The 72,089-nt window shown below is 46.3% G+C and overlaps 1 protein-coding gene across 4 annotated transcripts; it reads right to left on the bottom strand.

Annotated features, from left to right (window-relative positions):
* Nucleotides 1-25,206: 25,206 nt before the first annotated feature.
* C1H1orf159 (chromosome 1 C1orf159 homolog) lies at nucleotides 25,207-63,873 on the bottom strand. 4 transcript variants are annotated; one of them, XM_040415554.1, is made up of 10 exons: nucleotides 63,738-63,873; nucleotides 51,795-51,919; nucleotides 51,595-51,667; nucleotides 48,116-48,185; nucleotides 45,211-45,312; nucleotides 38,520-38,585; nucleotides 33,122-33,256; nucleotides 29,018-29,043; nucleotides 28,523-28,553; nucleotides 25,207-25,632 (listed from the first exon to the last, which is right to left on the bottom strand). In XM_040415554.1, exons 3-10 carry the CDS (start codon nucleotides 51,664-51,666, stop codon nucleotides 25,535-25,537), a joined length of 600 nt encoding a protein of 199 aa, XP_040271488.1. In that variant the 5' UTR covers nucleotide 51,667; nucleotides 51,795-51,919; nucleotides 63,738-63,873; the 3' UTR covers nucleotides 25,207-25,534. The 4 variants fall into 4 exon arrangements, with proteins under 4 accessions (XP_040271488.1, XP_040271487.1, XP_040271489.1 ...); XM_040415553.1 differs by lacking the exon at nucleotides 63,738-63,873 and adding an exon at nucleotides 63,567-63,722; XM_040415555.1 differs by lacking the exon at nucleotides 63,738-63,873 and adding an exon at nucleotides 58,360-58,469.
* Nucleotides 63,874-72,089: the final 8,216 nt, after the last annotated feature.

Raw genomic sequence — 72,089 nt, 5'->3', positions numbered from 1 at the left:
AATGAAGTATTTTACCATATGAAGGCAAAAGAAATGCATGACAAAACCAGTTCTGCTACATAATTTTTTTCATTCTGCGTGCTTCTAATGACATATAATGTACATACCTCCCAACTCTTGCCCTTGGCAAATCGCGCAGAGGTAGAGCTTGGCAGGACAGCAGGATTGCCATCCAAAATCGGCCTGTCCTGCACAAAGTGGTACTGTTGGGAGGCATGTTGGGTGAATGGTAGGCGGTTGGGGGGGGGGGGGGGAGCGGCGACGAGGAGGGGGGCCCCATGGTTCAGTTTTGCACCGGGGCCCTATGGATTGTGTGTACGCCACTGCGTCTGAGCTTGTGAAAGATTCTCCAGAGAGAATAACTAAAGTCGTCCTCAAGCAGATGCTTGAGAGGAATCAGACAGCAGAGTGACCAGCTGCGACCTGCACTGAAGATACTGCTACGAGGTGAGGGCAGTGGCGGATCCAGAGCCTGGTCTCGGGAGGGGCACTTCCAGATAATTTTCTGTCCGCCGCCACAAAACAATGGTGCTTATAGAACAGACTACACAGTGTAGCGGTATACTGTATATTGTGTGGCACACTGTAGGCTATATGTGTATAACATAAACATATTTCACATGAAAACTTAAAATTACTTGGCTTGGCCCTTGGGGATCTCGGACACCACTTCAACACTTGGCTGGGGGCTCGACGGAGCTGATGTGTTTTATCCTAATGAGAAAGATTTCATAATAAGGATTCAGAAAAGGGATAGCAGAGCAGGGAGAGGATGGTGCTGCTACTAGGGGGTCATACCATGGGGGAGTAATAAAGCCCACCATAATGCCCCCCAGTAGAAATAATTATCCTTATAATGTGACAGTGCAAAAAATACCCCCTTATAATGCCCCCAGTAAATGCCTCCATAGTGCTCCTTTCCCCCCTTCCTCCTAGTGCCCCCCATAATGTACCAGTATACACTCACCTAAAGAATTATTAGGAACACCTGTTCTATTTCTCATTAATGCAATTATCTAGTCAACCAATCACATGGTAGTTGCTTCAATGCATTTAGGGGTGTGCTCCTGGTCAAGACAATCTCCTGAACTCCAAACTGAATGTCAGAATGGGAAAGAAAGATGATTTAAGCAATTTTGAGCGTGGCATGGTTGTTGGTGCCAGACGGGCCGGTCTGAGTATTTCACAATCTGCTCAGTTACTGGGATTTTCACCCACAACCATTTCTAGGGTTTACAAAGAATGGTGTGAAAAGGGAAAAACATCCAGTATGCGGCAGTCCTGTGGGCAAAAATGCCTTGTGGATGCTAGAGGTCAGAGGAGAATGGGCCGACTGATTCAAGCTGATAGAAGAGCAACGTTGACTGAAATAACCACTCGTTACAACCGAGGTATGCAGCAAAGCATTTGTGAAGCCACAACACGCACAACCTTGAGGCGGATGGGCTACAACAGCAGAAGACCCCACTGGGTACCACTCATCTCCACTACAAATAGTAAAAAGAGGCTACAATTTGCACGAGCTCACCAAAATTGGACTGTTGAAGACTGGAAAAATGTTGCCTGGTCTGATGAGTCTCGATTTCTGTTGAGACATTCAAATGGTAGAGTCCGAATTTGGCGTAAACAGAATGAGAACATGTATCCATCCTCTAATGGCTACTTCCAGCAGGATAATGCACCATGTCACAAAGCTCGAATCATTTCAAATTGGTTTCTTGAACATGACAATGAGTTCACTGTACTAAAATGGCCCCCACAGTCACCAGATCTCAACCCAATAGAGCATCTTTGGGATGTGGTGGAACGGGAGCTTCATGCCCTGGATGTGCATCCCTCAAATCTCCATCAACTGCAAGATGCTATCCTATCAATATGGGCCAACATTTCTAAAGAATGCTATCAGCACCTTGTTGAATCAATGCCACGTAGAATTAAGGCAGTTCTGAAGGCAAAAGGGGGTCCAACACAGTATTAGTATGGTGTTCCTAATAATTCTTTAGGTGAGTGTATATAGTCACCAAATTCCAACAATTGGTCAATCTTAACTCCACCTAAATTGAATAATACCGCCCCCTTCATGTTAAAAACTGACTCTATCTCACTCTATCTCTTGCCACCTATCCCAGGCTGTGGGATCCGTCCATAGAGGGTATAATGCGCACTTTACTCTTACAACTCGCTTGGTATGTCTGGCGTCTTCTTCTTCAAACTGCGCATGCGCCGCGACGTCATCATTGACATCTGCCTTCTCAACTACCTCATGTCATCCTATGCGATCATGGGCGTAGGAAGCGGGGGGGACGAATCCCCCCCAGGAAATAATGCGGGGGGGACAGATTTGGTTAAATCCCCCCCAGGCTCCAGGGTTGCCACCCGTCCGAGACTCCGATCGCATATTTAAAGCTGTCAGTCACTCACTTCTGCGGTGGCCGGGTGATCAGCTGAGCTGCGCTCCCGAGCCTCCCCCTCCTCCCTCCTCCCTCCTCCCTCCTCCTCACAGTCAGTGATGCGGCTGCCAGAGCCAGGCAGTGCAGTGGTTAACTAACTTAACTCACTGTTCAGTCTCCGGACTGCTCGCTCCTCCTCTGCCTCCCAGTCCCTCCCTCCTTCTCTCTGATAAGGAAGTCAGGTCCAGACTCCACACAGGAAGTGACATCAGAGACAGAGGCAGGGAGGGAGAATTTAAATCATTCTTCTCCAGAGTAGACTCCAGTCCAGCTCCAGCAGCCTGCCCAAGTAGATCCCAGCCCAGTGCCCACTGTGCCCTGCCTGCAGAGTGACCAAGACAGTCCTGACACCTGTCCTAGACACTTCTAAAAAGGTATATAAAACATTTGAAGTGTGTAATGTAACAGTGTTTAAAGAGCTTCTACCACCAGAAATACTGTTATGTAGCGGACTGATATAGCGATGCGCTAATGTCCGCACTACATAACAGTATGTTTCTAACGTTAGTCCCTGCAGCCGTTTTTGCTAAAAAAGCACTTTTATTATATGCTAATGAGCCTCTAGGTGCTATGTGGGCGTAAAATCAGCACCTAGAGGCTCCGTCCACTCACCCATTATCCCGCCCAGGTCCCCTGTTCTGCCCGCCCCGCTCCTCTTGATTGATGGCACGGTCCGCCGCAGCGTTGACAAAATCCCGCGCCTGCGCCGTTCACTTCTGTCTTCGGCGCAGTGAGTGAAGGCCGCTCTCCTGATGGCGGCTTCCTCACTGTGACGTAGTCGGCGCAGGCGCAGTGAGGAATCCGGCACCAGGAGCGCATCATTCACTCACTGCGCCGAAGACAGAAGTGAACGGCGCAGGCGCGGGATTTCGGCAGCGATGCGGCGGACCGTGCCATCAATCAAGAGGAGCGGGGCGGGCACAACACTGGACCTGGGCGGGATAATGGGTGAGCGGACGGAGCCTCTAGGTGCTGATTTTACGCCCACATAGCACCTAGAGGCTCATTAGCATATTATACAAGTGTTTTTTTAGCAAAAATGTCTGCAGGGACTAATGTTAGAAACATACTGTTAAGTAGTGCTGACATTGGCGCATCGCTATATCAGTCCGCTACATAACAGTATTTCTGGTGGTAGAAACCATTTAAACAGGTTTCAGAATCTGTCAATCATCAGAAAAAACGTTACGTTATGTAGCTGACTGACATTAGCGATGGGCTGATGTCAGCAGTACATAACAGTTGTATAGTAAGGACCAGCACTCGCTCTAATAGTAATTTCAAGTAGATTTAATGGTCACATACAAGTGATAAGTGACGCGTTTCGGCTACTGTGAGCCTTTGTCAAAAGTAATGGATACAAGTTGCAAACAATTTAAATAGCCCGCGGTGGAGCCGGAAATGACATCAGGTTACCATGACAACGTTGTAAACAGAGGACACAACAATGCAGAGATAATGATTAAACAAGTGGATGAACAGATACCGTAACTATCATTGCTTAACAGGGCACCATGCTTTGCAGTGCTACATTCTATTGATCATCATAATATTATTATAGTATAATGTTCCATACTGGATGCTAGAAACTGTAGCAAACTTATACAGAAGAAAAAAGGAAAAAAAGAACATAATTAATTCTCAGTGCACCATGCTTTACAGTGCCACATTTTGCTAAACCTTATATAATGATGTAAAATACTGAATGCAGAGGTGCTACAATTTTGCGTGGTAAACTTACGCCCTGATCAAGCACTAAATGACATGGGTTGGAGTCAAGTTCTCTGTGAAAGAAAGAAAGAAAGAAAGAAAGAGGGAACATGTTGAAAGGGTCACTGCACACTGTAACTTACAGAAAACTATTTAAATCATAATCACGATTTAATCCCTTTGGTTCTAGGGTTTGGAGGCGATGAATCCAAAAGGCTTCTCTTTTTTTGAGCATTTTACACCTGTCTCCTCCTCTCCGGGCAGTGATACGCGCTCTATTATCTGGAGGCGCAGCCGGGAGATGGCATGTCGGTGTTTCTCAAAATGATACGGGTTGGGAAGTAGTAGATTTTTCTTTCTAATGGTAGATTTATGTTTGCAGAAACGGTCTTTCATCCTCATGGAGGTCTCACCGACATACACAAGACCACAGGGACACTTCAAGAGATAGACCACGAAATTGCTATTACAGGTAAAGAAGCCATTTATTTTACATTTTTCCCCTGTGTACGGGTGGGTGAAGTGTTCTCCTTTAATAGCACTAGAGCAGTGTATACATTGAAGGCATGGGTACGTCCCATTCTTGGGTGTTGAGAGCGTGGCCTGGCGTAGAGGGTGTCTGTCGCTACCTACATCAGCCCTGACTAAGATGTCTCAAATATTTTTGCACCTTTTGTAGCATATCATAGGTGGGGATTGAAATTCCGTAACATTGGGGTAAGCTCTGCTGAGAATACTCCAATGTTTGTTGAGGTCAGTCCTGCATTTATTGATCCAAGGGTCGGTATTTCACCACAAAGGGGACCCGTGGCTGTTTATCACTAGTAGTGGAGCTGTCTTTAGGCGGTTTCGCCTGTTGTGTATTTAATAGGTCTTGCGGATAACCTCTGTTACAAAATTTATCTAGCATTTCTTCCTGACGCGCTGTTTTCATATTGGTGTCAGACACTATCCTATTTGCGTGTGGCGGGGCGACATTCGAACCCTCAAACAATTCAGGCAGTACATCAACTCTGTGTGGAAGGAACTGCAGTTCGCCGTGCATTCAGATATGTCTAAAATTAATTTCCTCGACACAAGGGTTATAAAGGATGAGAAGGGGCAGATACACACAGACCTGTACACCAAGAATACTGACAGCACCAGTCTGCTGCACTTCACCAGTAACCGTCCTCCTGCAGTCAACAAATCACTCCCCTAGTCACAACTCCAGAGAGTGAACAGGATAGTGTCCGACACCGACATGAGAACGGCGCGTCAGGAAGAAATGATAGATAAATTTTGTAACAGAGGTTATCCGCAAGACCTATTAAATACACAACAGGCGAAACCGCCTAAAGACAGCTCCACTACTAGTGATAAACAGCCACGGGTTCCCTTTGTGGTGAAATACCGACCCTTGGGTCAATAAATGCAGGACTATCCTCAATAAACATTGGAGTATTCTCAGCAGAGCTTACCCCAATGTCACGGAATCTCAATCCCCACCTATGATATGCTACCAAAGGTGTAAAAATATTCGAGACATCTTAGTCAGGGCTGATGTAGGTAGCGACAGACACCCTCTACGCCAGGCCACGCTCTCAACACCCAAGAATGGGACGTACCCATGCCTTCAATGTATACACTGCTCTAGTGCCATTAAAGGAGAACACTTCACCCACCCGTACACAGGGGAAACATGTAAAATAAATGGCTTCTTTACCTGTAATAGCAATTTCGTGGTCTATCTCTTGAAGTGTCCCTGTGGTCTTGTGTATGTCGGTGAGACCTCCATGAGGATGAAAGACCGTTTCTGCAAACATAAATCTACCATTAGAAAGAAAAATCTACTACTTCCCAACCCGTATCATTTTGAGAAACACAAGCATCCCGGCTGCGCCTCCAGATAATAGAGCGCATATCACTGCCCAGAGAGGAGGAGACAGGTGTAAAATGCTCAAAAAAAGAGAAGCCTTTTGGATTCATCGCCTCCAAACCCTAGAACCTAAGGGGTTAAATCGTGATTATGATTTAAATAGTTTTCTGTAAGCTACAGTGTGCAGTGACCCTTTCAACATGTTCCCTCCTTCTTTCTTTCACAGAGAACTTGACTCCAATCCGTGTCATTTAGTGCTTGATCAGGGCGTAAGTTTACCACGCAAAATTGTAGCACCTCTGCATTCAGTATTTTACATCATTATATAAGGTTTAGCAAAATGTGGCACTGTAAAGCATGGTGCACTGAGAATTAATTATGCTCTTTTTTTCCTTTCTTCTTCTGTATAAGTTTGGTACAGTTTCTAGCATCCAGTATGGAACATTATACTATAATAATATTATGATGATCAATAGAATGTAGCACTGCAAAGCATGGTGCCCTGTTAAGCAATGATAGTTATCTGTTCATCCACTTGTTTAATCATTATCTCTGCATTGTTGTGTCCTCTGTTTACAACGTTGTCATGGTAACCTGATGTCATTTCCGGCTCCACCGAGGGCTATTTAAATTGTTTGCAACTTGTATCCATTACGTTTGACAAAGGCTCACAGTAGCCGAAACGCGTCACTTATCACTTGTATGTGACCATTAAATCTACTTGAAATTACTATTAGAGCGAGTGCTGGTCCTTACTATACAACTATCTGTGGATCTTCTCCGGGACACGCGCACCGCATCGCTGAGAGCAGAAGTGCCGCTTGTATCTTCACACACACACACTTAAAATTTAACGATATAAACAACCCGCAGTTTACTGAATAAGAATATACCCGGCGAGCAAAAATGCTGTCCCCCCCAGATTAATTGGGGTTCCTACACCCATGTATGCGATCATTCTCTAGTTCCACCCACTCCGGTCACGTGAATCACGACTTGATCACATGACCGGAGGAAACATCATCGTTAAGCGGCTCCGTAGTTACTATACATCTTATCCTGACAACGGACATTCTTCAATCTTATTTTCACATGACTTAATCACATGACCGGAAGAGGCTTCTCTGCAGAGCGGCTCCTTAGTTACCAAACATCCTATCCTGACATCGGACATTCTTCAATTATATTTTCGCATTATTGATATCTTCATTAAGGGGTATATCTGTGCAAATTTTTTCTCTTTTACTGTTTGTAAAGATTTTGTGCTGATACTGTATAGTCCCCTCGGTAGGTCGTCGGTTTGCAGATCACATACCTCCTGGCGGGGCTGAGACCCAAGCATCTTTCTCAATCAAAGGCAGCATCAATATTTATTGTTGCATCCTATGCACAACTGCATAAACCCTGGGGCAAATCCTCTCTGGGTATACGCATAAATGCATATACGGACGCCACCATTCTAATAGCTCTTTATTGAGACAAAATCTCAGTCACTCATTACGGGCTTATCATATTCAGGTCATAGTTATCCACCTTACTGTACTTTCGGTCGATATAACCTAGGTGACCTATTCCTCCTTTCCAAAGGAGTACTATTATGTTCCATTTTCTCTATTAGGGTTAGCTCACTTTCCAGTTATAGAAACCCACTGCCCATACTACTCTCCATCCACATATGTCTCTCTCATTGGGCTCTAAATGTCATGCCCAGCCCCTTGCTTATCTCCACAATAATCATTCTATTATGCGTCCCTGAGTATCACATAGGTCTCAAATTAACCCCCTTCCGAGGCACGTGATGTGCTCACCTAACGGCCCAATCTTGGGGTACCCAGTGTCAGCCCTATTCCGATATTACTCATCTTAATTATTTCTTTCAGTCCAAATCTCCATAGAATGTCCAGTGTAAGGCATACATAGTCTTTCCTCTCTGGAAACTGATCCCACAAGCCTGTTCCTGCTCTGTGGATAGAAAACAAAATATATAAGTATATATTAAAAATTAACACGGCAACTGCCGGGCACTTAAATTCCGTTAAAATACAATATCCTCCATAGGATTAAAAAAGCGAACCCACTTTAAAATCTCTATTCAAGCCTTTCGGTTCCAGTGTGTCTAATTCAAATATCCATCTTAGCTCCTTCCTTTTCAGCATTCTCTCTCTATCTCCTCCTCTTCTTCTTAATAGCGGAAGCCCATCTATAATCCTGAATCTCAGCTGTGAAATATTGTGTATACTTCACAAAATGTTCTGGTAATTGGATTTCCTCCCTTTCTTCCTGTTCCTGCCTCTTTGTCAATAATTTGTGAATTGTGTATCTATGCTGATTGATTCTATTCTTGCAGGCCTGCGTGGTCTCTCCTAAATAGAGGAGGCCACACGGGCACTGCAAGATATAGATAACATATTGAGAACTACAGCTATAATCATCTTTGATATCATATCTCTTTCCTGTTCTCGGATGACTGAAGGAGTCTCCCCTGATTAAGCTTCCTTTCTTCTTGTTTTTCTCTCCCCCTCATATCTGCTCTCACCAGATCATCTCCTAAGTTTTTAGCTATTTTGTACGACAGCAATGGAGGCAACTGAAATTCTTCTATCTGTGGGTAAGATTGGGACAGAATTCTTCAATTCCGTCTCAATATTCCTGTTATCCTTCCACTCATCCTTGTATAAGTGCACACAAATGGTATTCTTTTCTCTCTCACCCTTTTCTCTTTATTTGTTGACACTAACAATTTTTTTGCTCTTATTAGATGTTGATCTATTAATTTCTGAGGGTCTCTTCTATCTCTAAACTTTTTTCCCATGATTTCCAATCGGCCATCTACTTTTCCTATATCTGATACTATCCGTTTAGTTTGCAAGAATTGGCTGTACGGCAAAGACTCCATCATCGCTCTTGGATGAGCACTCTCAAATTGCAATAAATTATTGCGATCTGTTGATTTTATAAATAGATCTGTTTCCAGTTGTCCCTTATTGACATACACCAGTGCATCTAAAAACTGCAGGGATTCTCTTGAGAACACTTTAGTGAATTTCAGCTGTGCATGAATTTGATTTATCTGTTAATGAAACTTATGTAGGTTTGATGTTGATCCCCTCCAAATCAAAAATACATCATCTATATACCTCAACCACCCTAGTGCGCTAGCATAGAGGGTGGTTGGGTATATATACTGTTCTTTCAATGTGTGACTTATATATATTTGCATAAGTCGGGCTACATTTGAGCCCATTGCAGTACCCTGACACTGCTCATAGAACACCTCTTCAAATAGAAAATAATTATGTGTCAGTAAAACTGCCAATAGTGACAGTAAAAACAAGAGCCCCCCCAATCATGTGCCAGTAACAAGAGCCCCCCCATCATGTGCCAGTAACAAGACCCTCCCATCATGTGCCAGTAACAAGACCCTCCCATCATGTGCCAGTAACAAGAGCCTCCCATCATGTGCCAGTAACAAGAGCCTCCCATCATGTGCCAGTAACAAGAGCCCCCCCAATCATGTGCCAGTAAAAGTATTGTACATATAAAAAAAAACAACTTATACTTACATCCATGTCAGCAATGCGATGCAGGCCTCTTCTGGCCTGTGTCCCGCGCTGTAAGGCTCAGGCGGCACGATGATGTCATCGCGCCGCCTACACCTGCCTCTGATAGGCTGCCGACACTAGGCCGGCAGCCTATCAGAGGAACAGGGAAGGGACACGCCTCTCCCTCCCCGTGGCAGCACAGACATCTGTATCGCTGTCCTGAGGATGGCAATAAAGATAACTATGGAGATAAGTGCTTCCACAATGGAAGCGCTCATCTCCCTGTGCCCTGCCGCCGCTGCCCCCCACTTTTCCCCGTTGCACCCCCTCCCCTGGATCTGCCAGTGGGTGAGGGACTATAGTCAATACACTCATCACCCAAACTACCAATACTAGGCCAGTTATCTGATAGTGGACACTTACAAGTGCTCAACTGTAGCCCTCCAACCTGCCTCCACATTCTTTACTGGTGCCAAAAAATTGCACTTGGAATCTGTTGCTACAAAATGTACCTGAAGTTCTGCATTGCACTTAGTAAAAGATATGCTGACTTCTGGCCTCATTCTTCATACCTACATTTCCATTGTACTGATCTCCAGGGAGTGACAGCCTGAGTGAGTACCCCATGACACAACAGTTCATCAGGGCCACTACCACTCCCAATCTCTGTACCGGCTCCTCCAGGGCTCGCTGCACATCTGCATCTGACTTCATGGGTGGCACCTCCCTAGCCTCCTTCAGACTACCCAGCAGACCCCAGATCTTTATAAATAACTATATTAATTTGCGTATCGGATTAGTATACAGAACTTGTGGCTCATTTAGACGAGTAGATAATCGTTCAGGCGACTGACGACACAAGTGACCTACTGACACAATATTAATGATAACGTGCAGGGAGTATCGTACATGCAGGGAGTAAGGTATACAAATTTGTTCAAATTTGGATCATATACTCGCTGACTATGGTCAGACAGGTCTAGTCATTGTGCCTATCGGCAAAAACTCACGCAATTCACATTTACATTACCGCAATTCATTAACAACAAACTGTAATTTACTTGTTCACCTCAATGATTTCATAAGCTTTGGACGAGCGCTTTTAGTAAAATTGTTCAGTCGCCACATACACGATTATCTACTCGTCTAAATGAGCCTTTACTTTTCACTTGACAAGTTAGCGCCATGGTCTCCAGGCTCTTTATGCTGCAGTCTCTCTAGTGACATGGGGCCATAAAGGGATGACTAGACGGTTGGCGGGGACACTTCCTTACCTGGTTACACAAAGGCTGCATTTTTAACAGGAAGTGTAGAATAAAAAACATCTGAGTCAGCCATTGACAGGAGCTATACACAACCTTAAGCTTCTTGATAAATCTGCTATTGCAAAACCTTTCCGGCTTGGGGTCATAAATGCAAATTCCCAATAACACAAGGTGCATGACAAACTTTACAGGTTATAAAATGCTATTCAAGGAACCCCCAGGGATTGCAACATTTCTTACTGATGAACAAAACATGTTACAAAAAAACTATAGATCTAGATCACTTTTCATCCTGATTTTCCTGGTTCATGAGTTGAACAGAGGGGTGCACCACCAATGAGGCCAGGTGAGGCGATTGCCTCAGGTGGCAAGAACTAAAGACAAGTGGGGGCAGTGGCAGGGCTGTGGGAATATCTCTCTATATTCAACAGTTTCACAGTATGCCTTAAACAGTATTTGGTTCTCAGGACTCGTTCTGGAGGCAGACTCCGCAAATAAGGTGCCAGACTGCGGGCATACAGATCAATCTGGTCCTCCTGCCGGGCTCTAGACAAATAATCCAGGACCTGACTATTTATCATAGCCTCGGCAGGAGGCATTGGTCTTCGACGGCGGGTGGGTAAGGACAAAGTGTGTGTGTGTTGGGGGGGGGGGGGTCCACTCTGGAGGCTGGGGGCCGAGAGGCGGCAGAGGTGCTGGGCCCTTCAGCACTCTCTGGAGGAGCTTGTGACGCAGCAGGGTCCTCATCTCAAGAGATGAAGTGTTGCGGCGCACTCTCTTCAGCTTCCTCCTCAAGGTTGTCCTCCGTTCTACAAAATTAAAACAAACAAATTAATATTTGAACACAAAAATATTTATCAAACAAATTAAAATCTATTACTATCATCCGCAAGTCATTTTGAACATAATGCTAGTTTAAATTGGACCGTCACCACTCCTGACGTGTTCAGTAATTACTTCATGTACTCCCCATGTACTAACATTTCTGAAACATCTATTGATATGGCTCAATGTTGTGCCATTACTTTATTATTTCTCAAATAGAAGTTATGAAGGAATTGCCATTTGCCTTCAGTTTTAAAGGGTACAGAGGGGTGGTAAACAGTTGGGGGGTGTACCTGCACACCTAAACATGGCAGCACTGATGGGATAGAATTAGTCTGTGCAGGTACACCCCCCAACTTGTTACCTCCCCTCTGTACCCTTATTGAAGGCAACTAGCAATTCAATTATAACTTCTTGCAGGAATAATAAAGGGACGCCACTACATAGATTCATAAGAATAGATGCTCATGAATTGTTATTATAAGGGGAATGCATGAAGCTATTAAAAAAGCCATGTCAGGAGCGGTAACAGGTCCTTTTGAACTAACCAACATATTACATATGTGGTCATGTAGCAACATAAGGGAAATTAGAAGTGGCATAGCTGCCATTTGCAAATAATCCTATTCCACTTGTAATGTGGTTCAACTACTTATGCAAATACAAGAAGGAATCGGATTGGTTGCTATCGTCAACTATGACATTTCTAATTTACACATTGGTCGACATACAGTGTGTATTGATAAACACGTAGTGGTCATTGTTTATAATGAACTTACGGACGCAGCTCAATTAATGGACGGAGGAACATCAGTTGGTCCCAGAACAGATAGGGCCTTTTTTTGGTTGCCCAGGACCCACTGCTGCCTTGGTGCTGCATCTCCTTCCGGAACTGGACCCTGCAGCTCCGCCACCGATTCTTTACTTCATCCACTTTAACCGCTTGCCGCCACGCTAACGCCGAAAGGCGTCATTGCGGCGGCTCCCCCAGGCTACGCTAACGCCAATAGGCGTCATCTCGCGTGAGCCGAGATTTCCTGTGAACGCGCGCACACAGGCGCGCGCGCTCACAGGAACGGAAGGTAAGAGAGTTGATCTCCAGCCTGCCAGCGGCGATCGTTCGCTGGCAGGCTGGAGATGTGTTTTTTTTAACCCCTAACAGGTATATTAGACGCTGTTTTGATAACAGCGTCTAATATACCTGCTACCTGGTCCTCTGGTGGTCCCCTTTGTTTGGATCGACCACCAGAGGACACAGGTAGCTCAGTAAAGTAGCACCAAGCACCACTACACTACACTACACCCCCCCCCCCCCGTCACTTATTAACCCCTTATTAGCCCCTGATCACCCCTGATCACCCCATATAGACTCCCTGATCACCCCCCTGTCATTGATTACCCCCCTGTCATTGATCACACCGCTGTAAAGCTCCATTCAGACGTCCGCATGATTTTTACGGATCCACTGATAGATGGATCGGATCCGCAAAACGCACACGGACGTCTGAATGGAGCCTTACAGGGGCGTGATCAATGACTGTGGTGATCACCCCATATAGACTCCCTCATCACCCCCCTGTCATTGATCACACCCCTGTAAAGTTCCATTCAGACGTCCGCATGATTTTTACGGATCCACTGATAGATGGATCGGATCCGCAAAACGCATACGGACGTCTGAATGGAGCCTTACAGGGGCGTGATCAATGACTGTGGTGATCACCCCATATAGACTCCCTCATCACCCCCCTGTCATTGATCACACCCCTGTAAAGCTCCATTCAGACGTCCGCATGATTTTAACGGATCCACTGATAGATGGATCGGATCCGCAAAACGCACACGGACGTCTGAATGGAGCCTTACAGGGGCGTGATCAATGACTGTGGTGATCACCCCATATAGACTCCCTGATCACCCCCCTGTCATTGATCACACCCCTGTAAAGCTCCATTCAGACGTCCGCATGATTTTTACGGATCCACTGATAGATGGATCGGATCCGCAAAACGCATACGGACGTCTGAATGGAGCCTTACAGGGGCGTGATCAATGATTGTGGTGATCACCCCATATAGACTCCCTCATCACCCCCCTGTCATTGATCACACCCCTGTAAAGCTCCATTCAGACGTCCGCTTGATTTTTACGGATCCACTGATAGATGGATCGGATCTGCAAAACACATACGGACATCTGAATGGAGCCTTATAGGGGGGTGATCAATGACAGGGGGGTGATCACCCCATATAGACTCCCTGATCACCCCCCTGTCATTGATCACCCCCCCTGTCATTGATCACACCCCTGTAAAGCTCCATTCAGACGTCCGAATGATTTTTACGGATCCACTGATAGATGGATCGGATCCGCAAAACGCATACGGACGTCTGAATGGAGCCTTACAGGGGCATGATCAATGACTGTGGTGATCACCCCATATAGACTCCCTGATCACCCCCCTGTCATTGATTACCCCCCTGTCATTGATCACCCCCCCTGTCAGGCTGCATTCAGATGTCCGTATGATTTTTACAGATCCACGGATACATGGATCGGATCCGCAAAACACATACGGACATCTGAATGGAGCCTTATAGGGGGGTGATCAATGACAGGGGGGTGATCACCCCATATAGACTCCCTGATCACCCCCCCTGTCATTGATCACCCCCCCTGTCATTGATCACCCCAAGTTGATTTGGCCCAAGTTAGCGGAAATTATTATTTTTTTTTTACAAAGTCTCATATTCCACTAACTTGTGTCAAAAAATTAAATCTCACATGAACTCACCATACCCCTCACGGAATCCAAATGCGTAAAATTTTTTAGACATTTATATTCCAGACTTCTTCTCACGCTTTAGGGCCCCTAGAATGCCAGGGCAGTATAAATACCCCACATGTGACCCCATTTCGGAAAGAAGACACCCCCAGGTATTCCGTGAGGGGCATATTGAGTCCATGAAAGATTGAAATTTTTGTCCCAAGTTAGCGGAAAGGGAGACTTTGTGAGAAAAAAATAAAAATTATTAATTTCCGCTAACTTGTGCCAAAAAAAAAATAATTCTATGAACTCGCCATGCCCCTCATTGAATACCTTGGGGTGTCTTCTTTCCAAAATGGGGTCACATGTGGGGTATTTATACTGCCCTGGCATTCTAGGGGCCCCAAAGCGTGAGAAGAAGTCTGGTATCCAAATGTCTAAAAATGCACTCCTAAAAGGAATTTGGGCACCTTTGCGCATCTAGGCTGCAAAAAAAGTGTCACACATCTGGTATCGCCGTACTCAGGAGAAGTTGGGGAATGTGTTTTGGGGTGTCATTTTACATATACCCATGCTGGGTGAGAGAAATATCTTGGTCAAATGCCAACTTTGTATAAAAAAATGGGAAAAGTTGTCTTTTGCCAAGATATTTCTCTCACCCAGCATGGGTATATGTAAAATGACCCCCCAAAACACATTTCCCAACTTCTCCTGAATACGGCGATACCACATGTGTGACACTTTTTTGCAGCCTAGGTGGGCAAAGGGGCCCATATTCCAAAGAGCACCTTTAGGATTTCACAGGTCATTTACCTACTTACCACACATTAGGGCCCCTGGAAAATGCCAGGGCAGTATAACTACCCCACAAGTGACCCCATTTTGGAAAGAAGACACCCCAAGGTATTCCGTGAGGGGCATGGCGAGTTCCTAGAATTTTTTATTTTTTGTCACAAGTTAGTGGAAAATGATGATTATTTTTTTTTTTTCTTACAAAGTCTCATATTCCACTAACTTGTGACAAAAAATAAAAACTTCCACGAACTCACTATGCCCATCAGCGAATACCTTGGGGTGTCTTCTTTCCAGAATGGGGTCACTTGTGGGGTAGTTATACTGCCCTGGCATTCTAGGGGCCCAAATGTGTGGTAAGGAGTTTGAAATCAAATTCTGTAAAAAATGACCAGTGAAATCCGAAAGGTGCTCTTTGGAATATGGGCCCCTTTGCCCATCTAGGCTGAAAAAAAGTGTCACACATGTGGTATCTCCGTATTCAGGAGAAGTTGGGGAATGTGTTTTGGGGTGTCATTTTACATATACCCATGCTGGGTGAGAGAAATATCTTGGCAAAAGACAACTTTTACCATTTTTTTATACAAAGTTGTCTTTTGCCAAGATATTTCTCTCACCCAGCATGGGTATATGTAAAATGACACCCCAAAACACATTCCCCAACTTCTCCTGAATACGGAGATACCACATGTGTGACACTTTTTTGCAGCCTAGGTGGGCAAAGGGGCCCACATTCCAAAGAGCACCTTTTGGATTTCACCAGCCATTTTTTACAGAATTTGATTTCAAACTCCTTACCACACATTTGGGCCCCTAGAATGCCAGGGCAGTATAACTACCCCACAAGTGACCCCATTTTGGAAAGAAGACATCCCAAGGTATTCGCTGATGGGCATAGTGAGTTCATGGAAGCTTTTATTTTTTGTCAGAAGTTAGTGGAATATGAGACTTTGTAAGAAAAAAATAAAAATAAAAAAATCATCATTTTCCGCTAACTTGTGACAAAAAATAAAAAGTTCTATGAACTCACTATGCCCATCAGCGAATACCTTAGGGTGTCTACTTTCCGAAATGGGGTGATTTGTGGGGTGTTTGTACTGTCTGGGCATTTGTAGAACCTCAGGAAACATGACAGGTGCTCAGAAAGTCAGAGCTGCTTCAAAAAGCGGAAATTCACATTTTTGTACCATAGTTTGTAAACGCTATAACTTTTACCCAAACCATTTTTTTTTTTACCCAAACATTTTTTTTTTATCAAAGACATGTAGAACAATAAATTTAGAGCAAAATTTATATATGGATCTCGTTTTTTTTGCAAAATTTTACAACTGAAAGTGAAAAATTTCATTTTTTTCCAAAAAAATTGTTAAATTTCGATTAATAACAAAAAAAGTAAAAATGTCAGCAGCAATGAAATACCACCAAATGAAAGCTCTATTAGTGAGAAGAAAAGAAGGTAAAATTCATTTGGGTGGAAAGTTGCATGACCGAGTAATAAACGGTGAAAGTAGTGTAGTGCCGATTTGTAAAAAAGGGCCTGGTCTTTAGGGGGGTATAAACCTGTGGTCCTTAAGTGGTTAAATAAAATTACAACAAACAAACATTTAACCAAACAATACAATCTTACAGAGGACAGCGTATGACATGTGCTATACTATGGAGGACAGCGTATGACATGTTCTATACTATGGAGGACAGCGTATGACATGTGCTATACTATGGAGGACAGCGTATGACATGTACTATACTATGGAGGACAGCGTATGACATGTACTATACTATGGAGGACAGCGTATGACATGTACTATACTATGGAGGACAGCGTATGACATGTTCTATACTATGGAGGACAGCGTATGACATGTGCTATACTATGGAGGACAGCGTATGACATGTTCTATACTATGGAGGACAGCGTATGACATGTTCTATACTATGGAGGACAGCGTATGACATGTGCTATACTATGGAGGACAGCGTATGACATGTTCTATACTATGGAGGACAGCGTATGACATGTTCTATACTATGGAGGACAGCGTATGACATGTTCTATACTATGGAGGACAGCGTATGACATGTTCTATACTATGGAGGACAGCGTATGACATGTTCTATACTATGGAGGACAGCGTATGACATGTTCTATACTATGGAGGACAGCGTATGACATGTTCTATACTATGGAGGACAGCGTATGACATGTTCTATACTATGGAGGACAGCGTATGACGTGTTCTATACTATGGAGGACAGCGTATGACGTGTGCTATACTATGGAGGACAGCGTATGACGTGTGCTATACTATGGAGGACAGCGTATGACGTGTGCTATACTATGGAGGACAGCGTATGACATGTGCTATACTATGGAGGACAGCGTATGACATGTTCTATACTATGGAGGACAGCGTATGACATGTTCTATACTATGGAGGACAGCGTATGACATGTTCTATACTATGGAGGACAGCGTATGACATGTGCTTTACTATGGAGGACAGCGTATGACATGTGCTTTACTATGGAGGACAGCGTATGACATGTGCTATACTATGGAGGACAGCGTATGACATGTGCTATACTATGGAGGACAGCGTATGACATGTTCTATACTATGGAGGACAGCGTATGACATGTGCTATACTATGGAGGACAGCGTATGACATGTGCTATACTATGGAGGACAGCGTATGACATGTACTATACTATGGAGGACAGCGTATGACATGTGCTATACTATGGAGGACAGCGTATGACATGTGCTATACTATGGAGGACAGCGTATGACATGTGCTTTACTATGGAGGACAGCGTATGACATGTGCTTTACTATGGAGGACAGCGTATGACATGTGCTATACTATGGAGGACAGCGTATGACATGTGCTATACTATGGAGGACAGCGTATGACATGTACTATACTATGGAGGACAGCGTATGACGTGTGCTATACTATGGAGGACAGCGTATGACATGTGCTATACTATGGAGGACAGCGTATGACATGTGCTATACTATGGAGGACAGCGTATGACGTGCTTTACTATGGAGGACAGCGTATGACATGTGCTATGCTATGGAGGACAGCGTATGACGTGTACTATACTATGGAGGACAGCGTATGACATGTGCTATACTATGGAGGACAGCGTATGACATGTACTATACTATGGAGGACAGCGTATGACATGTACTATACTATGGAGGACAGCGTATGACATGTGCTATACTATGGAGGACAGCGTATGACATGTGCTATACTATGGAGGACAGCGTATGACATGTGCTATACTATGGAAGACAGCGTATGACATGTGCTATACTATGGAGGACAGCGTATGACATGTGCTATACTATGGAGGACAGCGTATGACATGTGCTATACTATGGAGGACAGCGTATGACATGTGCTATACTATGGAGGACAGCGTATGACATGTGCTATGCTATGGAGGACAGCGTATGACATGTACTATACTATGGAGGACAGCGTATGACATGTGCTATACTATGGAGGACAGCGTATGACATGTGCTATACTATGGAGGACAGCGTATGACATGTACTATACTATGGAGGACAGCGTATGACATGTGCTATACTATGGAGGACAGCGTATGACATGTGCTATACTATGGAGGACAGCGTATGACGTGTACTATACTATGGAGGACAGCGTATGACATGTGCTATACTATGGAGGACAGCGTATGACGTGTACTATACTATGGAGGACAGCGTATGACATGTGCTATACTATGGAGGACAGCGTATGACATGTGCTATACTATGGAGGACAGCGTATGACATGTTCTATACTATGGAGGACAGCGTATGACATGTTCTATACTATGGAGGACAGCTAGGATCAAACATGTATAGATTGGCCACTTACCCAACCTCTGGTGACTCTGGCCTTGACTTTTCTCCCTTATTCCACCAAACAGTTCCTGAGCTATTTCTAGCCATACGGCGTCCATTTTGTACTGGTCGTGCTACTCCCCCGACCTGCTGTCCTAAATACATGGTCTCTCCTCCACAAGAAGCATCAGCCTCTCAACATCAATGGCTTTTGGGGCCTTCATCATGTTCAAATTCGCTCTGCAAGGGCAGAATCTGTGCAGAAAGTCTCCTCTCCCAAGCACTGCCTCGAGCCACACAGAGAAACTGAACTTCCTGTCTTTAAATCCCTTCACTGTTGCCAAGTTACTTCACGCAGCAGTTACCATTCACTTCTATGGGGGCCTGCGTTGCGTGAAAAACGCACAATATAGAACATGCTGCGATTTTCATGCAACGCACAAGTGATGCGTGAAAAACAATGCTCATGTGCACAGCCCCATAGAAATGACTGGGTCCGGATTCAGTGCGGGTGCAATGCGTTCACGTCATGCATTGCACCAGTGAAAAACTCGCTCATGTGACAGAGGCTTAAGGGTTTAAAGCGTCATACATCGATATAATGCTGTGTGACCCGTCAGTGCTGGGAGGTCAGGACGGGAGCTCTCCGAGACACACGCTGCGAGTTCAATGCATTGAACTCACTCGTGTTAAATCAGCCTAAATAAAAAGGGCAGGCATGATGCAGCTCTGTATAGCGAAGTCTAATATACCATTAGAGGGCTTCTGTCACCCCCAAAACCCCTTTTTTTTTTTTGGGCTTGTTAAAATCCTTATTTACTACTATTCCCTATATAGGGCTCTTACCTTTGTCTGTGGCTTCTATTCCTTAAAAAACGATCTTTTAAAATATGCAAATCGCTTCACTACCAGCAAATAGGGCGTCTACTTGATGGTAGCCGCCGCAAAAATCCGGCCCCTCCTCCTGTTGATTGACAGGGCCAGCGAGCGCTCTCCTCCTCCGGCTGGCCCTTTCAGCATTTCAAATCCCGCGCCTGTCTTCATTTGGCGCAGGCGCTCTGAGAGATGGGGGCTCGCCTCCTCAGCACTCCCGCGCCGATGATGTCACCGAAAGAGAAGACGTCATCGGCGCAGGCGCACTGATGTAGTGCTGAGGAGGCGAGCCTCCTTCTCTCAGAGCGCCTGCGCCAAATGAAGACAGGCGCGGGATTTGAAATGCTGACAGGGCCAGGCGGAGGAGGAGAGCGCTCGCTGGCCCTGTCAATCAACAGGAGGAGGGGGTGGATTTTTGCGGCGGCTACCATCAAGTAGACGCCCTATTTGCTGGTAGTGAAGCGATTTGCATATTTTAAAAGATTGTTTTTTAAGGAATAGAAGCCACAGACAAAGGTAAGAGCCCTATATAGGGAATAGTAGTAAATAAGGATTTTAACAAGCCCAAAAAAAAAAAAAAAAAGGGTTTTGGGGATGACAAAAGCCCTTTAAATGATCTCTCCAGGGCTTTTCCTAAAATTCCTGTTGTAGTTAACCGTTTCAGCGTTACTCATCTTGGCAGTGATCATGTGACCACTCGAATGGCTGCCGGCCCGTCCACTGAGGTCCTGACCAGATGTACTCCTATGTCTTCCTGTTCAGCGACATAATGTACATGCAGTTGTCAATCGCATCACACCTAGGGGGTTAAGCAGCTGGGGTCGGAGTGCAGGCAGCAGGGACTGAACAGACCCTACACAGGCTGCGCTGATACACTGCGCCAGACCAAAAAAGTTTCATGTGTATCTGTGTGCAGATCACAGCAAAAATACAAAATGCCGGTATTCATGGCAGGAACCTGATGCACCCTATTATAGTGTATGGAATCAGTCCGGTGCCACCGTTGTCAGGCATATGCTGAGAGATTTCCGCATTCTGTGCCTATGCTGGAGCAGAATACCAGAATTGGGACACAGATGTGCAGAGTTACCTACTGACCTCAATGATAAGGGTCCATTCACACGTCCGTAGTGTGTTTTGTGGATCCGCAAAACACGGACACCGGCAATGTGCGGTCCGCATTTAGCGGACCTCACATCGCCGGCACTAATAGAATATGCCTATTCTTGTCCGCGGACAAGAATAGGACATGTTCTATTTTTTTCGGGAACGGAAATGCGGACCCGGAAGTGCGCAAATTGTGGAACAAAATTGCGGACGTGTGAATGGGGCCTAAAAGATTAGAAATAAAATAAAAGGATTACAACAGATTGGATACTATTCCGAAAACCGATAGTAAGGCCTTCTGCACACAAGCATGCAAGGTAGAACCTCCAAGACTTATAATGGACCCTCCTGTATGCTCTTCTTACTTACCTCTGCTTTCTAGTCTTAAATCTGAAAAGAAACCTGCCATGTTCAGATCAGACTCCATATTACAAAGCCATTCTACCCTAGAAGCACAGGTCTAGTGAAGAAAATATCTGTAAAAGCTTGTTCACACGACCGCGTGACGCCCGTGCTGTGGACCGCAAATTGCGTTCTGCAATGCACGGGCACTGACAGTGGCCCAGCTGCATGGGGATCGCGGACCCATTCACTTGAATGGGTCCGCGATCCGTTCGTTCCGCAAAAAGATAGAGCATGTTCTATCTTTTTGCGGTGCGGAGGCATGGAACGGAACCCCAGGAAGCCCTCCATAGTGCTTAAAATTCTGCATATCCGGATTTCCGAACCCATTGAAGTGAATGGGTCCGCATCCGTGATGCGGAATGCACACGGAATGGTGCCCGTGTATTGCGGATCCATAAATGCGGGCCGCAATACGGCAACGGGCAGCACACGTTCGTGTGAATGAGCCCTAATGGCAACGTGCCAAGTACCATACCGTGTCACACGTAGTGTAGAGCAGTGCTCCCCACCTCCAGTCCTCCGGGACCACCTACCGGTCATGTGCTCAGGATTTCCTTAGTATTGAGCAGGTGATATAATTAGTGTCAGTGCATCAGGACTTACCACAGGTGTTCATTCTGTGGGATATTCTCAAATTATGAATGGCAGGTGGGCCCTGAGGACTGGAGTTGGGGGGGGGATCACTGGGGTAGGGCTGCCTTTATACAAGACCAAAAAGTGTGGACTTGTCTTAAACACGATGGAATAAAAAAAGAACCATGACACACTTGCCCCACAGACTGAAAAAGGAGTCTTTTAATCAGCTTTATTATAAAGGAGGACCGGTCACCCACTCAAAGTTGAAAACTGCTCACCTCCTGGAACTGCTGCCACTACTGAGTCCTCTGGTATTATTGCTTTCTATGTACCTGCAGCTCCTCCAGTTCCTGAAGTCTCCTGAAGGTTTCTAATTTCTAGCACCCAGTACGCAACTGTGGCTGCACATAGCCAAGGGGGAGGTCACCGACACGCTTTTCTCAAGGGGGTGTGATCTTCACTGTTCTGAGGCTGTCCAATCAGTACATGGATAAAATTACGCTGGAGGACTCATCAGACTGGGAGTGGAGCAAGGCCAGTTCTGGGAGTTTGAGCCGGTGAAAGGTCCTAACCAAAGTACACAGAAAGCACCAGTGTGAACCCAGCCTGAAACAAGCTACAGTCCTTACTATCACACCCATGAGAGCCTCCCATAATCATCATCAATGCCACAATACAGAGAAATCAATAGTTGTAAACAGACAATATCAGGCAGATGTCGGTTTTAATCAAGGTGTGATGCACATCCAAGTAGTGCAAAGGTTAAAAAATAAGAGCAATCTGACTCCAACTTATGGATAAAAAATATGACAAGCACGATAAAACAGATACGGCAGATAACCTGCTGATCAACGTATTCAGGCAAAGTCTCTTTATCTGACCGCGCGCTCGCAAAGCGCTCTACTCAACCAGTGATGGAGAAAGAAAAGCAGAGGACACGTTGCTGGAGCCTGGGCAAGAGAGTCAACAAGCAGATATTAAACCTGTCCTAGTCCACCAAGGGGTGGGACATTAACACCACCATCACCGTAGACCCCCAGAACCACAAATCTCAATCCCTTCATTACTAGGGCTGCAAGCATTAACTTGTTTATACCACCACAAAGAATTTGCATTGATCCCTTACACTACCCTAGACCACCAGGGAAGCCTGAAATCCAATAGCCTCTTACAGTTAAAAATACAGTATATAATAGTGAAGCCAGGTGACTACCCATATGTGCAGTGGTATACATGGATATCCTAGCTTTTTCAAACCAAGCTGTAGTGGTGGCCACGTGGGTTGGGTTTTCCAGAAACAGATGATGACACCACATACTGTAGATACGTCCCAACACTTTTGCCATTTCTTACCCTTTCCAGACTGGCAAGACAGGAGCACAGGCGATTCTGGTGCCCCTTTTCATCCCTCCTCTGTTGCTCTGGCCTCCAAACTGCTGCTGCTGGAATGCTCACTGGGTAAAGGACCTGTGGCTGTGTGAATATCCAAGTCAGGTCCTTCTCTCCTAACAAGAGAAGCCCTCCCTTCATCAGCATTTCTCAGGGCCGCTGTGCAGCTGAACCTGCTGCACAGGTGACATGTCCTCCCCTGATATACAGTCACAAAACTACAGGGAAGGTGAAGTCAAAGTGTTCACTTTAAGTAGAACTCCCACAAAAATGTTTTATTCTCTGAGCTGTTAGAAAGGTGCATGATGTAATCTGTAGTGAAGGTAATCTTCCTACCAGTGTCTGTATTTGTAAGTTATAACCTCCCTTCTGAGCCTCAGCTGTGTCATGTGACCAACTCTCTGATCTCCAACTGACACAGGACAGGAAGTCAGTTACTTCTCTATTCATTAATATGAGACTAACACTGAGGCTTCCATAGGAATACACAGAGATACTGGCTTCCTGTCCACACATAAGATGCTGCGTTATTTGGAAAGTCTGATTGCTGGTCACATAACACAGCTGAGGATCAGAAGGGAGGGGATAGCTCAAAAGTACAAACACTGGTAAGATTACAATTTTTTTTTACAGGAGTTCTTTAAAATTATCAAATGTAGGCATCTGTATTGCATGCAGTGTAGAGTTCAGATATCAGGACTAGCAAACAGGATTATACTGTAATATGTTTGTGGACAACACACAATTAAGTACAAAGATGGCGGCACTCACCTGCATAAAACCTTCTTTATTTCATAATTAAAATCCAGGCAAGTAACAAGATAGATAAGGGCAAGCGGCTAACAGCAGTTTTGCACAGTATGCGCTGCCTGGTATATACCTGAGCGCACCTGAGTCGTCAGAGACCTCCCTCTTTTACTCATTATACTGTAACATACTTATTGGAATGCTGTTACTTTCCTGGATTTTATACTGGCGAGTGCCACAATCTTTGTACTTTTCTACATTATATATTGGATCTCATTCCTGAGCACCACCAAAAGATCATCCGGACGGTTTGTGGCTTCCCATACTCCAGCAGTGCCGGTCAGTTGTTTCTTATTATTACACAATTAAGTAAAGTTACGTAAGGGAAAGATAGAAGCTTCTGGTCTGCAGTGTAAAATCGGTAACAGTACCCTGACTACCAAGTGCCATTCATAACGCTCAAGTCTTCTTATGCAGCAGAAAGGCCATGGAGACCCCCTAAGCCTTCAGGGCACTTATAGCTTGCCACTCACCTACGATTAGCTTTCGGAAGCTGGGGTGGGGGGGCTTGATCTGTGTTTTTTTCACGTAGGCTTTAGGAGACAGGGAATTGCCTCAAAATATATGTGTCAAAGTATAAACCAAGTCTTACCTGCAAACAGAGCGTCATCATCTTTGAAGAGGACCGGTTACCTCTTCAGACATGTCTGTTTTACCAGCTACTTGCATTCCCCATGTAATAATTCTGAATGACTATCCTGTGCCATTCCTTTTAGAGGTTAAAAATTGCTAGCTGTTTGCAATGAAGGTCCAGATGGGTGTTACCAGACTCCCCCCCCCAACTGGTAACACCAGCAATTCATTCAGAATTTCTAGCAGGAATAATAAAGAAATGGTACAAAGAATAGAGTTGTTATTCCATGGGGAATGCAAGTAGTTACTAAAACAGACATGTCAGGTCCTCTTTAACGCACACTATCTAAAATGTGAATATCCTTAACACCAAGTTCTTTCAAAAAATAAAACTTCCCTTATTTTATTAAAGCCACAGAATTTTTTCAAAAATGTAGAAAGGAAATGTCACATTAAATATACAGGCTGCGTTGTTCATATTACATAGAAATTCTTTGCAAAAAAACTGGATATTGTTTGCTGTGCTGGAAGAAAACGCTTCACAAATTTGCACAATTAAATTGCAAATTAATAAAAAGTCAGTCATGTGCCACGTGGGCTGAAATGTCTTCAGTTCCTTGGTTCCTTCAGTGGGGAGTCTGTTTCTTCATGTTCCGCTCCGTCACGCGGTTCTCCTTAGTCTGGCACGATGAGGATAATGTGGACTGTTCCAGGCCGCACCGCCGTCACATCACACAATGCTTACTTGTGTATCCGCCGAAGGGTCCAGTGACAATGGGACCGCTGCCTTGCGCGTTCTTTCACGTCTGACATATCTTGGTTTCCTTCCTGAAAAAGCAAACCATTTAGACTGGGTTCTCATAGGCCGACCCTCCAAGTGTATGGGTCCGGCACTTCTAAATAGACAGTCGCATCAGTACCACCCAAACCAAGCAGTATGGCTTTCAGCATTTCAGCCCATTGTCCAATTGAGAGATGGCCGGAAACCCAAAAACCTCTGTCCGTTTCAGTTTTCTAATCTCATGCAATGCCTTTAGCCTGCCCATACACATGAGATTAATATCGTCCATCAAGGCCTTCAAAATATTCCCAGAAGGGAAATGTGTGGGGAAGCGAGGATCGAGCAAACTGGAATTTTGAATGTCTGACCCTTCGTTCAACAAAAAGCTGGAGTCTGGCAACAGTTTTTGTCCCTGTACCTACTGAAATAATAAAGAAGCGGTCAGGGCAGATTAGGGTTGTTGCAGGTATCGAGATTTCGATACTTTTGTCCCGGTATTGATACGATACCGGGATTTCCATTTTTTCGATACTGGCCTGCGCTGCTGCGCAGTCTAGTATCACAGAACATGAGCGCGCTGCTGCCAGCGCGCTCATGTTCCCTCAGCAGCACAGGGGAGAAGGAAGCAGTCTCTCCCTCCCCCTGTGCTGCTGCTGCCACCAATGAGGAGAGAGGGGCGGAGGAGAGGCGGGTGCACTGCACCACCAATGATTGGAGGACCTTTTTTATGGGTTTGGACTTAAAGTTACCAGGCTACACAGAGCGGCGCCCAGGGATCTCCCTGCACCTACTATTATTCCTGGGCGCCGCTTCGTTCGCCCGCTGTGCCCCAGTTACAGTCTCCTGCTCCGTATGCCAATTACTACTATCGGAGTGATGGGGAGGAGACACCAGCTTCTCTAGTGGGCGTTCCTTCTCCCTGGCTGTAGCGCTGTCCAATCGTAGCGCAGCTCACGGAGAAGGAACGCCTACTAGAGAAGCTGATGTCTCCTCCCCATTGCTCCGGTAGTACTAATTAGCATACGGAGCAGGAGACTGTAACTGGGGCACAGCGGGCGAACGAAGCGGCGCCCAGGAATAATAGTAGGTGCAGGGAGATCCCTGGGCGCCGCTCTGTGTAGCCTGGTAACTTAACTAAGTCCAAACCCACAAAAGGTAGTCTAACTCTTAATACAGGAGGCGGGTGCCTGCCGGCAGCAGAATCACATTGCCGGCACCCTGCCTCTGACAGGGAGCTGCGATCAGCCGCAGTTAACCCTTAATACAGGAGGCAGGTACTGGCAGCAAATCTGAGGGGTTAATTATTATTGGTGGCGCAGCGCCCCCTCCCCCCCTAGTATTAAAATCATTGATGGCAGTGGCCACAGAGTCCCCTCACCTCCTCTCATTGGTGGTGCAGTGGCAGTTCTGATCAGAGCCCCAGCAGTGTAATCCTGGGGCTCCGATCAGTTACCATGGCAGCCAGGACGCTACTGAAGCCCTGACGGCCATGGTAACATCCCTGCACAGAGCAGCAGGGACAGTGTGAGGTCCTATTCACCCTAATAGAGTGGGTGAATAGGACCTAATATCAGGGTGAATAGGACAAGGGATGAAAAGATCCCAGGTTCTAGCCCCTAAGGGGGAAATGGTTATTAAATGAAAAGTAAAAAAAAAAAAAAAAAAAATTTAAGTATAAATTACATATAAAATATATAAATAAACAAACAAACATACATATCGCCACGTCCGAAAAGTCCAAACTATTAAAATGGAAAAAAAAAAATCTATGCGGTGAACGCCGGAACAGAAAAAAATAAAAACTGCGCGATTCAGCATTTTTAAAAAATGCGGAATGCACGTGGCTTTTTTGGTTTATTTTTTTTTCGCGTGGTATCGAATATCGCAATACTTTTTTATGGTATCGGAATGGAACCAAAAATTTGGTATCGCAACAACTCTAGGGCAGATATTTTAGTCAATAGCTATCTAAAGGTGGCTATACACATTCAATGCTCGTTCGGCCAACAACCATCTCTCCCAGCTTCCCCATACAAATTTGGTTAGGCCAAGCATGCATGCGTGTTCAATGAGGAGAAAGGAGAAGGCTGTTGCAGACACTTCTGGTGGTGGCTTATCTCCATGGAGAACTAAAAGGATCCGGGCATTGAAAAATCAACACCCGATCCTTCTCTGGCCCAACATAATCTGTCGCGAGCTCCCCATATGCATTAGATCGGCGGGCAAACCTGCTGTTTTTGGCAATTGATCGATTAATCTGTATGGGGCCCTTTAGGGCTCAGGCACAACTGTTGTCTATTTTGTGTGCCGCCAATTGTTGAGCTGCAAAACATGAATACCAGCCGTGTGCATCCTGCATTTTACGGAACGTCCGGGCCATAATAGAAAAGCCCTATCCTTGTCCATAATGCAAACAAGAATAGAACAGGTTCTATATTCTTGTGGAAGTGAACAGCACAAGTTGTGCTGTCCACATCTTTTGGGGCCCCATTGAAGTGAATGGGTATGCATCTGACCTGCAAAAAACACGGATCGGATGAAGTCAAAATTAGTTTGTGTGCATGAGCCCTTAGGCTCGGTCCACATTCGTTTTCCGTCAGTGGCTCCAAGTATTTTGACCTTCTAAACTGTGCGGTCTGCAGCGCTATTCTTGACACTAAAAATACCAGAACCACAATGTAGCCAGAGAAACCTAATTAAAATGAATAGTGTTCATCAAAATCTGAAGCGGATCCGGACTGGCAGCAATTGCTTTGTTTGTTTGTTTGTAGCCGGGTGGTGGTGGGCGCAGGGAAGTATTGTACCCACTCCGGATTATTTGAGCGCATGCGCAGAACCATTTGTTATATTTCACAAGTAATAGTTTTAAATTATGCGGCAGGGACCAGAGTACTTCTACAGATAATTTATGGTGTGCAGAATAAAGTTCTGAGTTACCTGACGGGTTTGGTTCTGGAATCATGGATGCCTAAGAGAAAACATGTAAACCATAAATACGTGGCGCCATGATATAAATCCATTCTTACAGCCCATGGGCACAGTTTCAAATAAAAATCACCAGAAATGTGTTATAATATTCATTAGAAAAGTGAAATCCCTGCAAGTTCTGGTGCCTGAAACCCTGCACCAGAGAGAGATAGCGGTAAATCACTAGGACCGCCCACTGGACTCAGAATGAGATTTATAGCGAAAAATTATGTCATCCTGAAAGTTTCCTGGCAAAACTGTAGATCTGCTCAGCTTCTCCTGATGGGACACTCAACGTGGATAGGTATCCTTTAAGACGCCCAACATGCACACTTACTGAGCTGCCCTTGTAACTCCCATAGAAGTGAAAAGGAGGATTCTGAGAGTTGTAGTTCCAGAACAGCTGGAGTGCCGGAGGCTGCTGATCCCTGACTTATATAATATAGGAATATTTTACTTCCTTACCATTTCACTGGGCTGTAATATGGAGGCTAAATGGAAAGAGAAAAAAAACTATTAGAAATTATAAGCAGTTTATTACATGTGTAGATTAGGTGCATAGATTTCATGGATTAAAGGGATTGTTTCGCTTCCCCGATACCAACAAAAAAACAAAACAAGGCTGCAGCGGTGACATACAGGTATACAACTGCTGTGACCGCAGCAGGCAATCAATGGCCTCAGAGGTGTATGGCATGAGAGGCCAGTGCAGCCCAGCAGATGTATAGACTCTGTAGAATGCATGTATACAGACTGTAGCGTTTGGGTCAGTACATGGATGCACATTTCCTGCATCACTATGACAGGTTACTCTTGCACAAGCTGGATGACCTTTACAAGCTGGCCATGCTTAGTAGATAGGAGCCGCCTATACACATTAGACTGTCAGTGAGGGGTCCTGTTTAATGCCTGGGCCCACACCAGAGTACTGGTCATCAGAGGGAAGCTGAACGGACGTCTGGGGGTGGCATCATTTTAGGATCGCCATATCTAAAATGAATCGGTGCTGCACGGGGTGAAATCTATGGTTTGGCGACCTACAGCCACGTGGAGTCTGAGTCCTATGGGTGAATAGCTTCTACATCAATCACGCCATCCTGTAAGATTTCCCTGGATGCTATATACACTGAAAGTGCAGAATATAATAATTAGCGGTAAGCATGTACCGCGTTTCTGGATTTTGTTGACTGTCTTGAGAAGGAGAGAAGTGGCAGCATTGCCGAATCTTTGCTTTAAAATTATCTCTTTTTTAATTAGGATGTAAAACATTGACAGGTAGGGATGATCTCAGCAACATATGGTGAAAGAGGGTGACAAATAATACACTGCGAGTGACAGACGCTACATCACAGCATCTGCTCCGACATCGTGTCCTATACTCTGACACGCTTTCATCATCTGCTCCGCAAGAAAACACTGGGGACAGCAGGTTCATTGACAATATTTCATATAGACATTTCATTTGGGACAGGAGGATTCTGCCTTCATTTTGGAGCATACTCTACAGTTCAAAATTGCTCCCTGTGGCCATCAAGGATCACATGATCATGACCTTCAATGTTAAATGTGGCCAGTACTGCACTATACCCAAAGAAAACACCTTCAACTGCTCCCTGCCAGCTCCTTCTGGTCTCTGACGTGTATACTTCTGGACTGGGTCATGTGCGCCACTGCAGCCAATCACTGGTATCAGCTGTGTCCCCAAGCTGCATGTCATTGCTCAGTCACATGACAGCTGAGGCCTGTGATTGGCTGCAGTGGTGCACATGACCCCCGTTCACAAGTTTACACATCAGAGACCAGAAGAGCCAGAAGGACCCTCGTTGCTGGAACAGAGCTGTGGGAAGCAGGCAATCCTAACAACATTTACCATTGCCGCAAAAGCTAGGATACCCATTTAGAGGGGTTTTCTGTGAATAAGTACTTTTTCTCTAATGCCCGCAGCCTGTCTCCAAAATAAGAAAAATGTATACTTACCTGCTGCCTGCCACTCCGGGCCTCCACGCAGCCTCCGGTGTGTCCATGTTTCGATCCGCCGCTGCATGGCCACAAGCAGCACATCACCACTGAAGCCAGTCATCGGCTGCAGAGGAGCAGGTGACTAAACCCATGCAGCGCTGGATGTAAAGCTCTGGGGACCGGAACACGAACACAGCGGAGGCTGGGTGGAGGACCGGAGCAGGTATGAAGCGGCCAGTGCTCATGCCGATATGTACCGTATGTTGTATGCAACCTCAATTATCCTATCAGGGCAAGAGTTGTACGTGAAAATTGCGGCTATTTCGTCCATGCTGAAATGCATGCTATACATCAGATCACGTGGGAGTCACCGTAAAACTGCAGCTGCTCACAGACAACCACGTGTCACCAAGGAGACCTAGCCAAAGTATGGCATCAGAAGATCCCTCTGCCAATAAGTGGCTTCAACTGGGTGAAGGTGGTGACCCATTCACCCAGTGTCCTCAAAGACAACATCTTCCTAAATACAAGCCGCCATGGTGAACATGAAAAATACAGCATTAGGGCTCATGCACCCGAACGTATTTTCTTTCGGTGTCCATTCAGGTTTTTTTGTGGAACCGTTCATTTCAATGGGTCCGAAAAAAAAAAAAAAAAGGAAGTTATTCCGTTTCCATATGTCCGTTCTGCAAAAATATTGTCTTATTATTGTCTGCATTACGGACAAGGATAGGACTGTTCTATTAGGGGCCAGCTGTTCCGTTCCGCAAAATACATACGGTCGTGTGCATGAGCCCTTAGATGTTGGCCATTCAAATGAAACATGGAATTTCTCCTACGAGTCTTGTGAGAATGGATTTGTCCTGCGGTGACTGGAAGAGGTCGGCAAGAATCATTAGCAACAAAGTCTGAGGAGGTTTAGGGCCAAGTTGAAAAATAACATCTCTATACCAGGTTGGCACAAACCTCTGAATGTGCATGGCCACCTTAATCCACATGTAAAGGATCGGGGCTATTTGCAACCATTTTTATTACTCCTATGCATCAAAAATAAAAATGAAGGCATTTTGCAAATCTAGAGACACTATCTAGCTCGATCCTGTGTTACTCCGCTTCCTTTGCCCCCTCTCCTCGCTAGCCTACAGTCAGTAGAAGAAAGGGCTGATGAAAGAAGAACACGGCTACCCACAGGGTTTGTTTGTAGTCTGTAACCATGAAGACATAGAAGCCTGCCTAGGAGCTGGATACACAAAAGTTTTTTTGTTTTTGTTTTAAATCGCCACTATTTGCAAACTTTTGGAGCCCCCAAGCTGGAGCAATAACTGCAGAAGAGCACACAACCTCTAACTTAGGCTACTTTCACACCAGCGGCAGCCTTCTCTAACAGGCTGTTCCGGCGGGTGAACATGTCGTAGTTTTGAAACGGCCGCCTCTCGGCATGTTTGCCGTGCTGCCGGCGAAACTCTGGCGGCATGTGTGCACTAGCAGCAGCACGGATCCGGCAGCCTAACAGAGTAGGCTGCCGCTAGTGTGAAAGTAGCCTTAAAAGGGGGTTTCTCACTTAGCAAATAGCATTTATCATGTAGAGAAAGTTAATACAAGGCACTTACTAATGTATTGTGATTGTCCATATTGCTTCCATTGCTGGCTGGATTCATTTTTCCATCACACTATACACTGTTAGTTTCCAGAGGTTATGACCACTCATCAATCCAGCAGCGGTGGTCATGCTTGCACACTATAGGAATAAGCGCCGGCCTCTCTTAGGGTCAGCACTCAGTGGCATGCATGCGCAGCAGCTCCCGGCCACCACCAGCGGTGGTCGTAACCTATGGATACAAGCAGTGTATAATGTGATGGAAAAATGAATCCAGCCAACAAAGGAGGAAATATGGACAATCACAATACATTAGTAAGTGCCTTGTATTAACTTTCTCTACATAAATGTAATTTGATGAAGTGAGATAAGAACCCCTTTAGAGAGGACCTGTCACCACTCCTGACATGCCCGTTTTAATAGCTTCATGCATTCCCCATGTAACAACGATTCTGGAGCATCTATTCTTATGGTCAATGTTGTGCCATTCCTCTATTATTTCTACTAGAAGTTATGAATGAATTGCTATTAGCCTTCAGTAAGGGTACAGAGGGGAGGTAACCAGTTGGGGGTGTGTCCCTGCACAGACTGAAAATGGCAGCACTGATTGGATAGAGGCAGACTGTGCAGGTACACCCCCCCAACTGGTTACCTCCCCTCTGTACCCTTACTGAAGTCTAATAGCAATTCATCCATAACTTCTAGTAGAAATAATAAAGGAATGGCACAACATACAGACACAAGAATAGATGCTCCAGAATTGGTATTACATAGGGAATATATGAAGCTACTAAAACAGGTATGTCAGGAGCGGTGACGGGTCCTCTTTAACAAGCAATTACTCTTTGTTTTGAGGAAAAATAAAAGGTTTCACAGAAGATATCCGATCCCAAGTGATGGAAGTGAAATGTAGGATTTGCTGGTGACATACTGTACATACTCCTATAATTTGCTACTTTATCACCACACAAAATAAGCAAGAGCTGTGCTAAGGTCCGTCACATCTGACTTACCTTTATTCCTTCTGTAGAAGATTTCCGGCAGCATATGTGAGCGTTTGAGGTAAAAAAAGGAGGCCACCGAAAGAACAAGGAAGAGACTGATGAAGAGCGTTCCCAGGAGGAGAGATGCCGCCACCCCAGGATTACCTGCATGGGACAATGAACAAAACGTACCACAATCACACTCCATATTTAAGGCACTTTATACAACTAATTGGGATATGCATAAAAATAAAATAAAAAAATAAAATCACATTAACTGAGGAATAGCCTTGAGCGAACTAAAGTTCCGGTTATCGAAGAATCCAGTTATGGATTCTGAATTCCGATATGGTCTGTGGTAGCGGAATCCATAGCCCTTTGGATGCCGAATTTATAACCCATGTGCTCAACACTACTGAGGAACAAACGGAACACTTACCTGGTGACCTTTTCATCTTTTTAGTTGCAGATCTGCTGATTCTCAGGCTTCTTTTCTGTCATCCAAGATGGCCGCACCTCTTCGTAGACTGCCCGATGCACACGGAATCAGTAGCCCAAGACACTTCCTACTTGTCCAACCCTTTTCTCGGATTGCCCAGCATTGGCCAACCCAAGGGCAGCAGGCAGTGCCTTGTGTATCACATGCACAGTATAAATCAAGTAGGCTGCCAGGTTGTGCGGACATCTTGAATGGCAGAAGAGGAGCCCAGGAACTGGCGGATCTGCAGCTAAAAGATGGAAAAGAGGGCAGTTTGTTCCCCAGTTGTGAACCAGAGGGACGATTTTCCCATCACCTACAGTATGGCAGAGGAAATATGAAATTCCTATGTTGCTCTGCCTACCAGTCAGCAGACAAGATCTGGCTGTAGATCATTGATCATGAGATTGTTGAGTAATGAAAGCCAATTTGAAATTTAAGGAGTTCTCTCAACAGTCAACCCCTTTAACATGATTGGCAGCAGAGAGACGATTTTGGAGGCCGTCTTTGCCTGGTTATTTGTAAGTGTAAATTACATGGCAGCTTTTCAGATGAATGGCCGTCTAACAAGAAGGCCCAAGTCTGCCAAAGCTGGTGTTTGTTAGGGGCCCCTCTGACCTACGGTAAGTGGGAAAACGGAACGTGGTTGAATTATAATGGATCCAAAATCCTACATTTAAAACAGGCTCCAAGGGAATCATAGGTTCAATGAAACCTATATCTCACATGGACATCTTCAGTTGCGTTTCTTGGCAGTGAAAGAAGTCGTGCTCAGTTGATGTAACTTCTGTGACCGGACACAATAATCAGTCAAAACTGGAAAAATTGTATGAATCTACGAGGCGGAAAAGAAAAAGGTGCACAAAAGTGGACTTCATGTGATGGGAGCCACAGGACTAGTTGTTGGGCTCCAGCCTCAGTGTTGTGAAGGAAAAAGGCCCAAACTTCTATCTCTAAGGCTATTTTCACCCATTAAATGTGTATGTCTGAGTTTTCTGATGGGAAATCCTTGCAATGGACCCAGTGTGAAAGGAACTTAAAGAGGATCTTTCAGCGGTCCTGACATTACAATATAAGTACCTGGCAGTGTAGGGCATATTGATGCGATGTGATATTGCTTATTCTTTTTCTATGCGCTACTCTGTTCCCCCGCTGTGCCCCCCGTTCTGGTTTACCACCTGCTATGCAAATTCATACTCACAGCCAGGGAGAAAAAAAAAAAATCTCCGAGACGCCCCCTAAGAAACACGGCCATCTTCTTCTCCCTTTACCAATGGTATGGATTAGCATACAGGGCGGGAAACCCGAGTGGGGGAACGGAGCAGTCCATCGAAAAAAATTAAAAATAAGCGATATCACATCTCCTCAATATGCCCTACAATGTCAGGTACTTACATTGTAACGTCAGGACCTGTGAAAGGTCATCTTTAAATGGGTTATCTGGGAAATAATATGGATGACCGATCCAAAGGAGTGTCTGGCCTCATAACAGCTGATCAGCGGGGGTCCCAGGTGTCGGACCCCCGCCGATCTGATAGTGATGGCCTATCCTGAGAATAGCTCAAATATTAATTCCAGGATAACCCCTTTAAAAGGGGTTTCCGGCGCAACAAATTCTTGGCAGCAGGTTTAGAATGGCTTAAAGGGGTTGGTCCATCTCAGACATTGATGGCATATCGCTTAGATCTCCAAAACGGGGTCCCCCAAAGTGATGGATAGCACACCATGCATGTGCGGAGTGCTCTCTATTCACTGCTATGGGAATTCGGAAGATAGCCGAGAGAGAGAGAGTGTTTGGCTATTTTTGGAAGTCCCATAGTGGTGAATGAAGAACGTACGGCCCTTGCACAGCCATATTTTAATTCGCTGCAATGGGACTGCTAGAAAAAGCCTACAGCAATGAATGGAGGGTGGCCGCTCTTGCACGATATTGCGCTCCTTCACTTCGTGGGACACGTTCTGGACACAGGAGCAGGTCCCAGAGGTGGCACCCTCACCTATCAGACATTGATGGCATATCCTTGTCAATATCCGAGATGGGAATATCGCTTTAAAACATAAAAGAACCAATACTCACCTCCACAGATCCCGATGCTGCCCAGGTCCCGGCTGCTCCCGACTGCCTGCCTCCATCTTGACGCACGTGAAAAACCCACGTTGCCAGTCACTAGCCGTACTGGTGACCCACCTTAGGAAATGCCCACTCAATCATTGGCTGTGTACTGATACGGGAGTAGGAAACGGAGCAGCGGAGACCCGGGCAGCAATGGAATGGCAGTGGGGTGTCGGTGGACATGCAAGTGGTATAACTGCTCTTGCTCGGGTCATGACCTTCAATTAGAATTACCTATATTTTCCAGAGAGGTTTGCTACGGTCTTTCTAGTCATGATTGGTTTAGGCTGCGTTCACATATTGTTTTAGCCCCGGGGCTTTCCAGTGGGTATACGTCTGAATACCTGGAAACCGTATTCACATTTATACCACGATGGGGGTATTAACTTTAATGGGTTAAACTGAGCTCAAGCGATTCATCTTTGGACTCCATTGGACCCATTTTCTGGTAGTTTTTGGCGTGGTTGCAGGGCAAAACTGGGTGGTAGACTGAGCTATTCAGTCAGACAGAATGTCGTACAGGTCAAATGGCGTCCAAAGATGAATTATCTGAACTCCGTTTAACCAATTTTATTCAATTTTCAGGTATTCAGCGGTGTATGCTCTTGAGGGTAAGCCCTGCAGAGGGTTAAAAAGCGCTATGAGAGGGCACCCTCAGAGGTGTATACACAGAATGGAATCTGAATAGTACAGGACACATAGCGCTCAATACCGAAGCTGGGACTCGTGAGAGCAAATGGCATAGGCTTGGACTTTTCTTAAAAAAGTTGCATTCTCGGGCCTTGCAAATACTGCCCTGCCCGTCACAATAGTTCCGTCATAGGAGGCTCAGGATGGACAGTTCTAGTTCCGACAGAGGAGTGGGAGGACACAAACGTAGATACATTTGACAGCAAGGGATGCCACGGTTGTAATTAACGGGGCCTCCTGGATGAGATTGTGAAGGTGCACACATATAGCAGTCCTGGCTCCAGGATCACAACCTGCTTTGGCAGCACATGATACCCCTGGACATGTGGGCAGCATTAGCTTCTCTTTGCTCATTTCATTTGCATATCGCAGGACGATAAGTGTATTGATCTTAGTTTAATCATTAGGTCTCACAAGTAATCTGAGGCCACCTTTGAGCAGCAGTGTTCCTGGGATTTGTGCTTTGCCTTATTCTTCTAGGTCACTAAACAGACGTTGGAAATGGTTCTAATGTGACTGAGGGTCTCTAAGGGCCCCCGACACATGAATTTGCTGGGTTTTTCCCGTGAACAATAATATAGAAACTGCTTGAGTTTCTTCCACACGGCAAACCGTTTTTATGGCTTTTTTTTGTTGTATATATTATATATATAGCTTGTGCGTCCTGCATTTCATATTTACCATAGACTTTCAGCCAACATCTGGTATTTTTTTTTTAATTTTTTTTAAATCAAAAGGTGTTGTCTGGGGTCAGAGCTGAACCCGGACATATCCCTTTTTTTACCCAGGTAGCTGCTCTGATATGAGCATTTCACGCTCCGATGTTCTCCCTTGCCCTACGCTGAATTGTGTAGGGCAAGGGAATTTTCTTGAGATCCAGTGACGTCCCGGGCTCTCCAAGGGTAAGCTGGTAGGAGGCGAGCCCAGAGACATCACCGACACTAATGGGCTAGGGCAGCACTAAAGCCTGCCCATATGTGCCAGTGACGTCACCACCAACACTGCTAGGCAGAAGCCTCCACCTAGCAGTGTAAAATATATATATAAGCAAAACAATAAAGCAAATGGGCAAGGGAGAGCTTATATCAGAGGGGCTGTCTGGGTGAAAAGGGGGATATGCAACCCCCTTTAAGCTAAAACTGCAAAAAAAATAAAAATAAATAAATCACATGCAAAATGTGCTAAAACACCATAAAATGCCTGTCTGATAGTTGTGTATAGAAGGAAAATTGGGTGAAGGTAAGGCTAAAGTGAAGAAACAGAATACTGGAATTACCATAGCCGGTACCCCAAATTCCAGGCTGTATCCCCAGAGAATCTAGCAGCAGAGGGCACACGGTTTGCCTAGCTGCCATCGCTACAGCATTGCTGTCGCAGTACAGTCCGACATCAATCACATGGCACAGGTTCCTGCGCAAAATGCCACCACCTGTGCGCGCGCACACACCAGACAAATGTGATGCCCCACCAACGTGCAAACTCAGACCCTTCTCACTGTAAGCTCCAGGTTAATATAACCTACTAAGTGCCCTTGTATGTAATGGGGCACACAGTGAGCACTCTGGGTGTGTGTTGTGTCACTGGGAGGACCCTAAAAAGGTTAGCGAACACATGTACAATACCCTCCCATTGTGCATCCCCAAAAATGGGGACTGCTTGCTGTGCAGCAGTAAAATAGGTCAGACCGCTGTGTACGCCCTGCATATATAGTCCTATATCGAGTGCACCCAGTACTGCTGGGAACGGTGGTATAACCCCAGTCTGGTGAATATTACTATACATCCAGCCTTCCCTCCCACATGGTACAGAGAAGTCATGACTTTCAATGGGATCGCTCATGGCACCCGGCACATGTGTGTTGACGCCACGTCTATCACTGGACAGAAACTTATGTTTTTAAAAAAATAATCTTCTGCCTGTCGCTTGCAGGCAATGGACGCTGGAACGGTGTACAAGTCAGACGTGTCCGGCTCCGGCATAGCACAACTGGCCTGACACAATCTCATTCCTTCTGTATATACAGCATGGCGGCTCCATGATCCCCTCTCTGCCCCGACACCACGGTCTCCTACATCATATTCCAACACAAAACAGTCATTGTGAATTCAGTGAGAAAACAAAATGGTATACGGAGCGTTCACACTTACTCAGATGATGAGGAACAGATGGAGTTGTGCTGAGATTCATGTGGATTTCCGATGCTTGAGTGGTAACTGACACATGGCAAAAACAAGAACAGAAATAACAATGCTGGAATGACTGGCGCCATCAAAACCATTTAATTATGTGCAAGGTGTAGAGCGGAGTCGGCAGAGGAGGCCGCTATTTTTACAGGGTTTCAGTTTCATTTGCCGTTAAAGGGGTCAGTCTCACTTCAGAAAGTGGCATTTATAATAGAAAGTTAATACAAGGCACTTACTAATGTATTGTGATTGTCCATATTGCCTCCTTTGCTGGCTAGATTCATTTTTCCATCACAATATACACTGCTCGTTTCCATGGTTACGACCACCGTGACATCCATCAGCAGTGGTCGTGCCTGTACACTATAGAAAAAAGTACCGGCTTCTCTGGTGGCCGGGACCGTGAGCTCATATAGGCCGGTGCTTTTTTCTATAGTGTGCAAGCACGACCACCGCTGTTGGATGGCAGGGTGGCCGTGACCATGGAAACAAACAAACAGTGTATAATGTGATGGAAAAATGGATCCAGCCAGCAAAGGAGGCAATATGGAGAATCACAATACATTAGTATGTGCCTTGTATTAGCTTTCTCTACATGATAAATGCCATATGATGTAGTGAGACAACCCCTTTAAGGATCATTTCATTCCTGTTGCTTTTATACCGTCAACATATTCAGCATTGCTATACAGACAGTCATCATTCACATCCGTCTCCGCCTAAGGGTGCATTCAGATGACGGTATTTCTGAGTCCGCATTTGTTCCGCAACAGGTGTGGACACATTCATTTCCATGGGGTCACAAAAGATGCGGACAGCACACTGTGTGCGGTCCGCATCCGTAGTTCCATTCCGTGGCCCCCCAAAAAAAACAATACAGAGCAGGTCATAATCTTGTCTGCAATCGCAGTTCTATTTAGGGCTGTCTCTGTGCTCTCTGCAAAATGTGGGCGGCAAAACACTTACGCTCGTCTGAATGTAGCCTTAGGGTAGGTTCACACCTCCGTTCATCGGATCCAGCAGAGAACCTTATCCAGCCTGGCCGGATACTGCCATCCACCGCCGGATCCCTTTGACTATAAGTGGGTCTGGCGTCTTTCCGGCACGAGTGCCAGGTTTTGGTCGGATCACTTTATGGTCAATGGGGTCCAGCGGGGACCGGCAGTATCCAACTAGTTTGGTGAACTCCCAAAGGCTGTGTTCTGCCTGCTGGATCTGATAAGTGGAGGTGTGACCCTACCGGTACAATCTCATTTCCCTATCTTACAAACACAGGAGCCAAATTTCACTGAAAGGCGTTTAACCCCTTCAGGACAAAGTCCATTTTGTGTTTTCGTGTAAAGGGTTTTTCCAAGATTTTGAGACCGATAACTTATCCTCTGGATAGGTTATCAGTATCTGATCGGTGGGAGTCCGACACCCGGGACCACCGCCGATCAGCTGTTTTGAGAAGGCACCGGCGCTCCTGTGAGTGCCGGTGCCTTCCCCGTGCTTATCAAGCGCAGCGCCGTACATGGTGTAGCGGCTGTGCTTGGTATCGCGCTCAGCCCCATTCACTTCTACAGGATAGATTATCAGTATTAAAATCTCGGAAAACCCTTCTAAACCTCCTTCTTCCAAGAGCCATATTTTTCTGCCCAAATGAGGGATTCAAAATCCACACCGCAACGTGTAGATTAAATATATATAGATTTTTAATGCTCATCTACTGTACTTAGCTGGAACTGTATTCTGTACTGTAGGCGGTGTATTCATATATCATTTTTGTTATTTTAAAATGTAAAAAATTCTGCTGTGTCGACATACTGCGACACCTTTTTATTCCTATGGCTACTGAAATAAATGTAGCTGTTTTTTGGGGGGATTGGGCTTTGAATATTTTTTTAAAAGGAGAAATATTTCTTCTTTTTCCGTTGAATTTGGGTGGAAAACGTACAATATTACGTAGCATTATGAAAATACTACTAACACCATGTTAGGTCGCGTTGTGGCCCATCCCTTTTCACGCTACGTTATGAAGTCACGGATTAATAAGGACACTATATGTAGTAATAGTTGAAGTTCTTCAAGGGACAAGAATTTGGTGATGCGGGTTTACTGCACGTGCAGGATTAGCACTCGCTCCGCACGTAGGTGAATCACTGGAGAGGTGCCAAGAATCCAGACGAAGCCAGGTAGACTGGTTCAGATATGCAAACATTTTTCTACAAACAATGACAACAACAATGCGCAAATGATCAGAAAGTACTAGAACAGAGCGATATTTATAGGTGCTGACCCCACCTGCTGCACCCACAGCTCGCTCCCAGTGACGCGCCCTTACTGGATTCTACCGGACCAGAAGCTTCACAGGGGTTGTCCGTCCTTTACAATCCCCTTCTGTTGCATAGTTGGTAAGGCTGGAAAAAAGTCACAGGTCCATCCAGTCAAGCTTATGGGTGCAGATTAGTGTCGAGCGAATCAAAGCTAAACAAATTGACTTTGATTGGAATTTCAGGTAAAAAAAAAAAAAATTTATTCGCCACAAAGCCGGATTTCCTGGCACTTCGTGGTCACTAATCACTTTTTCCTGAAATGGCGGTAAAAAACAAATAAAAACGCGCCAAATCTCTCGCAAGCCGACGTGTGACATCATTAGGTCATCACGCTGGCCGGGAATGGTGACGTCATCAGTGACGATGTCATCACGTCAGCATGTTCTGTTGACAACGCCATTAAAACCCATGGGGAAAACCACTCTACAGACGGTGTGGAATCGCACAAACAATTGACATGCCGCAGATTTTAAAATGCGCACGGGGGGGGGGGGGGGGGGTCAATTTCCTTGCATGCAAAATACGCAACGTGTACAGGAGATTTCGCAAACCTCATTCACTTTGCTGGCCCTGTATTACGCTGCACAGAAATTCACAACATGTTCGGGTGGTCTTAGACGTAAGCTCAGGTTACCGCGTGAAGGGTCCATGGATTCTAGAGAACTGACAGCACTGCCCCACAGAAGACTGCGAACACGTTCCATACGTGGGTGCACTTTGTGTCCTTATTCAGGAAAAGCACTTCTGTTCTGCTGAAACATGGCTCCCACGTGCCCAAAGCAACGCCCACCCGGCCGGGCACTTGGGAGCCGCCTTCCAGCAGAACAAAAGTGTTTTTCTGGACATGGAATACAGATAAGGAGTACACACAGGTACCGCGTTTCCCCGAAAATAAGACCCATACAATAAGCCGTAGCAGGATTTCTAAGCATTTGCGCTATATAAGCCATACCCCGAAAATAAGACCTAGTGATAGGTGTGGCCATGCAGCGTACCGGCGCAGAGCGGTAAAGAAGACAGGCAGCCCTTCTCATCTGCCCCATCGTGACCGCTGCTATCTTGGAGGTGACCGGAGAGGTGCGGGCAGCCCCATCAACAAGGTCGGCTCCCCCCGTGAGGGCCCGGTAGTCCTGTGCGTGCTACAAGCGGAGGCATAGAGGGAGACTATGAAGTGGGGGGCAGGACGCTCTGCTATAGGTAGTGTGTCCCCTCAGGGGGAAGACGTAAAGCTGTGGCTCCCCCAGAACCAGTCTGTGGGTCTCTCTCACACCACACATACATCAGGGTATAGGGGAAAAGCTTCAGCTTTTGTAGGATTGTTGTTCCCTACGTAATAAAAGTAAGACATCCCCTGAAAATAAGCCATAGTGTGTCTTCTGGAGGAAAAATAAATATAAGACGGTGTCTTATTTTCGGGGAAACACGGTATGTATGGAAGGTGTCTGCAATCTTCTGTGTTAGTTATATTGGTGAATATGACGTGACAGGCTCCCTTTAAGAAACACAGCAAAGAGGTTAAAATCTTAAAGGGGTTGTCAGACACTAACAAATGCCCCCCCATGTGCCCGGGAACTTCACACTGATTCTACTTGCTTGGCTCCCCGCGCCGCCGCTTCTGCCCGTGCGCGGATGAAAACATCTGGTGTCGGGGGGAGATCACGGGGCGCAGCCAATGGCAGGTGGGGACGAGCCTCCCTAGCATCACCCACGCTGCCATTGGCTGCTCCGCCCCTTTGTTTTCATCCGCGCACAGGGAGAAGCAGCCCCTTTGAGCCTTCTTCACACACTGCAGTAAAAAAATAAAAATAAATATGAAATCATCCTTAGGGCTTATTCAGACGGCCGTATGCGGTCGGCAAACATGCGAATCGTTTTTTTTTGCGTATTAGATGCTGTCCCATTCACTTCTATGGGGCCTTTTCTTCCATTGCACAGCTCATCAAAACAAATGAAACATGTCCTATACTTGTCAGTGAAAATCAGGACATGGCCCCATTAGGCTCCATTCACACGTCCGCAAAATGTGTCCGCATCCTTTCCGCAATTTTGCGGAAAGGGTGCGGACCCATTCATTCTCTATGGGGACGGAATGTGCTGTCCGCATCCACATTTGCGGATCCGCACTTCCGCATCCGTGCTTCCGTTTCCGCCAAAAAATAGAACATGTCCTATTCTTGTCCGCAATTGCGGACAAGAACAGGCATATTCTATTATGTCGGCAATGTGCGGTCCGCAAAATGCGGAACACACATTGCCGCTTTCCGTGTTTTGCGGATCCGTGTCTCCGTGTATCCGCAAAACACATTGCGGACGTGTGAATGGAGCCTTAAATGTCTATGGGTCAGCAAAAAAACGGAATGCAATCCGTTTTGCGGACATGCTGAACTGTCCGCAAAAAAATGGATCCGCATTTTTGCGGACAGCATACGGCCGTCTGAATGAGCCCTTAAAGGGGTATTCCCTTCTCAGACAATAGGGGCATATTGCTAGGATATGCCCCCATTGTCTGATAGGTGCGGGTCCCACTGCTGGGACCCGCACCTACAACGAGAACGAAGCGGGGAGCACTGTAGCTAGAGGACCCCGGATTTGCCAGGGTCTGTCCACCACCAAGCGCTGCTCCCATAGAAGTGAACGGGAGCGCACGGCGCATGCGCGGCCAATGCTCCCACTCATTTCTATGGGGCAGACAGTAATAGCCGAGCCGGCTATTTTCGGCTGCCCCATAGAAATGAATGGAGGGTGTCTGCGCATGCGCAGTGCGCCCTCCATTCAATTTCCGCCTCCGTTCCCCCACCACTGGGACCCGCACCTATCAAACAATGGGGGCATATCCTAGCGATATGCCCCCATTGTCTGAGATGGGAAAACCCCTTTAAGGCTAAATGCACATGATCAGGATTGCATACGGATTCACAGCGCGGATTTGCGTGCGGAGAATCCGCACCGTAGGTCATACACATTGTATTCTATGAGAATTTGAGATTCTTATGCACACGATGCAGATTCTCTCAGTCTGGATTTTAAATCCGCAGCATGTCAGTTTGTTTTATTTTTCCTGACTGGATTTTCTCCATTCACAGTAAAATCCTCACTTATGCGGATTCTCCGCATACAAATCCTGAACGTGTGCGTGTACGCTAAAGGTCTTGTTTTATCACCCAGACGAGTGCCACCCTTGGCCCTCAGGCTAGTTTCACATCTGCGGCAGAGAACAGCTGGAATGCCCGCTGGCCCCATTAACTATAATTGGGTCCGACGGAGATCCGGTAAATAAGCCGAGAATCGGCCGGACACAAACCGCTGCCAGATGTGAAAGTAGCCTTACAGTATCTGGTATTGCAGCTCCTCCCCAAGTGAATGAACCTGAACGGCCATACTACACACAGCCTAGGGACAGGCACGGCGCAGTTCCTCACAAAAAGCAGGCCTTTTTTTCTAATCATGGACAACCCCTTTAATTCTAGCCAGTGTGAATCCTTAGCACACAACATAAGCACCTCTGCCTACACTTCAAGAGGTTGGCTTCCTTGGGCTCCATCAGTAACTTCTACAACCAGGAAAACTCCAGCCTTAGTTTTATCATTTCCAATAGTGGTCAGATGTTCTGTGGTAATTTTATTTGATGGGTAGAAATACTCCAGCAGTGATGAGCCTGTAGGACCGGCCTTCACGCATGGTCCACTTCTTTTATGCTCTCCTTGTCAGGTGGACAGGAGGAGACGTGCGCGCGAGTGGCAGAGCTGCGTGTGTCAAATGCCGCCTCTCCTGTCTAACTGGATGGACCACTTCTACAGCTGCACTATACACACACACAATATAAAAGGAGCGGCCGCAGAAGACACACAGACCGACGATGGACGGGGTGAAAAAAGAAACTAGGCAAGTGGTCTAAAATCTGGAGCAATATTGCTGCACAAATTACCACACCTCGGCAGTCATGGCATGCTGGGAGTTGTAGTTTCAGGAGGGTCATTGGAGACCACTGCACCATAAATCTATTTTCTGTATGTGTATATTACAATAAGGGCTAGTGCACCCAACCGTATTTTTAGTTTGCGTCTGATCCACGATTTCTGGCGGCTGGCACACAGATCCATTCATTTCTAGGAGGTTGCAAAAAAAAAAACGCGGACAGCACGTTGAGGTCATCTGCGTGTGGTGTGCGGCCTTTCCGCAAATTATAGAACATGTCCTATTTTTGCGGCCAATTATAGCAGTTTCTATGACACAGGCTGAGGAAAAAGCGGGATGCACGCGGGCGGTATACGTGATCCAAAATACATACACAGTCGTGTGCGAGTAGATGAGAGGTACAGATATACTACAGAGGCACTTACCGCCCCTGCACGCCGTCACATTCTGAGACACTTCCAAGCTGGTTTCATTATCACACTTTATGCACGAAAGGCTCGTGTCATTCGTCCACACCTGGTAACAACCTAGGAAGGAAAAAGTCTATTAAACTCCAAAGGAAAGGACACCAAACACAAGTGGCAGGTCATACAAGATTAGTCAGCATTCCTACACCGCATTTTGCTGCGGGTTTTTGTGGAAAGGTTTTTTGTGTTTTTCATGGTGCTTCATCTGTGTGTTTATTTTCCTGCAGCCACATAGACACGCTGTGGATTGCGTGTCCGGATTTGTGGGCAGCAAAGTGGATGAGATTTTAATAAATCTCTTCCACGTGCTGCAGAGAAAAATCGGTGCCGTAATCGGCATGCTCTGCGGATTTGAAATGCAAAGCTTGTCAGTTCTTTCTGTGGATTTCCACAGCAGATTTCCCCCGTTACAGCATAGTGCGAAGTCTACGGCAACCCCACCACAAAATCTGCATGTAAAACACGTGGAGTGTAGTCCACGGCAAACCTGCAACCGATTTCTAGCTTCCAATTTAGTTGTGCTTCACACGGCCATGCTCGGTATGTGTATCGGCCGCATCTCCTGGACCGCGGTCCCCCTGACCTGGACTGACTGCGTCAGTCATTTATGATACAGGCAGTTCATATCTGATCACGGCTCTATTGTGCTGTACTCACGTCATCATGTGAGTACAGTACAATAGACTCACAATCTGATAGGAATGGACTGTACCATAAAAGACTATGATGCAGTCAGTTTGGGTCAGGGAAGCTGCAGTCAGTCCAGGAGATGCGACCGACACACATACAGAGCATGGCCGTGTGAATCAGCCCTTATGCTACGTGTGGTTGTAGCCTAAAAGTCTATATCCAACCATTATAACATTTACAGATCAGGGTACGGCATTTTTTTTTTGTATTTCTTGTATATGCTTCTTTAGAGGTTTTCAAAAACAGCAGTAATATTGGGTCTAAAATGGTCTTGCGCTCTGTGAGCTGGATGATCAGAATCTGAGATACTGTATCTGATGTTGGATTAAAAAAAATAACTTAAAAAAAGACAAAGAAAGCTAGGATTTACAGTGTGACATGTAGAGCCGTCTGTTTTCTCTTGCATACACCCAACATACCAAGCAGAAACCCACCCCATTCCTTAGTCAGTCATCGCTCTGGAGATTATGTCATTCAATACGGTTTGGACACTGCAAGTATTCTGGGTGTGATCCGCAGTCAGAAGAAATGTTAAGACGACATAACCGATCAGTCCTGTTTAGGCTAACGCGTCTCAGCAGCTTCAGTGCTTACAACACAAGTTTAAATTGCGCATGAAGACACAATTTCCTTTTAAAGGGTCCTCCTGATAGGTCTTTTACCCTTTGGCTGAGTACGTAAAGGCAGCAGGCCATTCCTAATGGGAAGTTGTGATGCCTCTCCTCCGATCCGGACGTCATGTAGAGTTATAAGATATCGGGCAGAATGTGTCTGGACTGTTGCATAGAACAATCCAGGAACGCGCTGGGGGGCAGCTGCAGATCTTCTTATCCATGACTATCCTGCTGTAGGCAGCGAATCTCCATCAGGGTAATTTCTGTAGATGATGTAAGGCTACTGCCGAACAATCTTCTCCATCCCTCCCCGATTAGGCTGGAGCTTACATACCGCCTGTGGCATGCGGTCATTCTCCAGCCTCTCCTGTGCCTCTTTCATATTGACTGCATGATGCTGCTCTATACAACGATACCTTCTGACAGAGGTGACATGACCACATCATGCGATAACAAAGGGTTTTTTTGGTACTTAGATTTCGATGGCCAATCCTCATGATAGGTCATCAATATCCGATTGTGGGGGTGTTGGATCCCACCAATCACTGGATAGAAGGCTTCGCCCATTGTGTAGTTTCTGGCGCTGGCATATTTCCGCTGACTTGAAAAGGGAGCTGAGCTGCAGTACCCGGGCACGACCACTACACAGCGGGCAGAACTTTGGGCTTCTAGTTCTGTTCAATGTATAGTTTTTGGGGCTAGCCCGAAACCGCTGATAGTCAGGGTGTGGGGTGTGACTTCAATGGGAGCAGTGCTGCGGTGAGGAGCACTGTCCACTACAATGCTGAACTGCTGTATAGTACTGGTGCCAGAACTACAAAGAACAGCTGATCAAATGGGGTGTGGGGCGTCAAACCCCACCGATCAGGTAGTGATGTCCTCCCGTGAGGGTGGGCCATCACAAAGGCTGGTGGACAACCCCTTCAACTGTCCGCTGGAAGTCCTCTTGATAGGTTTCTAAACTTGGTTTTCGGATTGTGACCCCTTAGCAGATTACTAATATGCTGCCTATTGCTGAGCTACACTTAGGACATCAAGATAAAAATGCACATTTACTGCTGTGTAATTTCCAGCATCTCATGTTAGACAGAGCTAAGAAGAAAGGAAGTCAAAAAAATAAATAAAGAATAATTCACTGCGCCTCCTAATTCACAGACTTTGCAGAAAATGGATTTGGCACAAAACGTGTGTCCCAAAAGTAGCCAACTAATAGTTTGAAGTTAGCCTAGACCAGGGATGCCCAAGCTGCGGCCCACCAGCTGTTGAAAAACTACAACTCCCAGCATGCCCTGATAGTTGCAGGCTGTCCGGGCATGATGGAAGTTGTAGTTTTGCAACAGCTGGAGGGCCGCAGGTTGGACATCCCTCGCTTAGACAGTCTGAATGTGCAGCAGATCTATCATCTAGCCCAAGTCATGGTGAGAAATCTTGGGACGGTCTAGGATCTTTGCACGTGGCACAGCCGCTGAACTCGTGTAACACCATCATTATCAACACTGCAGTTAATAGGAAGCACAGTCTGGTTGCTACTTGTTGGCAGCCATCATGCTCACAATTACCTGGACTGCATCTCTGATCTACAGGGCAGGAGCCATTTAAAACCGGAGTCTCACTACAGCAGTCGGAGACCTGACACAGGCAGAAAAGAGATAGAACAAGGTTAAGTAATGAAAAAGTGCAATGCCAAGACTTCTGTAAAACGTTCCTAGAAGTATGGGGACTGATTAGACTACGTTGTGCCCTACCTACCAACATCCTTCAATTAAAATCAAAAAGTTGGCATTTGCAGTGTGTATTCCAAGCCCAATAAAAAATGCCCCATGACCTGCAGATTGTAAAATCGCTATGCGCACCTTATCGATGGCCGTTCCAGCAGTGCCCAGGTACCCGCTGCGCTCCACTTCCTGCTGACGTTCTGACACAGCAGGAAATGGCTGGGAAGGCTACTCAGCCAATCACACGCTCAGGCAGGTCATCTCTGCAGCTCATAAGCCATTTTATTTCTCTTTTTGACCATTTGAAGGTCATGGGACAAGTGGACTTCCTTTCCAATATTTTTTTAACTGATGACCTATCCTCTGGATAGGTCATCAGTAACTGATCAGTGGGGTCCAACACCCAGGACCCCCCCGCCGATCAGCTGTTTGAAGAGGCACTAGTGTCAGCAGTAGCACCGCGGCCTTCTCACAGCTCAGCAAGTACAGGGGCTGAGCTGCTCCTAGGCAATGTGACCAATGAACGTGACGTCACATGGCCTACGCTAAGGCTAATTTCACACTAGCATTTTTGGCGGATCTGTCATGGATCTGCAAAAACGCTTCCGCTACAATAATACAATCGCATGCATCCATCATGAACAGATTCGGTTGTATTAGGTCTTCTATAGCCAAGTCATTGGGGGATGGATCCTTTTTCTATTGTGCCAGAGAAAACGACTTTCAATGGCGTTCAAGACAGATCCGTTTGGCTCCGCTTCGTCAGGTGGACAGCAAAACGCTGCAAGCAGCCTCCAGAGCGGAATAGAGACTGATCGGAGGCAAACTGATGCATTCTGAGCGGATCCTTTTCCATTCAGAATGCATTAGGGCAAAACTGATCCGTTTTGGACCGCTTGTGAGAGCCCTGAACGGATCTCACAAACGGAAAGCCAAAACGCTAGTGTGAAAGTAGCCCAAGATGCGAGAAGGCAGCACCGCTACCACAAGTGCTGGTGACTTCTCAAATGGCTGTCGGACCCCCACAAATCAGATACTGATGACGTTTTCAGAAAATAGGGTCATTAATATTAAAAAATAATAATAATATTTAAAAAATAAAATCAGAAAACCCTTTTAAAGACATTGTACGAGATTAGGGCTGTGTTTGCCATTGTGGCTCAGGCTCATTCTCTGGAATGGGACTGAACTGCAATAACCGCCATGGCCAACGGAGAAATGCGGTGCAGTTTCTGGAGGAAAGCAGCCATGGTCGGCTAATTCCTTTCATTAACCTGTCTGCTGTAAACAGTCCCTTTCATGTCCTACACTAGGGCACAGTGGTCTACAAGAGGATGGACCTGAGTGGGGGACCAAATATCGGTGAGGACCAAGAGCTGCATCAAGTACTGCTCTTTAGGACCACCATAGTCCATAGAAGTCAATGGATGGCCAGTGACTGTAATGTGCATTTCCCCCTGTGATTATCCGTAGAATATATAGACAGAGGTTAGGCCTTCATTTACTTTTCTCAAGGTTTACAGAGCTCTTTTATTCACATACTGTGGTTTCACCGAGCTATTTGTTCTCTTTCCAGTACAAAGTCAAACAGGACCTTGTTCAAACTTAAGGTAACCTCCCCACGACTCGCATTATATTAGGGAATTGTATTGATAGCAAGGTGTCTCCAAGGTAAACTTCAGAGGTGAACTGCATGCACAGGACATATTGTTTAAAATCCTGGAAGCCTAAAGATGAGCCCAATGCCACAACTTAGTAGATAATTAGATCTCCCCTACTACAAGCCATGCCCTGGTCCCTCACTACTGCATTGTGAAGACCCCTCCCTCTAGGATTCCTCCTGTATTCCTTGGGATTTGGGGATAGAGCAGATCTTGAGGAGGTAAACCTGTCAACAGAAACTGAATATTGCCCCTCTGATGCCCTTCCCTGGAGAAGCGGCACCACATGCCCAACCGATTATGATCTCCACACCAGAAATTGTACGCTGAGCCGAATGGGCTTGTTGATGTAGGCATTGGGGGAAGATAAGATAAGTCGGCTGACATCTGTCCAAGGTCAGCTTCAACCTAATTAAGTTATTAATGCAGTTCACCTCTGAAGGTTCTTCCCATCCCCCCCCCCCCCCCCCCATCTACGGTGGTCTATACTGAGCATGCATGTCAACAGGGACAATGATTAGATGCACATCAGCAGAACCCACAGATTTGGTTGGGCGGACAACTTAATGGGGGCCTCCTGATGGCAGATGAGGATCAGGCTGATGGATTTCATTATGCCCAATCAGTCTGTATTCAGAGGCGTCTGGCAGGGGCTTAATCCACGCTCTGTTCAGAACAAGTACCTGCTTGTCAAAGCCGAACATAAATGTGTATAGGGGGAAGGGGGCAGCTGACACCTATCTGTACAATGGACAGGGCAATGATCAGAAGCAAACCATTCATGTCCGGTTCACATGGAGCAATAGGCCCCCAGGAGGAGCGACCACTATTGCCACAGTATACTTAGTCTATACAGATTCATGGTTTGTGCTGCATAACCGATGCAATCACCAGAAGAACGAGCGTGACTAGTGGAGCAATTAATGGGAACAAGTGTTCGGACCAGATGATCGCTCCGACTGTCAGCACATGTTACAGGACCCTAAGCAACATCTCCCCATCCGTTGGGGGCTGCCCAGTTCTGAGAATCACCACATCCCAGCAGGTCCTGGGTCAATCTATTATAATCTTGACTTTCTGCCTGTACTACCCACTTACCGGACCTGAGTACCAATTCCTTTTAGCATTAACCACTTTCCTAGATCTTTTTACGGCAGAAAGCAACTAGCTGAAGACTGAGAGGAGAGCTCTTCTTTCCAGTTTGCTCTGTGAACCACATCTTGTACCCATTACAGTGGTATTGCCACCTCAGACGTTCGAGACATAGCCATACGAGATGGTATACATGCCTTACAGAAGTGGCTTATACCTTGGGGACCTGCACACATCTACAAAAAAGGGGGACCACGTCCCGTCTGGTGATTGAAGTGGAGAAGGAAGGCCATAAATACCAGTTCTCATCTGTGGGCGGCCATACTACCACATGCCATCCATTGTTAGCCCATTTCAGGGGTCACCAATCTCCGGCACTGCAGCTGTTGTAAAACCACAACTCCCAGCATGCACACTTGCTGAGCTGCTCTTAAATCCTTCCCTAAAAATGAATGGAGCCTGCTGGGAACTGTAGTTTCACAAGAGCTGGAGGTTGCTGACTGCCAGGTAATATGAAGGTCATGCATATGGGCCACATTGAGAAGTCATACAGGTAATCGTCATACGTACCAAGAAGTTCACCGATTCTCCCACAGAATCCATGATAAACCTGCCCAGGAGAAGAAGACAGGCCACGGCCATCCTAACACAAGAAAGCTGGGGTCAGGACCACATACCGATGGCAAAATTAGAATCGCATACAAAGGAGCGTTATATGGCGTCCTATACATCTACCAGTATATTAGTCCAAATATCAGTCACCTACTCACCTTGGAAATAAAGCCACAATTTTTAGTCATGCATTTTCATGCCAAGTGTTTCTTGAATGGTTGCTACGTACCCGGGGCCGTTATCCCTGTCCGTCTGGATGGGTTTCACATGCAAGGATCCGACACTAAAAGAAAAAAAAATATCAATGCAGTTTCGGTGGAGTAGGTACAGCGTGAACAGCTGATAACGGAAAGCACTGTGGCATGCTGCCGGCGAGTGCCAGGGAGATGGGTCAGGGGAGCCAATTCCCAGCACACGCCACATGAGTGGTGAGTGCAGCAGACACCGAGGGCACACACACTAATCATGCATTGACAGCCTCCTGCGGGCACACACAGATAACCCAGCTCTCCATCTGAGATTACAAGCCGCCAGGATTGGTTTGACTCTGGGAGGACGGTCACACTCCAAACTGATTTTATATTGCTGAAGTATACGGTAACTTGTGGAGAAAGAGGCAAAACTGAGAATGGCTTATTTACATCATAAAAGCCCGGGCCGTATAGAGAGAGCAGAACTGCACAAATACCGGCGTCAAGTGTTAATACTGCCACCTGGAGGAGAAGTTATGTACTGCATCCATTTCATAAATCAACTGGGGACCTATTTATTAATACGGATGTACCATGCGATACGCCAGTACGTAAATATAGAACATGTACCAAATGGCTCTGATCACCTAGGATCGATCACGGACCATTTTCTGCTTGTCTCCCACGTTGTTGCCGCTTCTTCCTCTCTCTCTAGTATTCTTTACGTTGCTACTGACTTTCAGGGAACTTAGAGTGAGTGAACAATGCAGGAGGAGGAGGAGAGGCATCTGATAAGTGGAGAAAGAGGCATTATCTCTAATAAGGCAGACTACAAAGTTTCTTGCTTGTAATATATATTACACTTTTAGAAAATGTTTGGAATCTGCCTTATTTGCACTGACTACTTCGTTGCTGGTACCTGTAGTTCACGCATGGATTTCAACGGGGCTTGCGTTGGGATCCTTCTAGTACATAACAACTACCCTAAACAGGCAGGACTGCAGTAACTCCTCACGAATGGCCAAACCATGGGCACAGAGTCCTTATAGTACCACATTCGGGTCTACTCACACAGCTTTGGAGACATTTAAACCCCGATGTATACCCCCGTATAGAGATACAGTAACATCTTTTGCCCATGGGCTCCTATATTAAGGAAACGTATGCCATGTGGTATTTTTGGTGCAGTCACACAATGCAATGTACTGTAATACAGCATCTAAAGTGGCATGAAATCAGAGATGTATGGAGATGAAGTGTAGGCCAGTGTTGCAGAACCTATTTTTCTGGGGACTGCATTGTCACATTGCTCTATTTCAAGGGGCCCCAAAAAAAAAAATTCTGCCCTCCTTCAGTTCTATTGATTAAAGGTAGTGCATCCCCGATTACACAGGGACATTTGCTGATGAGAATCATCCATCTTTCATCCAGATTGCTCGTTAATCAGCAGCACAATTATACAGGCCAATCATCAGAAAGGAGTGTTCCTCTGAATGCTTGTTCCCAGTAATTCGTGCAGTGTAAGCCAGGCATAAGTGGTGACATTTGTATCCTGCTTCCTATTCAGAATTGAGCACAGTTACAGGGAAAACTGCTTTGTACAAGGCAGAGCTTATCAGGGTCTGCTAAGACCCTGCAGCTCTGCACCTGAGACACCCAGCAATCACGTGATCTCCAGGTCCAATAGAGGAGGCCGCATAGCGGTTTTCTCTATTCACTGTGCTCATTGAGCACTATGCACCTAACGGATGAGAAGGCGGAGGCGGTAATAAACATAGCGGTTCGCATAATCAGCCGTGTTTCTGTCCAGCAGGACAGGGGGCCACAAACAGCTGGTATGTGGTTCTGAGGTTGTGCACCCCATTGGTGCCGTATTATGGCTCCATACAACTGGCAACTGATTATAGCGTCAACACGGATCATTCCCTATAGCTTTGAGGGTCTTCATAAAAACAAACCTTTCCAACTGCAGGGCTGACAGCCTCCTTGTGCCTTCCCTGCAGGTTTGTCAGCAGCCATGTTTTAGAACAGCCTGTAGTCTGCAGTGTATTATCAGAATACAAGCAGCGGCATATGACAAACTGCATCTGACCTTTGGTTTTCAGGGTGATGTCTGAATTATGACAGCTGCTGGAGCGGTGACATTAACTTCCTTCACGAGCTGGCATAATACTTTCACATCGGAAAATAAATATACACAAAATGTACTATGGACATAGGAAGAAAAGACAAAAACAGAAACTCTTAGGCTAGGTTCCCTCCTCGACCTACAAAGCATTCAGAAAGTCCTCAGACCCGGTCGCTTTTTCACATTGTTATGTTGTGGCCTTGTTCTAAACTAATTAAAAGTTCAATATTTTTCCCCCTCCATCATTCTGCACTAAATCCCCCCATAATGACAAAGTGAAAACAGAATCTTCAAACTCTAATATATTGAAAAGGAAAAAATATATATTTAATCTTGCATTGACATAAGTACTCAGTTCAACCAAAGGTGCCCAAGTAGGGACAGTGACGTTGATCACTTCCCTTGAACTACCACAATGACATCAAATGAACTACATAGCGGGAGCTGTAGCGGATATAAAACTTAACTTTTAATAAAAAATAACACAAAAAGATAATGGTGTGCACACCCCTAAAATGTGCCCCAAACATAACAAACACAAACAAAAAGTGATGATCACCCCGATCCCGGAGTAAGGATGGATCTTACCGGTATAGTAGAAGTTGCTTGGAATCCTACTGTAGAGACAGTAAACCTCTTCTAGAAGAGGGATGGATTTCTGTGGGGGGAGGACGGGGACAGTAAATACTGACCCTAATGTGCCCTGTGAGGACTAGAGACTCCTAATACAGAGTCATCGCCCTGAAAAAGGCGGCCCCGTCTGGAACCTGTCCCTATTAAGACGGCCCTCGATATCCCTACCTAGGGGTGATGTGAAGGGCTCCCAGGGTGGGAAAAATATTTAATGCCCCAGACTCATCAGGGGACAATAATGCATCCTGTACTCAAATAGTTAATGCCCCCCAGGCACATATGTGGGAGCCTAAAGGTAATTAGTTAGTACTCCCCATACAAAAAGGACCAAATGATATGTCCCTTCAAAAGGTTGCAACATAACAAAATTCGAAAAAAATAAATAAATAAATAAATTAATTAATAAGAAACAGGGAAAGGGTCTGTAGACGTGCCAAGAAAAGCTCCTGATGTATATGTTAAAGGGGTTGTCAGAGCTAAAGACTGGGGTAGCCCCCATAAACACGCCAAAACAACAAAAGTAGCGATACTCGGCCCCTTTTCTTCCCACTTCTTCCTGCACTGTGTTCTGCTGTTTGGTCTCCCGACTGCAGCAGTGGCGTCCCGTATACTGCTGAGGCCAGTGATTGGCTGCAGTGGTGACCTGCATGCATGGTACGTCACTGCTGCAGCCAGGAAGAGGAAATCAGTGGTGGTGGGGGACTGGAGTGCTGGCAGTACGGCTCATTCTGGTATTCTAGCATATATACAGGGGCTGCCTGAGATTTTATTAAACTGACCACCCCTTTCAACAGAGGCCGATGGATATCTAATGGCCGATTCACATGACTGTACTCAGTCCGGGAAACACAGCGCGTGTGTTGACTGCATCTCCCAGACTGACCGGGCTCTCCTGACCAAAACTGACAGCATCATAGGGTCTATTGTACTGTACTTACAGGATGATGCGAGTACAGTGCAATAGCCCCACAATCAGATAGGAAATTACTATTATAACTTATTATTATGCAGACCGTTTTGGTCAGTCTGAGAGACATGGCCGACACATGCGCTGTTACCTGGCCTAAGCACAGTTGTGTGAATCAGCCCCAACAGTGGCATCACCCATAGGCTATGATGTCCGTGAACAGACGAGTGATGTTCCATAGGATACCATACAGACAAATTTATTTTTTGTCCGCATCCTATCTGCAGTTTTTACGGATCGGATGTGGACCCTATCATTTTAAAGGGGCCAGGAGAGATGTGGACAGCCAGTATCTGCGTTTTACGTATCCGCAATTTGCGGACCACAAATACAGCCCTTAAAGTGGTTTTCTGCTACTTAGATATTGATGTGCTATCATCAATATCGGATCGGTGGTGGTCCAGCACCCTGCACCCATGCCGCTTAGCTGTTCTGGGCGGGTGTCAGGTGACAGCTGATCTGTGGGGGTGAGGGGTGGTGGACCCCCACTGAACTGACACGGATGCACTATCCTGGGGACAGGTTATCAGTACCTAAATACTAGAAACCCCCTTTAACATATACATTTATTTTTTTAACTTGGCTTCTCCATGAGATGTCCAGCATGTCCATGAGTGATACATGGACAGGTCGTGTGTCTCCATCATACAGGCACTAGATGAAGTGCTAGGAAACTGGTGGAAACTGTGCGTCAGATTGGTTATATGTTCTAGACACCCCTTGTGCCTCTGTAAACCGTAAGACTGGCTAGAAAAGGGAAGCAGCTGAAAGAAGTCCTTAAAGGGTTTCTGTCACCCCACAAAACTCATTTTTTTTTTTTTGGATAGTTAGATTCCTCATAGCGCGATATAGGAGAATATAATTGTCTTACTTACTTTCATGCGGCCGATTCTTTATAAAACGAAGTTTTATAATATGTAAATGAGGGCTCTACCAGCAAGTAGGGCGTCTACTTGCTGGTAGCCGCAGCAGCAATCCGCCCCCTCGCCGTGTTGATTGACAGGGCCAGCCGTGATCTCCTCCTCCGGCCGGCCCTGTCAGTAATTCAAAAATCGCGCGCCTCCGGTCATTCGGCGCAGGCGCTCTGAGATGAGGAGGCTCGTCTCCTCAGTGCGCCTGCGCCGATGACATCACCGAAAGAGAAGACGTCATCGGCGCAGGCGCACTGAGGGAGTGCTGAGGAGGCGAGCCTCCTCATCTCAGAGCGCCTGCGCCGAATGACCGGAGGCGCGCGATTTTTGAATTACTGACAGGGCCGGCCGGAGGAGGAGATCCCGGGTGGCCCTGTCAATCAACACGGCGAGGGGGCGGATTGCTGCTGCGGCTACCAGCAAGTAGACGCCCTACTTGCTGGTAGAGCCCTCATTTACATATTATAAAACTTCGTTTTATAAAGAATCGGCCGCATGAAAGTAAGTAAGACTATTATATTCTCCTATATCGCCCTATAAGGAATCTAACTATCCAAAAAAAAAAAAAATAATGAGTTTTGTGGGGTGACAGAAACCCTTTAAGTGCACAATTAAAGGGGTTATCCTATGACAAATGAAAATCAGACATAATATAGTACATGAAAATCGCTTTCTAACAAAGCTAGAACCAGCCCTGTACCTCACATGGACCCAAAGATCTCCACATTAATTGCTCTGCTGGATTTATTTCAGCCTGGCAGCTCAGGGGGCGTGTCCTTTCTGCTGCAGCTCTCTCCCTGTAACTGCCACGGCTTATAACAGAACATACAGCTGGTGGCGTACAACAGTGCATGTGACCACCTCAGTAAGGAGGACAAAGAAATAAGGAATAGAACAACCAGCAGGTGGAGCTGTACAGATACATTTCAGTGAATATCTCAGTGACTATACTAAATGTTTAAATACATGCAATTACAAAAGTATTCAGATCCAGGTGCTGGGTTAGGAAAAAAAAATATATATATCTTGAATTTTTGTTCATGGCAGAATCCCTTTAAGTAGGACAAACATACCTAATAGGTCTATCAAGATGGACTGAAGCAAAGAATAAGTCTCTACTGTTGTTCTTGAATTCTGTTCATGAACCAGGAAATTTATAATACAGAACTAAAAGTTCACGTAGTCTGAATCTGTAGTGTGAGGGCAACAAGAAATGTACACAATCTGAATGTGAAGATGAAACATATTTAAAGGGGCTGTTTGTCTGTTTGTAAGGGTACCAGTTGGGGGTGTGTCCCTGCACAGTCTGACACTGGCAGCACTGATTGGATAGAGTCAGTCTGTACATGGACACACCCCCAACTGGTTACCTCCCCTCTGTACCCTTACTGCAGACTGCTAGCAATTATCCATAAACTTCTAGTAGGAATAATAAAGGAACGGCACAACATAGAGACATAAGAACAGATGCTCCAGAATCGTTATTACATGGGGAATGCATGAAGCTATTAAAACTAAGACATGTCAGGAGAGGGGACCATGGGATTTCTCTTAGACAGGGAACTGGGAGGTGGCCAACCCAAAAGCGGTCTCTGTATCTCGCCTTCAATTCTGACAAGGTCACATGTGACCCCAATGGTGTCCACTGCAGTGGTCACACGATCGTGTCGAAACGTCATCTCTGGAAGCCAGAGACCTGGGAAGTGATGGCAAAGACGCAGCGGTGAGTATTACTCGCTTTTTATTTTAGAACAATCAAAGCTTTTGGTCAAACATTTTAAAGGGGTTGGAGAACCCCTTTAAAATAAACCAGGCGCATTCCAACTAAGCAAGGCGTCGTCTGCAGCTCCGAACGACAAGGCTTCACAAACAACCACTAGTCTTACTTTTCACTTCATCCACGTTTTTTTTTTTTTTTTTTAGCAATTTATGTCCGATTTCTCGAAACATAAAGATTTTCTGGGTTTCTTGACTTCTCTTTCGTTTTTGAAGCCATAATGAAAAAAAAACAAAAACTGATCTACAACATCCCAAAAACAGTTACCTGGTAGAAAGCCGTCGGTGAGGAGACATGTAGCAGGAAGTCTTCACAGCGCACGTCCTTCCTGTAAGAGGTCAGCACAACCAGTTCTGCACACAGACACACGTGTTATCATGCACACAGCCGTACCTTCCATCCGTGTGGCCATCGGCAGTTTTTGCGGACTGCACGCTCACCCGCTCATCTCTACGAGGCCATGCACACATCCTCTTTTTTGCAGAATCGTGTTGCCGTTCCGCAAATCACAGAACATTGGTGTCCTCTCTATTGATCGGGATTTCACAGATCTGTTTGCAGACTGAAATATGGACACAGCTGTGGGGGTCATTCACTAAACGCGCCATTTTTCAGTGTAAAAAAGTTGCAAGACCCCTTTTGCAACGTTAAATGCTCATGCAACATTATTTTGCCGCACTGGTGTTTGTTATGGCATCCCCACCATTTGACAGTGGCGGGGGCGTAACAGGGCTTTGCCCCCAACAAATTTATCTTTCGCACCTGGAAACAGGGAGTGGACTTTACACCAGTCAGGGGCTGGAGAAGTGTTCACTCCAGGAGCGCGAGCTGCCAAAAGGTGCACCTAATTGATGACGAGGAGCGCGTCTCGCCATAAATGAGCCGAATCCGCTGTAAAGCGCTGGTCTTTGTAAATGACCCCCAGTGTTCTGATCAGCGATTGTGAGCCAAAACCAGGAGCGGATCCTACACAGAGATAAGGCCTCATAAAGATGACTGGATTTGTCTTGCGATCCGCAAATCGCGATCCCGGACGTGAGCATGCCGCCATTTTCTTTTTTACTTCGATAGAAGTGTCCTATATTTGTCCACAAAACGGAAAAGAATAAGACATATTCTATCTTTTTTGCGGAACCGCAGAACAGACATCACATGGTGTGATGGCCGTGTTTTTTTTTTTGCGGCCCCACTGAAATAAATGGGTCCGACCCACAAAAACTGCAGATTGGATGCGGACCCGAACCACGGTCGTGTTCCCAATGGAAAGATCTGCACCTGTTCTGTGTTTGTGACCCGCACCTGGTTTCGGCTCACATCACTGAAGTGTGAACTAGGCCTGAGGGAGGATCCTGACCGTGAGCGTCACCCCTGAAAGTTTAGACTCAATGCCAGGGCCACAGATATTACCAGGCATGTGGCATTATCGCCGTACAGGCAGATTGTGGTGTGTGGCAGCGGCCATATGTCACTAGGGAGCGACACCGCACACAGTAAAAGGTAACCTGGTCCATTCCTTAGCAGATCAGAGAGTGGAGCAGCCGGTAAAGACTGGCAATCTCTGCAAGGAAATGGGAATTGCCAATTTCTTGTTTTGACAACAGGAAGTGCAGCCATATAGGCCGTCACCAAGAAATGTAAAGTAAACGGCCGGCTCGCCAGCACGCTCAAAGTAAAATAAAAATGTATATTTAGTTGTGACTTTTGCAAAAAAAAAAGGTAGAAAAATGTCCCCACTTCCGCATCTTCATTGTAAATGATAATATAGCTATATTCTATCCACGTACACGTGTGCACCCATCTGACCCTGCTATAAGGTAAAGCCACTCGTGATGTGCGGTTTGTTTCCTCCGCACTTGGGACAAGCGCATCCCACAAGGAATAATTACACTAACGATCTGTTTATATCTTCAGAGTGGACGTCAAACCATCGCATTACCTGCTGCAGACTATTACTCCTCATGTAGACAGCAGTAAGCTGCTGTATGGCAGCACAGGGAGAACCTATGCATATGGGCCCCCCACGAGCCATCACACTCCCACCATAGACCTGGAGTTCCACCGATGAGAACATGGCAAAAGTTTTTGAAATGATGCTACCTTTAAAGGGGGTTTCCACTACTTAGATATTGATGGCCTATACTCAGGATGGGTCACCCATTGCAGATCAGTGGGGGTCTGACACCCCACACCTCCCAAGATCAGGTGTATCGGGCAGCCGTCAGAAGGTTCTGTCCGCTGTGTACTGACCATAGTGGGGTAGTGAATGGGAGCGGAGTTTACGGTACGCTGGAAACCGGACAGAGCCTTCTCCCCATTGCATCATTTCGAGCACTCTGGTGATGGGTGTCGGACCCCCACCGATCTGATACTGATGACCTATCCTGAGGATAAGCCATCCATATCTAGTACCAGAAAACTCCTTTAAGGAGCCCACACACACACACACAAGGATAAAGAGGTCCAAAACAAGCAACTCTCTCGTATGGGAGTGTACGGACTTTCTCCCGAGGGGCCGACATCAGGGGGAAGAAGGATTGGGAATGTTGGATTTAAAAATGCTCAATCTTTTGTTCAAGGGAAAGAATATTCCCCATTGCAAACTGAGAACACATGCACACTTGGCCAAGCCAAGAATACAGGTGTATAATGGGGGAGGTTGCGGGGTCAGCAGTAGCAGTGCGGTAGAAAGTCACTTTTGCTGAGGTTTTGTAAAACTTGGAAACCAATGACCCCCTGGAGAGTCAGCAGAGAAGGGCGAGGAGTGCGGATGCCACTACAGATCTTGGGGTGGGGGCGGTGGGATAGTCGCCAACCTGCTTTCTCACTTATAAAAGCTCCCAAAAATGTGCTAAACCGCCACCAAGTTGTGACCTACGGATACTAGGACCCTACTCCATTTCACTGTACAGAATTCCCACTCAAAACCTGAAACATATCCACCAGGTGCGAATACGGCCTAATGGCTCCGCAGCACCCGCAGGGTGAAGGAGTGTTTTATAGCGGTTGTCAGTCACACGCTGGGGTGCAGATTCTACACCAGGATTAAGCACTGTGTGGACCTTTTATTTATGGATTTTGTATGCCTTTTTCAATAAACTAATACTTTTCTTTTTTGTTTCTGTGGCGAGGGCCGAGGTCAGGCGTGTGGAGCCTAAACTTCACTTGGCAGAGGTGATACCCACAATACGGGTATGGGCGAGCTTTACAATTTATGCCATTTCCTGCAGAAGGTCAGTCTGCGCTGTGGATTTTGTGAAACCTGCATCAAATCAAAAGCATTTCCACAACGAAAAGCCATTATTTTCTGCTGCGGACTTCAAGCAGGAACTCTGCAGCATTTTAGTCAAGAGAATGTGTCCTAAGGCCCCATTCACACGACCGTATATTTGGTACGCATCCGATCTGCGTTATTTGCCGTGTGCTGTCCGCATCCGTTCCACAAAAAATAAAAAGATAGAATATGTCCTATTCTTGCCAGTTTTGAGGACGAGAATAGGCATTGTTACAACGCATCCGCCAAAAAACGGATGCAAGACGGATGTCACACAGACGCCATCCATAATTTTTTCGTATCTGTATTTTGCAGAACCGCAAAAAACATAAGATCGTGTGAATGCTCCCTAAGGCTGCGTTCACATCCCCGTAAGATGATCCGCCATGCAGCGGTTTAGGCATTAATTCCGGAAAGCGGCCGGATCCCCATTATAGCCAATATCCAGCAGTAATCTGTTGAATGCGGCAATGCCGGATGTTCTCCGCCAGGGAGGCCTCCAGAGATGTGAATGCCGCCTTAAAGGGGTATTCCGGTTATAACAAGCTACATACAAGTTCTGAGCGCTGTACTCGGCTACCTCCGAGAAATGAATGGAGCGGCAGAGCTCTTTTCCAACCAGCTGCTCCGTCCTTTTCAGGGGGGCTTCATGGGGTACAGGATCCCTGTTCTCATGATCGTGGGGGTCCTAGCTGTAGGATCCTGTGGATAGGGGATAACTGGAATACCCCTTCTACAGGTTTTCCCACCACATCAGTTAGGTGTGACACCAATGTCTGATGGTGGAGGTGTAAAGCCGCCATGTCATTCCCTCCCTGCTGTGACAATATGAGGAAAGCAGCAGTCCAAAACCATGTGAACGCCGGAAATTAAAGTGGCTGTCTAACCTCAGGATAGATCGTCAATATCAGAATGTGAGGTTGTCGGGTGTCTGACCCCCACCAGACGAGGCGCCAGACACGACACTGCGTACAGACCACAGCGCTATATGCGGTGTAAGTGGCCATGCCGGGTACTGCAGCTCAGCTCCCAACCACGTGAAAGGAAACTGTGCTGCAGTACGCCGGCGCCAGAAACTACGCAGCGTATGGCCGCCCTGCTTCATTGTTGAGTTTCCAGTGTCTGAATCAGCTGACCCTATCTGAAATGTATGAGCCGTCCTGAGGATAGGTTATTATTAACCCCTTTAAACATCAGCGCAGTCTAAGGGTACGTTCACATCTGCCTCATGCGCCAATTACAGAACAATGCACACCCTCAATGCAGCGCCGCGGAGCTCGTCACAGGCAGACGTCGCTTCATTTTGTACTTCGGTTTTAGTCGGTGGGCAGAGCCAGCACGTAAAGCCAATTCCGGAAGTTTTAAAGGACTTAGGACTAGGGATGAGCAAACTTGCGGTTTCAAGTTTGGCGTACAAGGTTCCTTAGGGATTCCGCTAACTTATGGTCGAGCGGTAGCAGAATCCATAACGGAATTCTTAGATAACCCGAGCCTTGTACGCCAAACTTCGCTCAACACTACTCATGACCTTTTCATACGCCCCGTGAGACAGATAGGGGTCCCCACCCGCCCTTTTCTATGAACCAAGGCCGCTCTGTATCCAATATTCAGCCCTACATGGAACGATTGCCATGTAACCACATATACATACAGAGGTCGCCATTGTTCAAGTTGGTAAAGGTGGGCGAGGCGCTGAAGTCACCCAAACTGATTGAATGAAATGTAGTAAAGCAGCCACTATTCTATATAGGACACAACGCACACTACGTCACGTAATCCACACCGCCAGAACGCAAAAAGGGCACCAAGATTTGTAAAAGTGCCCGGATCTCAGTATTTTTACCGGGGTTTCATTATCTTTGGTAGGTGTATGGCAATCTATAGGTCTTGCATCAAACTCTGCCCACTAGGATATAAATCTGTGCCACTTTCCCCGACCTACAGCAGCACTCTTGGTAGATGGGTCGCTCCTGGCACTAGGGAAGTTTTATTCATGGTGAACTTTCATCCACTGACTGACCATGGAGACAGCAGACCTATGGACACTCTTACCTCCGCAATAAGAAGTCACACTTCAGCCCCGAAGGCTCAGTTTCATCTTCGCGGCGATCCTCCTCCTGGGACTTGTAGTCTCCCCAGCACCTGACCTCATTAAGCAGCAACGTCAAAGACCCGCCAGACAAACTACGCTTCCCAGAATCCCGCGCGGCTCCCTCGCCTCACCTGTCTGGATCTGCTCCAGGTAACAAAGCCTCTTTCATTCTCTTCTCCGCCTTTGAAGAGAATGGGTGAAAGCGCCCCGGGGGCTGACGGGAATTGTAGTTTCCGATCTTATCAGAAAAGCGTTTGCTGTGGCAGGGGAGAACTAGAATACCCGTCATGCATTGCGATAAGAAGACGGAAAGAACTGTTCATCGCGCACAAGATTGTCGTTGCTAAGAGACCAGGACGCTTTTTCCCCCACCTGGGTTGAGAAACGTGGTTGTCACTACTGGGTGCAGAAAATGTCTGCATTTGACACTGTTGTGGGGTCACTGGCTGGTGGGCTTGTTACATTTGCCTCAGGACCTCACATCAGCCCCCCATATCAGAACCTCACATCAGCCCCCCATATCAGAACATTAGACCAGACCCCCATATCAGGACCTCACATCAGACCCCCATATCAGGACCTTACATCAGACCCCCATATCAAGACATCAGACCAGACCCCCATATCAGGACCTCACATCAGACCCCTATATCAAGACCTCACATCAGATCCCCATATCAAGACATCAGACCAGACCCCCATATCAAGACATCAGACCAGACCCCCATATCAAGACATCAGACCAGACCCCCATATCAAGACATCAGACCAGACCCCCATATCAGGACCTCACATCAGACCCCTATATCAAGACATCAGACCAGACCCCCATATCAGGACCTCACATCAGCCGCCCATATCAGAACATCACACCAGACCCCCATATCAGAACCTCACATCAGCCCCCCATATCAGAACATCAGACCAGACTCCAATATCAGGACCTCACATCAGACCTCCATATCAGGACCTCACATCAGACCCTCATATCAGAACATCAGACCAGACTCCAATATCAGGACCTCACATCAGACCCCCATATCAGAACATCACACCAGACCCCCATATCAGAACCTCACATCAGCCCCCCATATCAGAACATCAGACCAGACTCCAATATCAGGACCTCACATCAGACCTCCATATCAGGACCTCACATCAGACCCTCATATCAGAACATCAGACCAGACTCCAATATCAGGACCTCACATCAGACCCCCATATCAGGACCTCACATCAGACCCCCATATCAGGACATCAGACCAGACCTTAAAATAAATAAATTCACTCAGCTCTCCTGCTCCACTGCTTCTCTACAGGTCTGGCGGTCCCTCCCGCAGTCGCGCTCCCTGATCGTCCTTGGGCCTGCTATGTCCTGACAGTGTGGCCCCAGGGAGGAAGACCATGGAGGATGATTACCGGCAGCACTTCACTACCCTCTCCCTGCACCTACTGCATACTAGTGAGCGCTTCCATAAAGACACGCTGCCATTACCCCCCCCCCCCCCCCCCCCCCTCCACAGACACACACACTTTTGGGGGGAAAAGTATATCTTATAAAGTAAAAAATATAGTAATATGCGCATGAAACTGTGGTACAATTGTGCTAAAATTAGGTGCACATCCCAATATTTTTAAGAAAAAATGTGGCGCATCTCACCACTCTAAACAGGCAGAAAAGTAGACCAGCCCTGGAGTGGAGTAGAAATTATACTGTTTTTAGGACTAAATAAGGCGCACCTATATAAATAGGTTGGAAAATAGGAGCAGAAGTTAGAAAATTAGTCTAAAAAATCCAAATATGCAAACAAAGCGCAAAAGCCTCTAAAACAGGTGCATTTTGAGTCTAAAGCAGCAATTTTACACCTAAAAACAGGCGCAGGCTCTATACTAAATCTTCCCCAGTCTGCTGCCGACACTGTAGTAGGAGACGAAGTGGAGGTGCACGGCGGTGTGAAGTAGAAGTATTTTATTTTTTGCCTGGTCTAAGGTCTGCAACTCTGCATTACACCATCCCCCCCACCTTCCACCAAGTTCAGTTGTCAGTCTGCCCCATGCCACCATTCTGCCCCAAGTGTCCAACCTTTTTGAAAACAAAAATATGGTCACCCTACTCATAACAACCCCCCCTAAATAAAGCCCCCAGACCACCATTAAATGAAGACACCAGACTAGACTCCCGATTACTACAGGCTGCACAGCAGACTTCCCCTAAATAAAAATCCCAGACTACCCCTTAAATAAGACCACAGACCAGAATCTCAATGAATACAACCCCAGACCAGTTCCCCTTCAATACAGACCCCAAATCAGATTACCCTCAAATACTGACCCAGACTATCCCCAAAATACATACTCTAAAGTCTAATGTGACGTCCAGATACCAACATCTCCCCACAACGTCCTCACAACTGGGCCAGTCTTGAGATGTATATGCTGGATGTCCTGAAGTGGAGGAGTGCAGGAACATGGAGAGGTAAGTATATGGGCTCATGTGTGGCCTGCACTGACGGATGCAGACCCGTTCAACTTGAATGGGTCCGTGATCCGTCCGCACCGCAAATAAATAGCTCATGTTCTTTTTTTTTTGCGGTGCAGAGGCACGGACCAAAATGCCTCAGAAGCACTCTGTGGTTCAAGTGAATGAGTCTGCATCCATGATATGGTGCGCACATGGCTGGGGCCCGTATATTGCGGACATGCTGTTTGCGGGGGGCAATACGGGGATAACTGGCACACGTTCTTGTGCACGAGCCCTATCTGACACCTGGGAGATTTGCCTGCTCTTTCAGGAGTCTCTCAGACATTCTGGAAGAACTGGCACTGTAGCTGGCATGTTTTGTTGGCTATGGCAAATGGATGGGAGAACAATGATTGGTGGGTATTGTTATGGACGCTACATTTGGTTGGTACTGTTCCATGGACACCATGGAGGTCATTTACTAAGACCAGCTTCCCCCCTGTGCTGCAGGAGGATTCTCCTAATTTATCAAGAGGTGTATGCCTCCGGAAGTCTGTGCGCCTGGAGTAAAAAGTACCCCAGACCCTGACTGGAGTAGCTTTTGCTCCTCTTTTATACAAATAATAGTACATTTTGGCTGAGCTGAAATCCTGGCCACTGTCCCTGCCACTCCCAAGTGATGAGGATGGAGTAAAAACAAGAAAATATTGTTGCACAGGCATTTAAAAAGTCACAAAAATAGGTCTTGTCTTGGGGATGTGGCCTCTGGTGGGCTTGTACTTACTGATCCTGCCCCTGGACCCATGTCTGCTGGAGTCCATCTTGCCCCTGGACCCATGTCTGCTGGAGTCCATCTTGCCCCTGGACCCATGTCTGCTGGAGTCCATCTTGCCCCTGGACCCATGTCTGCTGGAGTCCATCTTGCCCCTGGACCCATGTCTGCTGGAGTCCATCTTGCCTGTGGACCCATGTCTGCTGGAGTCCATCTTGACCCTGGACCCATGTCTGCTGGAGTCCATCCTGCCCCTGGACCCATGTCTGCTGGAGTCCATCTTGCCTCTGGAGCCGTGTCTGCTGGAGTCCATCTTGCCCCTGGAGCAGTGTCTGCTGGAGTCCATCTTGCCCCTGGACCCATGTCTGCTGGAGTCCATCTTGCCCCTGGAGCCGTGTCTGCTGGAGTCCATCTTGCCCCTGGACCCATGTCTGCTGGAGTCCATCTTGCCCCTGGACCCATGTCTGCTGAAGTCCATTTTGCCCCTGGAGCCGTGTCTGCTGGAGTCCATCTTGCCCCTGGAGCAGTGTCTGCTGGAGTCCATCTTGCCCCTGGACCCATGTCTGCTGGAGTCCATCTTGCCCCTGGAGCCGTGTCTGCTGGAGTCCATCTTGCCCCTGGACCCATGTCTGCTGGAGTCCATCTTGCCCCTGGACCCATGTCTGCTGGAGTCCATCTTGCCCCTGGACCCATGTCTGCTGGAGTCCATCTTGCCCCTGGACCCATGTCTGCTGGAGTCCATCTTGTCCCTGGACCCATGTCTGCTGGAGTCCATCTTTCCCCTGGAGCAGTGTCTGCTGGAGTCCATCTTGCCCCTGGACCCATGTCTGCTGGAGTCCATCTTGCCCCTGGACCCGTGTCTGCTGGAGTCCATCTTGCCCCTGGACCCATGTCTGCTGGAGTCCATCTTGCCTCTGGACCTGTGTCTGCTGGAGTCCATCTTGCCTCTGGACCTGTGTCTGCTGGAGTCCATCTTGCCCCTGGACCCATGTCTGTTGGAGTCCATCTTGCCCCTGGATCCGTGTCAGCTGGAGTCATTGATGTATCCTGGGTTATTCGCATCCTACATACTGTACATTGCTCCCTGAATAACGTAGCCTGGAGGAAGATACGGATGTACATATAACCCAACCCCCAATGATGATAGGAGTCATATTTACAGAGACATCTATAACCCCTTTAATACTTCCTCAGACATGAAAAAATGTTTCCCCGCAGTAACCACAAAAGCAGAGTAGTTTGTGAAGAGCAGAGCCCCCGGTGTGACCCCACCCAAGTCTACAGCCAGATATTCACACAAGCAGTTCCTCTTATTGTGTTACAAGTGGAATGTAAAGTATGAAGACAGCGGGTCAAACAGAGCAGCCTTGGGATCAATCACTATTCTGGGCTGCATACACATACCTTACCAGAAGAAATACTCTTGGCATCTGCTCCCATGTGGATATCACATAATGTTATCTTTTCCTTTTTTACCAGGAGGCACAAGGAACTCCTTTTTCTTATATAGAGATTACTGGAGAACACGGAGAGCTGACAGATAACAGAACGCGGATGGAAGGAATTAATAGGCTACCCTTCCTTATGTATTTTTCTGGCAGCTATTCCACTGATTCCTGTGTGTAGAACGGCATATAAAGTGTCTTGTGGTCATAAGATCTTCCACCACATGAGTATAAAAGGCGACTCCACCCAGAATACAAAAATCCTGTGACCCATTTACTTCTGTATTCAGTGGTCACATGACATGCCTGCACACGCCGCTGAGGCCATTGATTGGGCGCATCACACTTCCGATCCAGCAGAGCCTGGAAGAGGAGGAGAAAGGAGCTCGGTGCTGGAACCGGAGCATCAGTGACAAGAGAGTATTTATCTTTTAAAGGGATTTTCATATTGATGGATTATCCTCAGGATAGGCCACCATTTTGAGATCGGCAGGCAGGGGCAGACTGGGAACTTAAAGTGGCCCTGGAAAGAATACCAAAAGTTGCTCCCTGTTGTAGACTGGTCCAAACCGATGGAAGGCAGGGCCAGTAATACCATGTTGTGGCACATTAGCTGTTCGAAGATGCTACGGTGCTTCAGGAGTGCTTAGACCTCTTCCTAGGCCAGGGACGTCACATTCATTGGTCACATGGCCTAGACCAGTGGTGGTGAATCTATGGCAGGGGTGCCAGAGGCAGCACTCAGAGCCCTCTCTGTGGGCACCCACGCCCTATAAAAAGTCTATGGCGTACCAATATGCCTTAGACTTTTCCTGCCATTCATCGGCACAGGGCGCACTATGAACAGCACAGGCAGCGCACTGAATGTAGGCCGGCTATTATAGAGAAATGATAAAGTACATGGAAGATATACTGTACTGGACTGCAGTATTCAGGGTAAATTGCCGTGTTGGCACTTTGTGATAAATAAGTGGGTTTTGCGTTGCAGTTTGGGCACTCAGTCTGTAAAAGGTTCACCATCATGTGGCCTAGGCGCTGCCCAGTCTCATTTAAGTGCGATACCAAGCACAACCGCTATACAATGGACAGCACAGTGCTTCGTACGATACAAGGAGGCCGCTGCGCTCATCAGAGACCTGTTACTATTACTAGGGAAATAATTTCATATACTGTGCCTTTAATAAAGTCATATGTGCTGTATTATGTATAGTACTTAGGCCTCTTTCACACGACAGTATGGCTTTTTCAGTGTTTTGCGGTCCGTTTTAAACGGATCCGTTGTTCAGTTTTTTGTTTCCGTTGTGTTTCCGTTTCCGTTCCGTTTTTCCATTGCGTTTTTCCGTATGGCAAATACAGTATACAGTAATTTCATAGAAAAAAATTGGGCTGGGCATAACATTTTCAATAGATGGTTCTGCAAAAAACGGAACGGATACGGAAGACATACGGATGCATTTCCGTATGCATTCCGTTTTTTGGCGGACCCATAGACTTTAATGGAGCCACGGAACGTGATTTGCGGGCAATAATAGGACATGTTCTATCTTTAAAGGGTTTCTATCACTTCGTATGCCATAATTAGCTCTCAGACACTAGCGATCCGCTAGTGTCTGCTCTGGCCAACCATCCTAATATAAGAGCTTTTTGGGCAGCCGTTTTGCTAAAAAAATAACTTTTATAAATATGCTAATGAGCCTCTAGGTGCTATGTGGGCGTCATTAGCACCTAGAGGCTCCGTCTACCTTCATACACAGCCACCGCCCAGCGCGTCCCTCCAGCCCGCCCATCTCCTGATGAATGCGATCCTCCGTGTGACGCAACGGACGAATTCTCGCGCATGCGCCGTGCGCGGCTGTATTCGGCGCATGCGCAGAGAATGTCTGACACTTCCCTGCTCAGACATCTCCACTGCGCCTGTTCCTTGGAGCACTATGACGTCATCGGCGCAGGCGCAGTGGAGATGTCTGAGCAGGGAAGCGGTCAGACATTCTCTGCGCATGCGCCGAATACAGCCGCGCACGGCGCATGCGCGAGAATTCGTCCGTTGCGTCACACGGAGGATCGCATTCATCAGGAGATGGGCGGGCTGGAGGGACGCGCTGGGCGGTGGCTGTGTATGAAGGTAGACGGAGCCTCTAGGTGCTAATGACGCCCACATAGCACCTAGAGGCTCATTAGCATATTTATAAAAGTTATTTTTTTAGCAAAACGGCTGCCCAAAAAGCTCTTATATTAGGATGGTTGGCCAGAGCAGACACTAGCGGATCGCTAGTGTCTGAGAGCTAATTATGGCATACGAAGTGATAGAAACCCTTTAAACGGAACGGAAAAACGGAAATACGGAAACGGAATGCATACAGAGTACATTCCGTTTTTTTTGAGGAACTATTGAAATCAATGGTTCCGTATACGGAACGCAAAAAACGGCCCGTAAACGGGGGAAAAAAAAACGGTCGTGTGAAAGAGGCCTTATACTGTATATCTTGAATATTGCTTTATATAAAGTGTAATGGTTCTTGATGTACACCACTTTGACACTGACCATGAGTGGTGGTGAATATCATGGCAGTGGTCCTCTTAAGGACCACATAGGTGTAAGGGGTTTTGCGCTCCTCACATAGGCAAGTGGTTGAATTATGGGAGGGGGATGTCTTTCCCACTTTGCTGAGATTGGGCATCTGCTCATATTATAACTGCACCCCTGCAAAAAGGTTATGCCCTGGGAGGACACTGTGGGGGTAGCCAGGCAGTGTCGGACTGGGGTGCCTAGGGCCCACCAGTGGAATTGATTTTGGGGGCCCACCCTAAACTACTGTACGACCACACAGTAGGGCGTAGAGTGAAAGGTGCGCGGTTTGGTTTTTGGAAGGCAGGTTTTGCTGGACTGGTTTTTTGACACCATGTCCCATTTGAAGCCCCCCTGATGCACCCTTAGATTAGAAATTCCATAAAAGTGACCCCATCTAAGAAACTAAACCCCTCAAGCTATTCAAAACTGATTTTACAAACTTTGTTAACCCTTTAGGTATTGCACAAGATTTAATGGAAAATAGAGACACAATTTCAAAATTTCACATTTTTGGCAGATTTTCCATTTTAATATTTTTTTTCCAGTTACAAAGCAAGGGTTAACAGCCAAACAAAACTCATTATTTATGGCCCTTATTCTGTAGTTTACAGAAACACCCCATATGTGGTCGTAAACCGCTGTACGGGCACACGGCAGGGCGCAGAAGGAAAGGAATGCCATACGGTTTTTGGAAGGCAGATTTTGCTGGACTGGTTTTTTGACACCATGTCCCATTTGAAGCCCCCCTGATGCACCCCTAGAGTAGAAACTTCAAAAAAGTGACTCCATTTTAGAAACTACGGGATAGGGTGGCAGTTTTGTTGGTACTAGTTTAGGGTACATATGATTTTTGGTTGCTCTATATACACTTTTTGTGCAGCAAGGTAACAAGAAATAGCTTTTTTGGCACGTTTTTTTTTTTTTGTTATTTACAACATTCATCTGACAGGTTTTATCATGTGGTAATTTTATAGAGCAGGTTGTCGCGGACGCGGCGATACCTAATATGTATACTATTTTTTTTATTTATGTATGTTTTATACAATAACTTCATTTTTAAAACCAAAAAAATGTTTTAGTGTCTCCATAGTCTAAGAGCCATAGTTTTTTCAGTTTTTGGGTGATTATCTTGAGTAGAGTCTCATTTTTTGCGGGATGAGATGACGGTTTGATTGGCACTATTTTGGGGTGCATATGACTTTTTGATCGCTCGCTATTACACTTTTTGTGACGTAA

The sequence above is a fragment of the Bufo bufo genome, chromosome 1 (genome assembly GCF_905171765.1).
Source record: "Bufo bufo chromosome 1, aBufBuf1.1, whole genome shotgun sequence".
Taxonomy (NCBI): domain Eukaryota; kingdom Metazoa; phylum Chordata; class Amphibia; order Anura; family Bufonidae; genus Bufo; species Bufo bufo.
Note: the sequence above shows the minus strand (reverse complement) of the source record. Positions and strands in the feature narration are given on the sequence as shown.

What these genes read in the sequence shown, in the direction of transcription:
- C1H1orf159 (XM_040415554.1), bottom strand. Translation starts at nt 51,666, where the DNA reads ATGGCCGTGGCCTGTCTTCTTCTCCTGGGCAGGTTTATCATGGATTCT. An exon ending in AGATCAGAGATGCAGTCCAG is followed by an intron (nt 45,313 to 48,115) that starts GTAATTGTGAGC and finishes TTTCCTTCCTAG; the next exon opens with GTTGTTACCAGGTGTGGACG. An exon ending in TATTACAGCCCAGTGAAATG is followed by an intron (nt 28,554 to 29,017) that starts GTAAGGAAGTAA and finishes GTTTTCTCTTAG; the next exon opens with GCATCCATGATTCCAGAACC.